This window comes from Poecilia reticulata, chromosome 19, assembly GCF_904066995.2.
Source record: "Poecilia reticulata chromosome 19, P_reticulata-male-v2, whole genome shotgun sequence".
NCBI classification, from domain to species: domain Eukaryota; kingdom Metazoa; phylum Chordata; class Actinopteri; order Cyprinodontiformes; family Poeciliidae; genus Poecilia; species Poecilia reticulata.
Window position 1 is genome coordinate 21,118,633 of NC_088848.1, and position 72,089 is coordinate 21,190,721.

Here is a 72,089-nt window from a genome sequence, read left to right on the forward strand (position 1 = left end):
TATTAGTAAAGAAGCAAATCATGGAGACCAAGGGTCACAGCAGACAGGTCAGCGAGGAAGTTATGTAGACATTTAAAGCAGGGTTTGGTTAGAAATCGATACTCCAAGCTCAAAAATCATTCGAAAGTGGAAGGAGTGACAAACCTACCAAGACATGGCCGTCCACCAAAACCGAAAGGCCAGGCAAGCGTAGATACATGGCATATCCCGCTATGTACAATGGAAAACCAACATAACCCTGAACACAGCATCCCCACAGTAAAGCCTGGTGGTGGCAGCATCATGCTGGAGGTATGCATACTTTTAACAGGGAAAAGAAAGTTGAAAGAAAAAATAATTGGAAAAAAATGACCTTCACCTTCCAGCAGCACAACAGTCCCAGTGTAGCCAGAGATCCAATGGACTAGTATAGATCGAAGCATATTCATGCTTTAGAAGGGCCCAGTCAAAGTCCAGACCTAAATCCTAAAAAATAAAAAAGCCATGGCTTACAAAGTAATAAATATCAACAATTGATTATTGGATTAGGACATTTCCAAAATGCTTTATAGTAATAAAACTTTTACGAACAGCAGTTTATAAAAACGTGTTCTCTACTTTCCACTGCTGACAGCTGTATTAATCACCTATGAATGATTCTGAGCTTTAAATAATCTCATACACACACGCACACACTCCCTTTGTCTGATGGTAACCTGCCTGCACACGCCCCTTTGATTGTTTATTATGCTTTGTGGAGATGTGGAAATGTAAATCTGGGTTCAGCCTAATGTGGACGACATGTGCTACCTGAAGTTGCTTTAATAGCTTACAGATGTCAGGTAGGGCTAATTTCACCCCGCCGCCCCGCTCCCTTGCTCCCGAGCTGCACACACACTTCCAAACACACTCTTCTTTGAATAGCTACACATCCCTTTTTTCTTTTTCTTCTTTCCTCCTCCCTGTTTCTCGGTGTTGGTTTACAAGAGAACCCATAACTGTCTCTGGATGTTGTAACGTCGCCGCGTTTGCTTGTTTGCCTTTACTTACGCAGCAGAACCTACGGCTGAATCACTCAGTAATTCCCTCTGTCTCTCGCCAATTAGGCCAGCGGTTCCACGACACCACGGCCAAAACGTCGGGCCCCCGTTTATTTACACGAGGCGCGCGCTTGTTTGGGACGCTCCGCTCCAAACACAAACAGAAAGGGCTTCAATTTGGCGCTGCGTTCAATGGCTCGCGGGACGTCGGCCTTTGCTTAAAAACCACAAAGCAGCTTCGCTCGTGTAGGCCAGCGCCGGTGTGAAAGCGTTGACTCACGGAGTGGAAGGATGGAAAAGGTGGCGTTGCTGTTGACAGAGCAAATACGCCAAATTGATGTTTTGCAAAGAAGGGAAGCTCAAACCGGGGAGGAGAAAACGGTGAAGTTGGACGTCTGAGGAGGGACAGAAAACCCAGTCCATGGTGGACAATCTTAAATTTACAGAGTGGGGAATTTATTAAAATTGTCTGCATCAAAGCTGAGTTTTATTGCCGTTTCAAATAGATGCACACACAAGCTGTTCCTCTGCTGTTCCACTGAGAGGGACAGAGAACAGGCACAAGAGGAGAGACATGACGTAGCCTGGTGTTTATTTTAAATGCAAGTTAGAGCAAAAAATAAAAAAGCTGAATCTGCATGTCCTTTTCTGACAACAATGAGTGTTAGAACAATCTCAGATCAGACTTTGATTACTCCAGACTTTGATTATAAGCACATTTGTGAGGTCAGACACTGATGTTGGAGGAGAACGCCCTGGCTCGAGATCTAAACCAATTCATTATTTGAACATATTGGAAACCCTTTACATGAAACTCTTAATGTACCGTTATTTAGATAACCTGAAGGCCATAAGCTTGAAGGCCTACATAATTGATTTACATGTTCTATGATACCCTATTTGTTTAAATCTTGTTTTTCACTTTTAGTGGTTTTTTTTGTTTGTTTTTGTTTTTGTATGTTTCTTGCTTGAAATAAAGTTATTGGCGGGAATGAGAAGATGCAAGGAGAGGAAATGGAACTGCTACATAAACAGTCTTCACCCACTTCAAAATAAGAGCATGACTATAAATGTGTACAGTCAATAATCAGATATTCAAAAACTGTAAAACTTATCTGAACATGTACAAAATAGCCAAGTAAACTAAGCGCTTCAGAATCTAACTGGAAAAATAAAATTACGGGTTGCTAAGTGTGCTAGATGTTGTCAGAGTTAGCCACAGCGCTAATAAATAAGCCGGTGCAACCGAACTTAACCCAAGCAACAAGTGAACAAGTGTTTCTCAACACATTTGGTGGACAATTGGGGAAAAGCAAATATTACATCATCTGTAAAACTAGATTATTTTACAAAGAACAAGACAAGTAGTGGGTTAAGTTGTTACAAAATTAACAAATATTGAACATTCCAGCTAGCCAAATGTGACTGGATGTTTGATCTTCACGTTCATGTGTTCCATTGTGCAAATGATTTTTGTAAAAGTGAACAGAAAAACAACTTTACCAGCTGCATTTTGTTTATACACCTTAATCCTTCATCATCTCCTCCATGTGGCGCGCTGGCTCGTTAGGCTTGATTGTTTGTTCACGTCACATTATTTCTTTAAAGTGAAACAACATGGAAGAACATCCAAACCTTCTCCAATGTATTCTGAATCCCGCTTCATTAATGGTGTTTGGCAGCACAACTGAGCACTTTTAAGGTAACCACAACATGGACTGCTTCGTCTCAGAAATGTACGGAGGTTCAGTCACAACAGCACAAAATCTGAGCAATCTGTCTTTGGTTTAAAAAACAGCTGCTGGATGAAAGGCTCGGTACGATGTGTCGTTTTTTTGTTGTATTTTTTATATATTTTTTTTCAGTTGGGAGGGGATGGACAGACGCTTGTGTACACAAAAAGCCAAAGGAGGCTGAGGCTTTGGGAAACTTCTCATCTCGACTTGGAGCTACAGCGTAAAAAATCAGAACAAACAGTGGAAGTCGACTGCTAAAGCCTCAGCTGCCCCTGTGGAGCCCCACCGGGCCGGTTGGACGTTTCTGAGGGATTCCTTCAGGTTCACAACGCAAGAGATTTAATAATAACATCCAAAACATTTGTACAAAGCCCAGGGTTTTTTTTTTCTTTTATAAAGTGGTGATATGATGAATTTTACAACCATAGAGTGTTTGAACTGCTAAGTGATGGCAAAAGTAAAGCACACACTCTACTGACTCTAGGATTTTAATATATAATCGAGCTACCAGAACATTACGGCTTTTACCAAAATTATTAATATAATTTCAGAAAATACAAAACTATACATTTCAACCATGTAATACAAATAATAAGAAAGTTTGTAAAATACTAAGTACACCCCCAAAAAACCGTGGACCATAAACCTCTACCTCAGCCACATTTGAAACAACCAAGCTAACACAGATAATTTCCCCTTGTATGAAAGAATAAACATTTATTAAACATCAACTGCCAAACAAACTAAACCCTTTGAAAAACCTGTTCCCTTCTTCACCTTTAGTGGCGCTGCACCAAGAACCACTGGCCGAAATGACGTGAAAACATCTGAAGAAGACACTGAGCGCAACTTCATTCTTCACTAAATGTAAGCAAAAATGAAGTGGCATAAGATTTTAGCGATGGTAGGATTTCTCTTTTGTCTTTGGCCACAAGACCAGACATTTCTATCGCTAGCGCTAGACCTGCATGTTTGTTTTGGTGGTATTTACCCAGAATGCCTTGCTCTAAAGCCCCGCTGACCCAGTGCATTTGATTTGAGACAGAAGAACCCTGTTGCTGAACTGGACAACTCCTTCAGTGACAGACTGCTGCATCCTAGGTAGACAAATGAACGTTAACGCAAATCCTTCCTCTCAGAAGCTGTTAGACTTCACAACCTTCGTGACCTTGGATCTCATTGTTCACATCACTGCTGTTATCTCCAGAGCCATTTTTATTCTCTTAATAATCTTTAGCTTTCTCAGTTGCACATTTCTGTTCATATGAGTGTGCTGTTTTTGAAACCTGCCAGGCATTAATAACCCATGTTGTGCATTTGCCTCTACTGTCGTATTCTTATCTTTTCCATTTCTATATTTTCACCTTCATTTGAACATGCATGCAGCTTCTATTTACTTTGAACTTGCTGCTGGTGATCCTGAATTAACCCACTGGATGAACAAAAGTTATTTCTATTCTATTCTAATTTAGATCAGAGTGATAAAATGCTATATTTTTTTTCAGCCTACTTCTTGTTGCTAGGCCGATTCAATTTTAGATGATTTCTCAGTCATGTAAAATAGAACCGGTCAGGCAGTAATCAGGTCTGGGTTGGGCAGGTAAAATTGAACCCCGATATATGATTAATCACAGTTAATTTACTGTATTAACAAACGGGGCAATTGTAGTTTTACATCAGGCCAGGGTGGCTTGGAAAGCTGTTTTTTTTTTTTTTTTCAAGTGTTAAAAGAAGTAGAGAAACTCTGAATAAGGCATATTTGTCTGTTGGCAACTGCAGTCATTAGCTAGATGTGATGTGCCGTTCTTGGAAAGTTTGCGGTGATTAATCTCTGCACTGAGTCATTGTGTCTCTTCCACTCTGATGTGACGGCCTGAGCGCTGGGTGTTCGTCAAATAAATGTCATTGGGCTCTCCATGATGTTTAAACAACACTTAGGAAAGACTGCTGCACCTTCCAGGGGAGAAGCTCACCGTCCACCATCCGACACATACGAATGCCTTCCATTTTCTATTATTATTTCTTAGCCTTCCCGCAGTCCTGGGAGGGGACGAGTGGAGCCCGCCTGAGCTTTTCACCCTGAGCGCGGTCCAGGCAGAGTTGCACCGACTCCGCGTTCGCTTCTACAATTTTTCTTTTTTTTTTCCCCGGGGTTTTTGGAGCTGATGTGCGGCGGAGTGTTGGGGCTGTATTTTGTAAAAAGAAAATTATGAGAAAAAAGTTGTAGTATTAAAGAATAAAGTTAAAATAAAATGAGATTAAAGACATAATTTGAGTCATATCTCGACAATGAAGCCACATGAGAATAAAGTTGATATACAGGAATGAAGTCAAAGTATTACAACAACTATGACATTTATTCTCATCATACTGTGACTTCATTCTCGTATTTCAACTTTATTCTCGTGATACTACAATTTCAGTCTCGTGTTTTGACTTTATTCTCATACAACTTTATTCTGTTAATATTACGACTTTATTCATACTACTTTATTTTTATAATATTATGGCTTTAATCCCGTAATTTCATTTCATTATTTTTTCAGTGTGGTTCTAACTCTACGTCTTGCTAACAGCTTCCCTTTTGTCTGACCGTGCCATCTGCCTCGCTCTTCTGGAGCGCTGAACTGGGACTGCTGCAGTTAAAGAACAAAGTTAGAAGTTCTACATGATGCATATTTTCTTGTCGCTTTGTTTCATCTGCATGCCGTGCTATGCCGGCTGACGGATACCCACCGTACTTCCCTCCAACGTAGCCGCCCGTCACTTTGTGCGTCTGGACCCATCTCCCAGCAGCCTAAGCTGATTAAAATATGCGCATCAAGTGCTCAAGTGTATAAGAGAAGTTTGAAAGGGGAGCAGAAACACGATCTGCTCAGGCTGAGGCGAAAAAGCCGCAGAGCGGTACCGTTTCCCTCCGAAGATACGGCTTGTGCAAACAGCCCTCCATTTAACAATAACAGCGGTCTCACCCAGCTAGGCCAAGCTAACTAATGACAGATCCGCACCTTAATGCTGAGCAGTTGTTTGGGTTTAGTGCGGCGCAGTACATCTCGTGTGTGTGTGTGTGTGTGTGTGCGCGTGTGTGTGTGTGCGTGCGTGCTGTGTGTGTGTGTGTGAATGAGGGGGCAGGTTTCGGGGGAGGAAGAGAACAGCAGTTGTCAGCGTGTGGCTCGTGCCACTGGAAAACTCCCTCCTTCAGCCTGGACGGAGAGAGAAGCTCTGACGCAGCGAAACACTACTCTGGACGGCACAGGAGGTCCAAATATAACGCAGCACATTTTTACACTTTATTAAATTGTAAAAGGAGGCAGACGGGGGGGCAGATGGTTCGTACTGTTTTCTACTGTTCTCATATCGAATTCTGTCCAGGTTGGGCACGGTCGCTCCATTTCCTGTTTGGGTCCCTCTTCGTCTTCACAGTTGCAAGTCATTAAAATTAGTGGCGTGAAGTTTGAAGGATGTGATAAGACTTATTTGATTTAAAGTGAAGACAAACCTAATCTTTACATGATGTGTTATAATGTTATTTCCTTATCAAAAACATAACTGGAGTGTGTTCTTGAGTCTTTCATGAATGTCTGAGGAATCCTTCAATCTTTAATCTCCCACGGAAACCAGCTGTGTGAAACGCCTGGTTGGACCTAGCCCCGCCTTTTGAGAGCTGCAGGTTGCAAGCCTCCGAGCTTCTGCCTCACAGAGCAGCCCTCTCCTAATTTCCCACTCAGCTCCTTCAGACTAGCCAGCAGCAATTAGCAAACACCTGGTGGAACTGAGCATCCTATTATACAAGCTGCTTCTCGGTGCAACGCTGGTAAAAAATGTTGTTAAATGGTTAATAGAAGAGCCATGTTGTGATGACTTCCTTAAGGTGGCGTTTCAGAAAGAACAGGAAGTTTCTTAAAGAGACAGAGAACTGCTCTGTCTCTTTCAAGGAGTTAAGTGACAATGTCAATTTTCTTTTAAGTCATATTTGAAATGTGTAGCATTTTCATAATAACTGAAGGTAACATAGTTTCTTGATTGTGGTATAAAACGGCACTATATGACTGGAAAACACATACTGCTCCTTTAAGACAAGGTAGGTTAACAGGACAGAATTGTTAGCAGATTATTTCTTTCGACAAGAACCCACTGAATATGTTCTACTGGAAAATATGCATCTCAACTCTTAAAGGTCAGGATAAAACTGTGCTAAATATTGTCTAAAAATAAAAGCTAACATATTGGTAAAAACAAATATAACCAAGTGAGTTTGACATCACTTGGTATCAAACTCATCAAATCTGTTACAGGCATAACCGTAACTACAGTCTTATAGTCCAACAGTTAGTTTTGTGTATCATTTGTCTGCAGCACATTTTACAAATTCATCTACAAAATAAAATGAACTGCAAAGCTGAACACTTCATACAGAGTAACTGAAAATATTACTTTCAAGAGAATAAACAGCTTTCCAGAAAGAAAAAAACCCTTTATTGGTTTAACACAGTGATGTCATCAATGACATCATGGACCTATTTCAACAGGAAGTGCTGGGCCAGCCCCTTACCTTCACCTGTTCTGGATGTGGGATCTGAACAAAGCGACAAAGGTGAGTTCAAACAAAGAAACATTAACAGAAGTAATTTAACAGAAATATACATTTTAATAGAAGACATTTTTTTAAATGACCTGTTTGTTCAGAAGCATTAGCTTTAAAGCCATGCTTGGATGTAAGCTAACAGAATGCTACCCCAAGCTATGCCACAATAACGTGAAGCAAAGTTAGCGATGTTAAACTAAAACATTACGAATAACTAAAATATGATGGAATTCATAAAATATGAACATGTTTAACCTCCTGAGACCCGGACGTTTGTTTGATGTGCATTTTTTATGCCTCCTTACTATTTGGGATTAGTATGACCTAATTTTAGTTGAAATAAAATTTTAGCTTTCTATGTGCTCTTGAACTATGTCAAAACCAATGCCCTCATATGAGGACAGTGGGTCTGTTTTTGCATATACATTTTTTCCTTGCCATTTGGGATCATAAGGACCCAATTAGCCTAAAAATGAAATTTTAGCTTTCTACAATAAGCGGTTATCTCAAAACTTAATGTCCTCATATGAGGACATTGGGTCTATCTGTGTGACGATAAGACCATTCAATCAATGTTATTATTTACATCTGTGTTTCACAGTATGTACAGTTACGCTGCTTTCTGTCCAGACTTTCACAATGAAGACACCATTGGTTAATAAAGTACAAAAGTTTATTTTATATTGCCAACAAACACAAAAAATAAAATAAAAGTGCAGCTTTTGCATGGAAAAGTGCAAAGTTTATGAACTTCATTATGAGGTACCTCTGCCTTGCTGCTTCATGATCTTGTCACTTGGAAGCTTCTGCATTGCTTTTGGGATCCTGTTCTTCATGACTGTACCAGTTAGGTACACCTAAAAACAAAACCAATTAGATAATCTCAAAGTGATGTAGCAAGGACAATTTTTTTATGGCAGCCATCTTGACAGAAAACAGGGTAAGCCTGCACCCTGAACCAGAGACACAACAATTGACCAACAGATGGACACAGATTGATGAATATTATCATTTGCTGCTGTGAAACCGAAAAAGCAAAAAATAATAATAACAAACTGAACAGTACTTAGGAAACTATATAAAATATATACCTGCTTCTCCAGCATGGATTCCGCAGCTGATGTGGTGGTGAACCTATCGCAGTACACCTTTGTACCAGGATGTACTGTTTTTGTCAGGCGTTTGAGGACCAGGGCTCCCAAACCCAATCCTTCTGCATCCAGCACCTGTGCAGCCAGTGCCTTTGAACCTTGGTAAACTTCAAAGTCGAGAACGACGCCATCTGCTGTTGCCAGGACAAAATTCTTCATGCCAACTGGATTTGGCTTTAGCGGCACATACTGGCGGAACGGACAGGCTCCAGTGAATGGTATCTGTTCATCTATTGAGACGGATTCTGGTCGGGCCTGAGCATGGCAGCCTTTGAGTATGCGATTCATGAAAGGCCTCACCTTCCAGAATTTGTCTTTTTTCCTGTCTTCAGGAATGTCGTCATCAATTACCACCTTCAGATGGCTCCTCAGCTTGAAGAATCAGTCGCGTCTCATTGTGTCACCAATGGCAGGGATTTTCAGGTTAGGTGACCAGAACATGCGGATTTGTGGGTTAGGGATGCAGGACATCAAGATGGATGCTCCAAAAAAGTGGTACATCTCTTCAACCGATGTGTTGAGAGATCTCCCACTTTTAGCTAATGACATAGAATTTGTACAGTCGGCAAGGCCTTTCATCAGTTCTATGTCAACGTACTGTTCCATGTACTGCACCGGCGACATATCTGCTCTCTCGTCTTGTTGTTCATCAGATCCTTGAAATGGGACTAAGACAGGGTTGAATGGAGCAGACTTCCAGTACTCTCTATTTCCATTTCTTGGTCCTGGCCTGCTACCTTGCACATCCTGGTCAGGTTCTTATAATAAAAATACAATACATTTTATTTGCAAAAACTCAACATTTTGAACGAAATAAAGTGCTACAGAGCAAAAACATGGGAATTAGGTTATGTCTCACCATCATTCTCAAGATGCTGTTTATGTTGTGGCTCACTCGCATCGCTGTCAGTATCTTCACTTATGTCAGCAGAATCAGGTTGATAATCAGAATCACAATTATCAGGTTGCTCCAGAGTTGCTTCACATGGAGCGATTTCATCCTCTTCACCACCTGACAAATCTTCAATCTCAGAGTCATTTTCGATTGCTTTTAGCAATCGTTCAGTTGTCGAAAAGGACATTCTCCCTGTAATGATAAAAATGCACAATCTATTTCCTTGTAATAGGAAATAAAAACTTGCTCCACTGGCAAATTATTCTACTTATTTTTTAGTGAAAGTTTGCTTGAAACAAGTGGTGATTGTCTAAAAACACGTTACTTTTTGGAGGATGAGTCTTATTTTAAGTGTAATAAGACTTATTTTGACTAGAAATTAGACATTTTGACTAGAAGTAAACACAAATGCTCTTGGAAAAATTTTTACGTTTTTGCACTGAAGCTAGACCTGATGTCCTCAAATAAGTACGTCATGTTTACAGACGTTGTAGCTTGCTAATATTACTCAAATATATCAAATAAGCATGCTATGTGAAGCTAGAGACATTGTTGTGCATAAAAAAACTAGTTTCAATCATAAAATTCGATTAGGATTTTTACCTTGTCCATGTTTCTGTCGGGAGCTGCCGTAGAAGACGTGCGCTGTCATTCCCGCCATGCTGTTTTTTTTCAAATGAGTGTAATTTCATTATGAGACCACTAGGTGGTGCAGGCAGGGCCCCCAGATGAGGACAATTGGTCAAAATTCTTACAAATTAAGTATCATGGGGCAGAACAGCAAAAATGTAATGTCCTCATATGAGGATGCGGGGTCTCAGGAGGTTGGAACAAATGGTGAATGAATACAATCTTTGCCGCTTTGTCTCATACTCCATTGGCATCTTGTGGTCAGCAATGCATTACCTCTGTGTGATAAGCTCTGAAATTTTTATTTTTGTGCTGCTTGTGTATGAATGCTGAAGTCGGAACCAACAAAACTGTCATTCAACCATGTCTGCTTCCTTCACATCCCAATGACACAAAAACGGGATAAAGTCCAACATGAGCATTTGAAAACAAATTAGTTTTCCAACTTAGGACCACATTCAGATTTTAAAGAAGGACATTTTTTATTTTCATTTTTATTGTTTAGATCATGAAAAACAGACCATATGTTGGTAAAGGGGAAAAAAAATCAGCTTTGGCCAACTTTGAACTACAATGTGAATGTTTGAGTGGTTTTTGTTTACTAGAGAAATTTAGGTTTGTTTGACGTACTTTTTGTTTGGAGAGTTTTTGTGACGCTGACTTACAGACTTCAGCATCGACGGACTCCGTCCTCCCCACTTTTGTCTGAATTTTTGCTGTTGCAAAAACCTGCAGAGATTTTGTAAAGTAGTGCATTTTAAAACTTCACCGGGTTGTGCAAGAAATGTCATTTCTGTCTGCTCAGACGGCTCCATCTGGAACGTTTTAGCAGCTGGACAGTTGAGGTGTGTTTTCTCCAAGTTGACCTCCATTGTGGCGTTCTTCGACAAGCAGATGAATCAAAGTAGAAGAGTTGGGGAGAAAACATTTTTAAACATGTTTTTTATTTTATTCTTTTTCATGCGAATGCTATCACGTATCCATTTAATCACTTACCAGAACAGCTTAAAACGCGTTATGATGTAAAAGTAAGTGGATGTGTAATGCAGTCATAAACTAAAAATAATTTAAAAGGCTTCTGAAGTGTGTCCGAAGGCCTCTTCCTCCTGCCATTCCCCCCGGTTCCTGGCACGTCAGAAAACATTAGACTCTTCCTGCTCGGAAACACGGAGATGTTCGTTTAATGAAACGGTGATGATATCTCAGTACTTTGGCTGGAACGCTCCACTCAGAGCTCCATCCTGCTTCGACCGCAGCCATCCGGATTATGAGAACACTTTTGGTGAAAGGGAGACATCGGAAGGTTTAATGGCCTAAGTAGTCGAAGTTCAAGCTGCTGGCAGAAAATAAAGCCATCGGTGCCTTTTTTTGGGAGAGTGTGACTTTTTTTTTTCCCTTGTCTGGACACCAAACAACTTAAGACAATTTGTCATTTTTGAGCTGTACAAGCAGGCTCTAGTGACACGGGTCGGCCTGAAAAGTCCATCAGAATTGCAAAGCAAATATTTGCGACGTAGTGTTCACAAACGCACTTACCATAATATTCACGACCAAAGGTCCGGGACGCTTATTTTTATTGGCTTTCTGACTTTCCAGAGCAAACACAGGAGTCGAGACTCTACACACACATGCGCACACAAAAAATCAAACAAGGCTCTTCGTCTGCAAAGGTATGGAATTTGATTTGATCTTTTTGCAAGTTTGAAGAAAAAAACTAAACTGAGAATGTAGGTTTTGAAGGGCATATTGTTTTTTTTCTGAAGAATAATTAGATTATGATTTAAACATTTGATCATTTTGGTTTTTCATATGAAGAATGGGAGAAAAAAAATACATTTACACTCAAAGAAAAATAAAAATGAGGGTCTACACTGCACAAAGCGGTACAAATAATAGTGTTAGCCTTGGATGTGAAAGCTTGTACTTTCCTCTTCAAAGAAAACTTTTATCTATATCTGTAAACGTTGTACATTAGAGGCTTTTACAAAAGTTCTCTTGACAGAGTTTACCAAGCATTAAAGTTCTGTATTACACGGAGCAGAAGTTAGCTCCTGATTAAGGTTTACAATTTGGCTAATGGCGAAACGGCTAATGCTAACCTGTCCATGCTAATGGCCATCAGAGAGAGAAAAATAAGAAAGAAAACTATAAATACATAGCAGCTTTCAAATGAATTACAAACAAAATAAATACACAAAACAGCAATCCACTGGGTGACAAACCTAGCATGCTAGTTGTTAGCCTGTCTAAAACTAACACAAGTGAGTAGTTTCCTTCTCATTTGCCATCCTTAAACTGCGCCATACCTCAGTTGCTTTTACTTGTTAAAGCATTACTAGTGATTAAAATTGGTCAAATTAAAGTCAATATATTGTAGGAAACTGGAGTGTTCATTGCAAAATAGACCTTTTAGTCAGTTTTTCTTTTGGTTTGTTGGTTATGAGAAAATTTAAGGGATTTAATTATCACAAGTTGTTCTAAATATCAGATTTGGACCAATAAACGTGACATTTCAGAACACATGCTATGGGTCAAGCTCATGAATGTTTGCTCTGAATGTCTGAGGCAGAAGTGCTCTATGATTACAGTGGCCGTCTGTCTCACCCCGATTAAACTGCCTTCTGAAGTGCATTCAAAAAAAAGGTTTCGATTTATCCAACAAGGCTGCTTACAGACCGAGCGCCGAACTTCAGATAAGCTAACTGGTCCCGACAGAAACACGTGGCTTTAAATGTAAAGCAGGTGAGCAGTACGGATAAACTAAAGCTAAAGCTCCAGCGTGTCCGGCGCTGGCCTTCCTTACTGCTGATGGCTCGTTCAGGGTGTTCTACGAGGAAGCATCTACTTCTCTCCTCTTCCTCCTGATTAACCCCCGTCCTGGTTTAACCTCCCACTGTTCAGAATTGATATGTTCAGTCTTGCATCTTTAAACCATAAATGTTTCTTTGCTGTAAAATTCAAAATCCATCTGAAATTTATGAAACTCAAAATTGTGATGTGAATTTCAGGGCCGTCTATGATGATCCTGCTTTACCTCGGAGAACGATACCTTTTTTTACCATTTAAAGCAGGAAAACTTTTGTTGCACACGATTAAAACACCAGTCGCATCGCTGATGATCATGTGTGATCCTTTTGTCTGGTTTTTCGAGCATGTGCTTTATTTAAACCAAAGCGGCCGAAGCACTGTGTCCTGGCTTGATTTGTTACATCTGGACTCTTCACCTCCAGAGCTTCCTCACTGTCAAAGTCATCCTGCGGCTCACTGATCATTTAATTCCCAACTAAGCTTTTCCGAGCAGGCTTTATCTCGCAGATTTCCTTGTGATTGTGCCCATGACTCGTAGCTCTGCGCCAAATGGGGTTCAGATGGAAGTCGTGGACAGAGGAGACGGTCTATTGTCAGGAGTCTCCTGTTACCATTTCAAAACGAGTAACTGGTCTGTGAGGTTTGATTTGAAGCTCAAAACTATACACGACTTCTGAAGAGCTCCCTACTTAGTACATGACATGAACATCACTTGTGAGAAAAAGCCCCCCCGAAAGGAAATGACAGGATAATGATTGTCTTACAACTTTGTGTTGTAAGAAGAGGAGGGGAAATAAGACGGTAACCATGGAAATTCTAGCTCAAAACGTCTGATCCTTAGCTGGAGAGGAGCCAAATCCAATCCGTCTCGCCTCAATGATAATCCAGATTTCCTCCCACCCAGTTTTGACCTGTCTCGTCTCGGCAATTCCTGAGACCACATTACAGGTTGCTGTAATTAATTGCTCAATCTGATTTCCTGCCATCAAAATATCTTACTTCATAGCTTCTCAAGCTATTACCACCATAATAGTAGGTTTTCCATGTACAACCATGCAAAAAAACGTTTTGAAACAGTGCAAAAAGACTTGGAGTTTGAGGCGTCGTCATTCAAACACAAGGAAAAAGGAGAAAAACAATCTTACGTATCGGCAGCACTTGACTACTTGATCTAATAACATGTGTTAGATTTGAAAGTTTTATATTACAAAATTTAAGACTAAGGCCCTTTGAAAATTCAAAGCAGAAAATGTTGATGTTTTTCATTAATATCATCCTTAAAATCCAAAATTCAGTGTTGTACAAAAAGTTGTTGAGGAATAGTGGTTACCTTTTTAAGAGATACAAACTGATCAACTGGGTTGTTTTTTTTTTTACACTACTGCAAATAGTTTGACTTCATCCTGCAAGAATATAATAGCAAACCACTCAGGAGTGTAGGGAAGTCTGAACTAACTTTTGCACAAGGCAAGCTTTTAAATTTATACGGCAAAAAAAGCTGCAACACTTCCCCTTCAAGGTGAGAGCGCGGTGACTGTTGTGTATGTCAGTGGGTCCAGCTGATTGCAGTGTCATTTAGTAACTTTCAACAGCCAATAGCTGCTTTCCTCACTGAGGATGAGTGGAGTTCTGAAAATTGGGCCTTTTAACCATCTAAAATAAATTAGAAACTACCCAACAGAGGAAAAAAAATAAGTCGACCTATAAAAGCTTGGAGTCTTTTTTTTTCTTGCACAGCACATGACTTGATTTCTGCTTTCGGAACAGACTTGCTTGCTTGCCATGTCTAATTTACCATCTACTCTCTGCCAATTAGACTCTGAGCCATTGACTATACTTATAATCTAAGCAAATAGGGTGAATCCACAGGGTATTAATTACAGAGAATGTCATAGTCTTTTCTTAAGCTGCCTCAATTTGTGATTTAGCTGGAAATGATGGCCACTTCTTTCATACCAAACCATTGCCAGGTGGCAATTTAAAGAGTGCCCTTTGAAACTCAAGATCTTTGCTAAACTCTGTTTTTCCCCCTTGTCTTCTTTAACTCGGAGCCACTAGCTGAGCTGCTCATCGCACCACTGAAGCCCATAATTAAAAATCTCCAGTTACTTCCTCTTTACCTTTGTTGACCCCTGCCTCGAGGCGCAGTAGCACCAGAGTCCAACGGGCTGCCTTCGGAAAGTCATGGCCGGAACTTGGCCTGGGTGCTGGATAGAGGTTGGATGACTTTGGAAAGTGATGGGATGTTGACTCAACGGTGAAGAGGGTGGGTGCATGTGGATATCGACAAAGAGCAGGCCAGGCCAAAAACCGAGCAATGACTACTGTGTCAAAGCTCCCGCGCTCTTATGTGGGGTGGAGGGTTGGTACCCGGGAGATGATTGCAAAAGCTTGAGAATAATTGCAGTGGGTGAGAAAACAAAGATGTAGACAAACAGATGAGACTTGGCTAAACAGAGCCAGAGACACACTGAGAAGGATCGTGTTTCTCTCTCTCTCTGGGGTTGTTATTAAAGCAGGATCCAGTACCCAGGAATGAAGGAATGTCTGCTGACGTCTTTCTCATCAGGACGGGACGGCGAGGTGGGGCGAGTGGAAAGTGTCAGCTCACATCAGGAAGGAACCGATACTGCGAGGACATCTGAGGATTCAAATATTGCCACTCAGGGGGAAAGAGGTTAAAATCAGAGGTCTTACTTTCAGGAAGAACGCAACAGAATCGCAGAGAGGGAGTGACAAAGACTCAGATGTAAATTTAGCCCTGATAGAATAATACCTAAATCCGCCATAGCCCAGTGGGCTGAGACTGAAGGTAACACTGCCTTCCCTATCCTTGGGACCCCCTTGTCAAGTCCCAGCCCACTGTGGTGAGTGAGCGGTGGAAGACCAGAAGGCCTTACATACAGTACACACACTGTGTGTCTCATAGGCTCATTCAGCCATGTGGTTTGGCAGTGCGAGTAGCGATGTAGGTGGCTTTCAATGATGATATGGAGACCCATGTGTGCTGAAACTAAGTATTCAGTTTACCTCCACCATTAAGACACATTACACATTGATTCAGTGTGCGAGGGTGAAAGTGTTGCTTTACTGCAGCTAATCCCTCATGATTAGCCCAGACTTGACATTGTGTTGCTCCTTATATTTGTCCTGCAAGTCAACTTCGGGAGCCCCAATAAGGAAGCCGAGGCCTAAGCTTCTGCAAGCAGAGCAGGAAAGAGCCGGGCATCAGCTGACCGAGGCGACGAAGGGGAACGTCTGTTTCCAGGAACGGCGGCGGCGCAGTTAGCCTACATGCCAACTCCGAGGCATTCCTGGCCTCGTCAGCCAGACATATATCAGCACCGCTTCATATCAAAGACCTTTATTTTGGCATTTCGTGATGTTTGCTTGGAACTGGCACTTTTTAATAAATTCGATGGTACACAGTGCTAATGCACAGGAAAAACACTAGCTAACACCCGTTGACGTCTCTCTGGGTAATATAGGCTTATAGGAAGCTTAGATAACTTCCTATACGATAGCAGTGGGGACATGTGGAGGTTATTGGCACAGACGATCTTTGTGGGACACAAGGAGCAGCTCTTTGACTGCACTGAGGTCACAGAAAAGAACTTTTTATTAGTGATGTCGTAGCTAACAGTAGTAGTGAAATTAGTGTTTCCAATTACATTTCAGATCTAAGTTGTCGTAGCCAGATGAAAAATAACTACAAATGAAGGTATACACGTTATTTAAGAACTGATTCATCGACCAGAGAATATGTTGTCTCAACTATCGTGTAGTTTGACCTTTGCAACTAGCATGTTTGCTGCATCCAAGCTAGGCCTGGTAGAGGTATTGCTTTCATAAGACTTTATGCAAGTCTTCCTAATTAAGAAATTGTTTGTCCTGTGTGTCTCTGTGTTGCCCTGCAACAGACTGGCGACCTGTCCAGGGTGACCCCGCCTCTTGCCCGGAACGTTAGCTGGAGATGGGCACCAGCAACCCTCCTGACCCCACTGAGGGACAAGGGTGCAAGAAAATGGATGGATTGAACATACTTGTCTCGAGGTATGTTTCCATCCATTTATTATGTGAATTTTGAGTGAACATTTAAAATGTCGTAAAAAAGAAAACTCGTGTCAGGGGTGTTTCCATTGATTTACTGTTTCGGAGTAAATCAACCAGGCTATGCAACGCATAATTTCATCAGATGTTGATCCCATGCATGGCTGTAATAAACAAGATGTAGAACAGGGGTCTCAAACTCAATTTACCCGGGGGCCACAGGAGGCAGAGTCGGGGTGAAGCTGGGCCGCATGAAGGATTCCACAAAAAACATTTAAAAAATATCCGCGATAATGAGACCACTGATGTAGAAGTTGCAAACTGTCATGAATCAATTGTCTCAGAAATGTTTTTTGTTTACTCATTTTTTTTTGTAGGTTTTATTTAAGGCTATTATTTTAACACATTCATTTGGATTAATTCATTTTGTCACTTTTTGACAAGTAAAAACATTTTAACAGGTTAAAATTTTAATGAAAAATTTCTTTCTTTATTTTTTACATACCAAAGTCACAGGCCAGAACGTTTGTGTTCATGTGTTCCTGGTACTCCAGTAAAACTGACGCACAAGCAACAGTGGTACACAGCAGCAATGGACGACCAAACCACTTCCCTTGATCCGCTGGGGATGAAGCTTTGCTTTGAAAAACCACCTGATGGAATACTGGATATAATTTTGGATAAAATAGTAGCTAAAATCTCTACGTGTATCATTCTTATGAACACATGATAGCCTCGTGAGTTGGGTGTATTGATACACCTATAGAAAATTAGATAACACTTGTAAATTGCTCAGAAATTCCACTTACTAATGATCCATTATACACCTAAACTACATCAATATAGTCACATTAACATTACTGAATTGTAGTAGAGAGAAAGCGCAACACGTCGCATGAACAGAAGCTGCTACTGTACTTCGAAACGGCCGTAAGAACTTTCCTTGAGGCGATTTTTCTATTTATTTCCTGTGTTTGCCTTTTTCTCCTTTTAAAAATAAAGTTATGAAACCTATTAACCCGGCGGTTAAGTAGCCGGGCCCTGATGTTGCTTCAGACCCATGTGCGGCTTGTCCTCCTCTCCTGCCTGTGTACACTGAACCCGTGCCAGAGCGGGCGCTCCGCTGACTCGGACACGGTGCCCTTCCACTGCTCGCCGTGGCACGCTGCGCCGAGATGCCGACTCCTCGCTAGGTGCCAAGTGATTTTTATCACTGGGAAAACAGCCTCCTTCCAATCTCGGCCCTCTTAGGAACATATGAATACACTTTACACTCACTGGAAGGAAAACAGGTAACCCGAGAGCTGGCTCGGGGGGCGAGAGCTGAGCATGCAGGTAAAAAGGACTGCAGTGTGTCAGCATGTGTTCGGTGTGGCATCTGAGCGAGTGTGTGCGCCGGACTTGTTCACACTCGCAGATACAGTATAAAGAGAAGTGTGTCTGCGTAGTATTTTTGGGCTGAGCCGTAATGCTGCGTAGACACTTTGCACCTAGTTTTGGCACCGGGGGTTAACGAGACGAGCTGTAACTGTAGCTTTTTAGCCGGGGACTGGATTCTAGCAGCATGCAGAGGTAGTACAAAAATGAGTCTTCCCCTGTATCAGTTTTTTATATCTATAAATGAATTGGGGTTTTTTTTTTGTCCAGTCACAGACCAGTTCTTATGGAGACCCAGCTCAGGAGTGAGCAGGTTTTCCTGAGAGGCCAAATGTCTGAACTTAAAAGTTTTCTCTAAAAAACAGAAACAATTGTCCCTCCTAACAGTTAATAGACTGAAATCATAACCAGCTCACCAGATTTATTGTTCCACTTCCAATAGAGAAGTGTGCTCAGGGCCGGTCCAAGCCATTTTGGGGCCCGAAGCAGATTTTCATTTGGTCCCCCCAATACCAACATGTCAACACCAGATTCTTTATCATCTACTCCTATGTGTGTAACACAACTACTATTAATATCATAATTTGTAATGGGCTTGCATCATACCAGTGTTACTGTGGTGGCTGATTTTAACCACAAAGGGGTAGAAATTAAAAGAAAGAAAAAAACTTAAAATTTGCAGGTAACAAGTTTTATCATATATTTTCCTAGCAGTGGCAGCAGCCATCAGCATGAAGAGATTCAACCGTTATATTTGTGTAACTACTATACAAATAATAAATCATTTGTCCATGTGTAACAGCATTTGGTTTGCTCCCTGCCAGCTACGCTTTGTTACTGTACGAGTCCCCTGAACACAAAACCCTTTTTTCCTTTGTTAAACCTTTCCATGCTGTTAGTAAGGACTGTACAGATGTTTTTTCAAGGTGGTTGGTTGGATTTTCTGTATCTTTTAAAACGGCTGGAATCAGCTAAAACCTGAGGCCCGTCTGACTCACTGTTAGTCTTCCCCCGCTCTGAGGTTTTGTTCACTTTTCTGCTAACTCGCTGCATACTGACATCTACAGTCATATTCAATAAATTATAACATGCTGTCAGACGAGGCCCGTTTGTCAGATTAAAAGTATGTTTTGAAAATAACCACCTTTAAGTGTGGCATTGAGCGCACTTTTCATTAAGCTCAGATTTCTGTTTTTAAAAAAGTACCTTTTTTATCGGTCTGATGTAATAAACTCATTTTAAATGTCATGTTTTTATTAGCTATAACTAGATGATCATCATAATTAACAGAAATAGTCTTTAAACACCCATCCATGTGTGGAAACTTCACAAGAGCTGGCTAATACTTTTTTTGTTGTTGTGCATACAATCATTTAAGATTTAGCAGAATCCACAATCCACATCATTTATCGTCATCATTCCAGGTATCTAAGTGTCGGTTCAATTGGAGACCAAACGTCCAACATTTGTCACATTTTCAGCTGCTGCTGTTCACTTTCACTCTGCACTGAGTCAAAACAGTCAAACCCTTTGAGAAACCTGTTCCACTCCTCACCTGTGGTGGCGCCGCTCCAACAACCAGAGACGACATGAAAACTTCTGAAGAAGACATTAGCGCAACTTCCTTCCTTACAAAATCTAAACAATAAAGGAGTAGTTGTCAGATTCCATCAGTTGTAAAAGATCACAAGCCATTTCTGCCGCTAGCGCTAGTTTGCTAACATTTGTTTTGATTCTATTTACCCAGAATGCCCTACATTATAGTCCACTTCCTGCTTTTGGAAACATCCTATTTTGATTGTGCACTCACACAAACAAACCATAACTTTTTTTTTTCTTTTTTAAGTTTTCTTTTGAGGCGTTCCCAACTTTATAAATAAATGTTTTACATCTTTTGTTCTCATCCAGCCGTCATTTTAAACCCACTTGTCCACGTAGCATAAGGGGGGGGAGGACACACCATCACTGTTCTCATTTGTTTGTAGCTGCACAGTGTGGCCATTTTTCTCCCAACATCAAAATTTTATAATTTTCGTTTTTCATCTCAGATTATTTCCAACTACTTTGCAATAAAAGTCGGTAGCAGACAGTATTCTCACTGTACCGTACCTTTAAGACGAGACACTCACTTCCACTGCTACCATATAATGTGTCATTGTGTATTTGGTTGGCAGCTCTGCTTGTGCATTGACTTAATATGAGAATAAATGGTGGTTGCAAACAATTTACCTCCGAAAAAAAAACATGAAATAATAAACAGATATAACTGCGGATAGCTGCTTTGATTTATGTCCCTGTCAAATCCGCGCTCGTATTCTAAACGCCCATGTAGTCGTAATCGGAGGTGATTTCCATTTTAGTTTTAATCACGCATGAGGAAATTAAGCCATCTGGACAGGAAAGATCTCAATAATTAGGAAACTGGTGTAAGAACTCCTCCTGTTTGTTTCATGTCAGTTTTTCAGTGTTTGTGCCCATACAGTAACCACTCAGTTTTTTATATATGTATATATTCACCGCCCCCTCCTCTGCTCCATCCTTCCTTCTTTTTTTCACTAGAGTTGTTTATTTTAGATCCTTGCATGAAAAAAAAGCTGCAAAATCAAAACAAGGCCAGCGTCACTCATAATATTTGGAGTGGAGGGCGATTTATTTTCCTTTTATTAAATGCTGATTAATATGCAGCGTTGAGTCGGCTAATACTGAGGGTTTTATTTCCCCTGCATCCTGTGCTGCGGCGGCCGAGCCTCCGAGGTGGAATCAACCTCGCAGACTGGAGCTGAAGCCTTCAGTCTGGTTTGCATTAAGAGGAAGCGCTTCGGTTTACTGCAATTTTTTTCTTTTCATTCTTTTATCAAGGAGTCGTTTCTTGTTTTTTCCTTAAGGGAAAAAAAAAAGACTCAAACTTGTCAAATGTCACAGTGCATCCAGAAACTATTCGCAACATTTTTGTTTGGGTTTTTTTTCATCTTATTTGCTTATGTAAATGTGATTTTCTTTTTTTTTTGTTTGCTATTCTTCATAAATTTGCAAAACACTTTTTTCGTCCCACTTTGTTATAATGGGGTATTTTTGTGGGCAGGGTTTCTCCGTGTTCAACCAACTCAAATTTAAGACTTTTAAAGACATTTTTAAAAATAACGTTATGAATTAAATTTAAGACTTCTATCGCAATAGAAATGTACAAAAGAAAATCACATTTTGGTTCCATCTTCTCCACAGTAATAACTTTGTTGAAACAAAATTCTTAAATTTGTCGAACTAGTCCTTGACCATTGTATTTAAAATCCACTAAACTTCTGATTCCAGAGTTTGTGAGGTGACTTCTGCTTTTTTCCCCCCTTTTGCTGCTCAGCTCTTACTCTCAGTGGCTCCGCCTCACTTAGGAGGACTTTGTTTTGATTGGCAGAATGGCAACTTGTCTTCTCAAAAACAGCAAAAACTATCTAGTATGAATTCCAAATTCAGTTTGGTTACTGAGTTTTGTTCTGTTTATGGTTCTGGGTATATTAGCAGCTAGTTAGCAATAGCCTCAACATCATTTTTGGAGTCACAGAATACAATAAAGATGTCTGCACGTCACTCAAAGTTTTACCTGACAGATAAACCCCTCGAGAAAAAAAAAAAAGCATATAATATATGATGATAAATGTTTTTTTCCCAATGAATTTAAAATGTTTAAAGACCTTAATTTTAGGGACATTCATTAAGATTTTTTAAGGATGACACGATGGTGTCGAATTTTAAGGAAGGAGATTAATTTAAAACAATTTGGAATGAGGTAACATAAAATACAGAAGAATGTACGGATGTTCTGAATGGCAGGGCTGGGCGCTTGGATCTAAATATCAACACTATGGATACGAAGATGAGCATTGGTATTGGATCAATGCCAGCTATATTGAATATCTTCAGATTAGCTGTGACCATGCATCATGGGCAGATGAGGACGACATCCAGCAGCTGCAGCACACAGGAAATGTGCTGCACAAGAGCAAGATTTTGCTCACTCTGCCAAGGCTAAATGGGCAAATTTTGGACATAAATGGCTGTTTTCTTCCACCAGAGTTTGCATGATGAATTTTTGCGAGACACTAACTGGCTGCAAATATGTTTTCCCCGTTTAAAGCCCATTTATCATGAGGAGGTAAAGCAGACGCTCAAGTCAGACTGCCATGCCTTGTTGCCATTCCCAACACTTGGATTTCAACTGACGCTGCTTTCAGCTAGGCTACGCTGTCCCATGCTAGGCGCGTGTCCACCAAGAGGACTGACACATCGTGAACTATTTCAGTTTTTTGAGTTGGAACCACAAACTTAAATGTATTTGACTGTAAAGTACCAGTTTTGCACATGTAAAGACTGGAATTTTAAATTGTTCTTATCAAAATATCTTAAGTTCAGTAAGTTTGGATGAAGACGACTTTGGAGACCTGCCTATTCGTGGTTCAGAATCCACGAATTCACCTCACAGATTTCATTTTGGGAAAATTTACCTTTCTCATAATTTTTTTGTAGAACATATCCCAAATATTCTAAAGAAATTGCAGGTTGGGAAGCTGCAAATGCTGCTTGACTCGCTACTAGCTTTCAATTCCAAAGAAGACAATCCAACGCTTTTCATTTCCCTTCATTCATTGGCTTCTGCTGAAGACCAAAGACAGTTTTCACTGTGTTTATTGATTTATATTAAGGTATATTTGGTGTTTGACCTATTAAAGTCGCCAGCTATGAGCATTTTTAGACAATACATTTGTAGTATTTTGCTCATTCACTGTAGCTTTAGTATATCTATCCATTTGGTCTCTGGCGTAGCCTTGATGAAGTTAGATAAACGTCTGCAGTTACTTTTTATGGTAAATTTGTTTTTCTCTGTCCTTTATGTGGCATACAGCAAAACTTCAAACAGAACAACATCCAGATTTGGCGATTGTACAATTTAGTTGTGCTCTTAATAGACTTTTCAACCTGAGCGTTGGATTTCTGCAGCTCCTTCAATGTTACCATTAGCCTCTCCATCTTTAATGATGCGAAGTTCTTTTCTACTCTCTATTTACTGAGAAAGGCAATTGACTGCACAAGATTTTTTGGAACCACAGTAAAGAGGCTTAAATATAAACAAATATTAAATACTTTCAGTTTTGTTTATAAAAAATAAAACGTGGAAACTGTACATATGTAATTGTAATACATATATTTTTGCAATTACATATTATGTGACCTGTCACATAAAACTCTAATACAATACACACACAATTCTGAGGTCACAAGTAACAAAATTGAATAATTTTTGTAGGGTGGTGAATACTTTCACAAAGCACTTTCCATTTTGGCCAAAACAGAAATCACAGCTGGCGTTTTGTTCGTCTGAAGTACGTACTTGAACAGCCCTGGTAGAACTTTCCCCGACTGCTCTCAGAAATTGTTCAGTTCAGATTACCAAACCCAATCCATGCTTTATATCCACTTCAACCTTAAAAAGCCCCAACTGCAAATAATGGCATGAAATCAGATTTTTGCAAATTGAATCAAATGTACAATTGGATGTGGTTGGAAAAGCGACGTGGAACGAATCTGGACACTCTGAGCAGATTCACCACGTCAAACGTGGCGACGCAAAAGTGTAGGGGGGAAAAAAAGCCATTAAATCTTGTAACTGAAAAGTAAATATACATTCAATTGGACACTGAATACATGATCAAATCTTGACTCCAAAGCGCTAGTTTCTTCTGAGGAACGTCAGATATAAATTGCAAACATGCACAGTCAATAATGACAAGAGCACGAAGCGCCTCCCGGAGACGCATGCAGGGATGGGGAGGGGAGCAGCGCCTTGGAGACGTCCGACCCCGGGAGGGAAGCGTTGACTCACGTCGGCCGGAGCGCGCGGGGCGCCTCGGCCGCCTCGGCCGCCTCACGTGACAGGCTGTCCTGGAACAACTCAGTAACCGTATAACTGGCTGTTTAAACAGGCCCTCTGAGAGATGCCCTCTCATTTCCTGCTGGAAAAGCTGATCAATCTCGGCTCTCATCGCCACGGTGTCGGCGAGAAACCGAGCTGCTCGCGGAGGTGGAGCGCATACGCTTGGTTTTTTTAAAAATTTATTTTTAATTCGGATGCTAAACTTTGCATGTCTTTTGTTGTGTGTTCAGCTGAACTGAAATATAACAATAAATTCATCAACTCAGGAGAAACGGCTCATTTTTACATGGAAACTAAAACCATAGACATATATATACTTTTTTTTTTTTTTGTCCAAATATTTCAGAAAACGAAACAAATGTAAAGTATTTACAAGATTGGAGTAAATTTTTGATAAAAGTCTGACACATTCCATCCATCTATCGATTTCTTGAGTCTCATCTTTCTCTGTGCTCTGCCTGTAGACAGTCTCCCCGCCCCCTCAACTTTTCCTCTTTTTTTTTTTTCCCCCCTTTTCTGCCCGCTACTTAAAACAACACACCGTGCCAGCGGCTCTCGATTTCCACCGCTTCAACACCATGTCGTTTTTCAAGCGAGGCCTATCAGAAGCGTTTAGGCTGAACGCAGAGCAGGCCTGGTAGCCAAGTCGCCTCGGACCGCTCTGACTCAGACCATGCTCAGCTCCAATTTGTCCCTACATGGGCCAATGTGTGTGGCTACGTGTTTGGGGGAGAGGTGGGTGGGAGTTCTGATTGATGCAACATGTCCATTGCCTTCTACCAAATCCATTTCGCTCGGTTTTATGTGAAAGATTGACGCGGAGCAGAATGCGTGGTTTTGTTTTGCATTATTTCATTTTTTTGGGACAAGTTTTAAAGAGGAAAGCTTGAGTAAAGAATTCAGCAACTCTTAATAATATGAGATTCCTTAAAGGGGGCGTATGTTCCATCCATCATTAGCAAGAAAACGTGGTAAAAGTATAGAAGAATACAGATAGGCTGTCACAAAAAAGAACACTTATTTTACAAAGTTAAAAGATTTTTTTTTTACTACTTGTTTAAAGGGGTAGTAATATGTATTTTCTAAGCACATAGTGACAATCAAGTAACTATGTTTTTTTTAATGCTGTATAGATCAAAAATGAAAAGAATTAAATTGACTTGGTATTTTAACACCTTAAAATTGAGCCTGTCTCTTTAAGAAACTCCTTTCTGAAACTCCGCCTTCAAGTCATCACATCCCTCCTCTATTAACCCTTTACATCATTTTTTACCAGTGTTGCAATGAAAAGTAGCTCCTGTAATGAGCTCAGCATATGTGCAGTTCCACCAGGTGTTTGCTAATTGCTGCTGGCTAGTCTGAAGGATCTGAGTGGGGGAGTTGCAGGGGAGGAGGGGTTCTTCTTCTTCTGGTGAAAATGTTGTTTTAGGGTTAATAAAGGAGCCATGTTGTGATGACTTTCTGCAGGTGGAGTTTCAGAAAGAACAGGAGTTTTTAAAGAGACAGAAGCCCAATTTCAACAGTCAACTTTCTTTTTAGTCATATTTGATATATATACAGCATTTTTACAACAGCTGACAAAAACATAGTGACTTGATTTTGCTAAAAAGTGATACTATGTGACTAGAAAACCCTTTTAACAATTTAGTACAACAAAACCAATTATTTTATCTTAAAAAGTAGCTTATCACAAAAAACAACACTGTTATCTGTGATAAGTACTTCTACTTATCATTTTTTTGCTAATGGTAATAACCATAAGCTACACTGATAGAACATAGTCTACATGTTCAGAGACTGTAGTTCTGAATAAAATATCTGGTAATTCTTTCATTATCTTTTGTCCTTTCTTGTCTGTCAAAGCAACATATTACTATTTTCTAAGTCACCACCTTAAATCTTAACCCAACACGCGCATAGGAGATGTTCTTCTTGGACTTTGACACCTCCTGCTTCCATTCTTTTGGTAAGAAAATAAAAAATTAAGAACACCGCTCGGCTAAAGAAGTGGGTGAGAGAAAAAAAACCCAGCGAACTGGATCTCCATTACAGCCTCATGTATTATAGCAGACTTTAGTTTTATGAGCTTTTAACAAGTTTCCCAGGGGTTGCAATAATTTTTGTGGTTTATTTTCGGAACGTTGACTTTTTCTTCTAAAACGATCAGCGAGGGTCTTTCAGCTCTTCAGCCCTTTTCCTCTGCCTCCGTCCAGCTTCACACTCCGTCTTCAGGCCACTTCGCTTCGCCTGCTCACCTCGAGTCAACGTCAATCTCTTGAGTTTCCACCGGACCCGTTCCAGCTCGCCTCTTAAAAAGTCACTGGCTGGTGATTGACAATCGGCATCCAAAGAGTAATAACAAGCGAGGGGGCGGCGCGGCATGGCGGGACGACGACGGAGGGCGAGCGCGGAGCTCCGTGCGAAGGGTTCAGACGCCGGCCTGTTTGTCGGGGCATACCTTGTAAGCCACAACATCTTGTAGCCGGGAGTCATATTCAGCCAACAAAACATAACTCTTAAGTCAACGCATCTGGCTGTCATTTCATAAAGCCTGAACCACTGCAAGAAATCATCTCCATATGTGCAAAAACGAATAAGAGGAACACACTGACTGTAATATTTCACCTGGCCTCGGAATTATAAAAAATAAAAACAAACTGTTGTTGCTTATATTTCTATTATTTCTTGGTTTCCACCTGTCATGCTTATTGTCTTATTCAGACGGTCTCCCTCCGCCCCCCTGTGTTCTCCTTCTGTTCCTCCATCCGCGCTGCGTCACGTCGTTATCGTGCGAGTCTGAGCCGCTTGTCTGACAGCCAGAGTGTAAGGCTGCACCTCTGACCCGGGAGAGTCAGCAGTCTGTAGTTTTAGCAAGGGAAACATTTCCCCGAAGAGCGGTGCTGAGTTTTGCCGCGAAGCCTCGTGGCAACGATGGAAACCAAACGGGGAGCCACGGTCAGCTTACACCCTGAAGCGAGGAAGCAGTTGTTCACGAGCTGGAAGGTTTTTTTGTTGGTACATTTGCCATTAAAGGATTACCTTTTGAGATCTACCTTGTGAAGAACTTGGCAGAAACACTCCATGAACGTCTTTATGTTACAGCCACACTCACGTCAGTGTGTTGGGTTTTGAATGTAATGTGAAACAGGTCAATACAAAGACAAAAAAAATAACACTTTGACTCATTCAGACAGCCGACATGAACAGGTTTTCATCTCTTTCTATTATTTTTCTTTGGGCATAAAATGCCTATGTAGGAGTCTAATGGGTTAAAATATCACGCTCGATTAGTTTAAAAATAATATTCACCATATTCTGCAGAAGTGTAAATACATATTAAAAAAATTGAAGGATCATTATTCAGTATTTACATTAAATATGCTAATTCTGTTTTGGAAAGCTAACCTGCAGCTGCTGCGTTTCCGTTGCAAACGTTCGTCAAACTTTGTTGATCTTCAGCGAAAGTCGAAAACACATTTTCTCAATTGCTGTGTTTCCATTAAATAAGAAATGCAATTAAAATCTCACATGAATGAGTTTGTTCTCTTGATTAGTCATTAAAAAACATTTTGTACCATCATCCTCCTGCCGCTCCCTGTTGACTTCCTGCCGACCTCTTTTGTCGTTGGTAAAAGTTCATGAGACTCTTGCATTTGTTGTGGTTGTATTTACCCACAATGCCCCACTCTTCAGTCCGCTTCCTGCTTTTGGAGTGGTCTCCGGTCTGCTTGGCGTTCGCATACGAACCACACCAGAGGTCACTTTATCCTGACCTGAGGCCGAGGTGTTTAGGCGGACCAGTTCACCTAGGCAAACAGACTAGGGTTTGGTTAAAGTGGATTAAGCAGAGCTGGTGTGAACACATCCTAAATGTGCAAAGATGGCAGAGACAAACACCTGAACTATTATTCACTACTTTGTCTTAAAATACAACTAAAAACCACCTTATTACATAAAACTCCCCAATAAAACAACTGAACTAAAAAAAAAAAAACTCCTCACTGCTGCCAAACTTTTTCACTTCATCCATTTAGAACGTAATTTTACCTTTTTTTTTTTCTTAAGTTGCTGTATTCCCTCCAGACAGGCTAAACGGACGAACACATCACCACTGTTGACTGTCATGGTAACAATGTTTGGCCGATTAAGTGATCTAAACATTACTCCTGTGTAAGCTTTGTATATATATATATATATATATATATATATATTCCTTTGAAAAATTGTCAGTGAAGTTATAAATAAGAAATTAACCACGACTATATTTTATTCCTCCTTTCCAGTCCAGAGCTTCTTACATTGGACGTTTGTGTTCCCCTCGGAGGAAAATGAGTCAGCATTCTGCACACTAGTCACGCTCCGCTCTCTCGCCCTGCATGTTTGCCTCTGTCCGCCGGCCAAGTCGCTCTCATGAAGTAAATCTGCTGCTTTAAGCCACCTGAGCTGGTGGCTTTATCAGGATCCGGACGACCCGGATGCGTGGCGGCGCGCAAAAGATGTTTGGTGCACTGTTTTGTATTTTGAACGTCGCCGTCCCACCCCGCCCCACCCCCTCTTCGGCTAAGGCCTGTCGCTTCTGTGCCAATCAGATTTTTCCTTATCACCAGCCAGACTGCAACTGAAGCCAATCGGAGTCCTAATTCATTTCCTGAGAGGAAATGGTGGCGGCAGTGGTGCTGTTGGTGCGCCGGCATGCGTGGCTCTAGTGTACTGGCAACTGGAGTAGGGTGGAGTCCGAGCTTCTAGTGAAGTGATTAATTTTAAGGAGTCATATCTGCACAGAGGCCAAGAACTCCTGAATCATGTTGAAATGAAATAACACACAAGTCATGCATAAAAAAAAAAGCACTTTGGATTTGGAAGTGTGTTTCTGTTTACCATATTCCTCAACGACACCTGCTTATGTAAGGATTTATTGAAAACCCCTGTGGCAAAGGAATATATAGAAATCTGCAAGTTTTAGCAAAATGGACCTGAAGATGTTTGGTAAAAAAAATTTTAAATCATTTTTTTAATGTTTGCCGTGAAGATATTTGTTCTATCGTTGAATGAAGACAAGGAAATCAACTGGTCAGCCAATGGAATAGCATAAATGAAAAGATACTTATGATGCTGCTGGCTTATGGCTACCTATTTTAACAAGTTAATGTTGATTAAATAACTACATAAAATTTTAATTGTTAAAAGTTTACTTACTGGATTTCCATACGGAACCTCTATAGTCACACGTTTCTGGTGCGCCCGTAAATTTGACGCACAAGCATCATTCACAAACGGGGATGGATGAGAAAGTTGTTTCTCTGATCCTCTGGGGGTTTATTTTCACTACAAGTTGTACTAAAGAGTTAGCCCATCAGCTAAGAGAAGCTTAAAGTAGCATCTCAATGCTAAACATATTTAGCAGCACAGACGTCCCAAACACAAATATGACTGTCCCTGAAATTAGCTCCATTAAAAATTTTCCACCACTTGTCTAAACATATGATATACGTTAATATTCATTCATATGCACAGTGAAAGTCATTTTAGCACTACCACAGCAGCTAACATCTACAGCCTTTCTTTGCTCCTGGGGGTTCAGCCAATCACAGGCAAGGACAACGAATGGAGCACATGGATTCGCTGCTTTGCACCAAGAACCACTGAAGGAAACAACAAGAAAACCTCAGAAGACGACACAAAACACAGTTTCCTTTTTAAGAACAAAAATTGAGTGATGTCAGGTTTTAGTGGTTAAAATCTAACGTCACCAAGAGCCAAAGGCTGAATTTGCACGTGGACCAGAGTCAAATATGGAAACCAAACAGGGAGCTACGGTGAGCTAACACATTAAGAAAGAAACCAGTTGTTTATGCCCTGGAACATTTTTGCTAGTAGATTTGCCTACGTATTTTAGGGGAAAAAAACAAACCTTGCCATATCGGAACCTACACTGATGTAGGATTACAGGTCCACTAGATGTTGCCATTTTTTCTTTCACATTTTACATCTGAAGGCAGCGACACAGAAACCTCCAAAAATGACACACAACTTCCTCCTTAAGAGAAGCGGTGTGACACTTCAGCGGTTGTAGGATTTCTCTTTTGTCTTTAGCAAAAGACTACGAGCCATTTCTCCCTCTAGCGCCAGAGTCACATGTTTGTTTTGGTTCGATTTACCAGAAATACCCTGCGTTACAGTCTGCTTGCTGCTTTTAGAGCAGTCTCTGGTCCGCTTAGCGTTCACATAAGCAGAGTTCATTCACCTCAACCGAGCAGAGATCCAGGTTTTTAGGGAGACCAGACGAACCGAACTTTCAAACCAAACTCCCCGAATGTTCGGCTAACGAACAAGAATTTCGATTAAAGCAGACTAAACAGTGCTGGCTTACTTTTAACACACAAGTCTGTCCCACCTCAGCTAAGTACCTTCTGCCAGTGTGTGTGGAGTAGAGCATGTGCTTTAAGTCCACATGGGTAGCAAACCTGGACATCACATCTGCTTCTCTGTGCCAGCCCCTCCTCTGCTAAGGGGTAATCGTTTCCACATTACGCAATAAATTACAGACATTTCTGTCTCTGTCACTTTTTCACTGCATTCTCAATTTTCTAATTTTGACCCCTAATTTCTTCCAGTGTCTAACATTCGTCTTCTACGTCTTATCTGTTATTGCTAACGAAGGCGTTTCTCTAACTTTTTATTCTTGCTGAGGTTTGAACACTTTGTTTGTTGGCAGTATTTCTCTCACTACCCACAGTCTGTTTGAGCTATGTTGTAAAAAAAATTATCTTACTGTACTTTAAGGCATATTAGAAGAAAAATAAAAATTGCTATTTAGCCCGATGGTGCAATTTGGTGTTCAGAGTGCTCCTATATTGGTTTAGGTTTTTAGGGTTTGGCGTACATTTATTTTTCCTCTCCTGCGGCGAGGAGCATATGTTACGGAGCTGCTCCCTCAAGCCCATTTGTGCGGTTCTGTTTCTGTACCATAAATAAAAAGGGGGAAACACAGGCCCCGAAGCAGATTCTGCCCGAAGCGGATTCTGCCCGAAGCGGATTCCGGTACCAGATGTCTCTGCGTTTTTATTCGTCCGTTTTCACAAAATAACAGGTGATTGAAGGAAAAGCGCTAATGAGTTCCAGCTCTTTCTCTTTTCCTCTTGTTTTTCTTTTCTTTTTTTTAAATCTGGACCACGTTAGAGGTCTGGCTCGTGTGAGAGAGACTGAGCTCTCCCTTCCATCGAGGCGTTCTAGCGAGATGCCTAAGCAGGTGTCCTTTGTGTTTTCGACACATTTTTATCTTTATCGAGCCGGGTTCTGGAGAGAAAGACAGGAGCGCGAGGCGGTTTTAAATCCCGGCGCTTGGCCGCCTCGAGTCAAGCAGTTTTAAGTTGATCTTGTCTGAGGAGATTTTCACGACGATGCCCTGTCAACGGTCCCAGGCAGAAAGGTCACGGTGTTGAGATAAGCCAAGGAGAGCAGGAGGAAGGAAAAGGAGGGAACACGGTGGAGGCGCGTCAGCAGTTTCTGCACGAAGAACCTTGAGAGGGCCACAGAGAGGAAAGCTCAAGACATGATTCAGCACAAAAAGAATAAGGAAGCAGAAAGCCAAATGGGTGATGAATGAGAAGGTGAGGAGGAAACGGGGAGAAGTGCGTGAGTCAGCAGCTAGATGGAGAAAAGCAGTGAAGGAAAGAATTAGGGCTGCAACTAACAATTTTTTAAATAATCAATTGATTAATCTGATTTTTTTTTTAAATTGCCAGATTTTTCATTAAACCACTTCATCTTTTTATACAATATTAAAAATACATTAACATTACCAATAAAAAAAAATTACTTTTTCCAAATTTAAAAGTACAAATGTTAATGCTTAAAATGCAATAACATTTTTTTAGAGTATGCTTTATCATTTGTAGCAAAGAGTGAATGTGCAGTCAAAACATATTTCTAACATCAACATGTGAAAATCTCAGGCCTTTTTGCTTGTACTGTGTGTCTGTGGGTAGAGAAGTCTTCCTGTGATCGGAAGGTTGTTGGTTCGATTCCAGCTTCCTCCTGCCACATGTCGAGATAAAGAGCTTCAATTGGTCCAAATGACTGGAGAAGTGCGACATAAGTTCAGACCATTTAGCAGCATCAGTACAGAGTAGAACTGATTTGTTGACTTTTTAAAATAAAAAGTCAAGTTATTAGTCAATTTCCTTGACTAATAACTGGATAGCAAAATATGCTTAACGAGATTTTCACCGAATGTGACCCAGCTGAAGTCAAAACTTCGCAGTTTGAGAAGTTTTGGGTTGAACATATTTACAGACAAGGTTTTTTTTTTTTTTTATCTTAAATGCAAAATTTATATATATTTTTTTTTTACATGTGCTGTTCTTTTAGCAAATGGTCTTTGTTAGAGTCTGTGTACTCCAGTTAATAATTAATTGGTTACTAAATTAATTATTTGATTCATCACGATTAATCCAATTGCTTTAGCCCTAAAGCCATAGGGGTGGAAGCTCATGTTAGAAGTCCTACAGATATCCTGTTATCTAAATCTAGAAGTTGATATTGATGTTCTGGAGTTGTGCTGCTCCAGGTGGCAGAATGTTGAAGTAAACTCTGTTTCTCACCTTAAGATTTTCTCTTTTTTTTAAAAAAAACTTCATCTCCACTGCTCCTGGCAGAAACGACACAATTTTGGATGATTATACTCTCTGGTTTAGGATGCTGTACAGCTGGAAGAATTATTTTTTTTTGCCTTTTTACTTTCGGTTATTTGCTGTAATGCGTAACCATAACAACAATGTGGTTCACAACTTAGAAGCAGCTGATTAACGTTGCTAAAGTTGAAATAATAAACTCAACCGGAGCCACAAATCCCAGATGAGTTTGAGAAGGAAGCGTCGTAGATTCAGAGCGGCAGCAGAGATCATAATGGCCGGCGTGAGATCACTGGCTAACAAGTTGGATGAACTTCAAGTCCTAACAATGACTCAGCCAGAGTATCGGGAATAAGCAACAAGTTTCCGTCCATAATATTTACACAGAGAGTTTGCCAGTCCAGCTCCGGCCAGCAGCGGTCACCGATTCTGTTTATTACCTTTGTGGACAGAATTTCAAGGAGCAGCCGAGGTGTTTAGGGCGTCCGTTTTTAATGGCCTCAGTGGCCTCCTCTGATTTTTTTTTATTTTTTTTTGTAGGTTATGGTTTGGTCATGTTGTCCTGTTGGCTTCACTGGACCGTCGTCTCCAGGTTTCCATGGAGCCAGGATGGAGGTCAGTTCCTCCAGATCCCTCTAAATAACAGACACTTACCAGCCCTTGACTTGACCTTATATCACCTTTTAGAGGTTTCAGATGTACGACAGCGTTTTGGGATCATTGTAGATGGAAAAGAGAGAAGGATATTTTTAGATTGAGTTCATATTTTTTCAGACATTTCCTAGAAAAAACAAGGACATTTCTGAGTTTGAAAAGTCTAAAATTTACTAGAACAAATTCAGAAATTATGAGAATAATCTCATAAATGTTCTAGGAAAAGCATGTACATTTCTAAGCTTCAAATGACGAAAACTTGCTGGGATTTGCTCAGATTTTGAGATTAATCTAAAAAAAAAAAAATTTGCTAGAATAAATTCAGAAATTTGGAGAGTAATCTTATAAATTTCATAGAAAAAAACATGTACATTTCTGAGTTTGAAAAGTCGAGAAGTTGCGAGAACAAATTCCAAACTTTTGAGAGAAAAAGCATGGACTTTTTTGAGTTTAAAAGAAAATTTTCAAAAATATTTTTTTCTATCTACAAGGCACCGTCATACACACCGTCATACAAATGACAACTAGGAAAAACACAGTGAGGATAGTTTCACCCTCATTTCCTTAGAAACAAGAATAGAAATCAACGGTTATTTTTGCTCTTCTTGTTGTTTGTCAAATAAACCAGTATTTAATGATTAACATTCTCTGTTAGTCTCTTTATGTTGATTGTATTCAACAGTTTCTACTGTTTCCAACTGTTGAGAATTGAACTTTTCCAACCCACAGTACTTTCTCATTTTGTGACATTGCATCTAATACATATTTTATAGCTGCTGTTGTTTTTTTTTTTTTGGTAACTCTGAATTCCACTGTGAGTTTATGGAAAGTCACTAAGGTTATGTATGTGTGCTGTTTTTTTGCTTTCCCCAGAGTCTGCTGCTTTCTCCTTATAGCTGCTAACTTAAAATGCACAAAAGCAAGCGACTGCAAACATTTCCTGTACCAACAGATTTTGTTCCACCTACAGAGGACCTTAGGGGGCCAAACGCATTGTGCTGACAGATTCATACGGTTTCGCCCGTTGTGGGACTGCCATATGGCCTCCAAGGATGCGACCAGCATCGATAAACAGATGCTGAGTTTGGTTTTTATTTGGATTTTGTTTTAGAAAACTAAATGTTCTGCAAGAAAGTTTTCTGTTTTAAAAGGTTTGATTTTCTGTCCACACAGAAAAAAGAAATCAATAAATTGACATTTGAAATACAAGTTCTGAATGATTTTGCCACTTTACTTAAATGCATCTTATTGAAATTTTTGTCAAACAGTTGAAACCAGATATTTACGTACACTGAATAAAAAGATGCAGACATGTTTCTTTCTCATTGACTGAAGTTAAATCAGACCACATTTTTCTTGTATTAGTTTATTTAGAATTACCAAAATTATATCTGTTTGGTAAATGCCAGAAAGCTTGAACAGAACATTTTTTGGAACTTTTTTCCACAAATTCAAAAGTTTACATATGTTTGATCACTATCAGGGAAAACCGTTATAAAAATGTCTTAAAAAAATCGTTCTTGCTAAGTAATTGTGTGCTCCATGAGAAATTGTTGCACTTAGAACCAAAGGAAGTTATATTTGGCATTTGCAAGTTTGCCTCACTTGATTGCTGGGTTGCATTTCATCACTCTGGTTTCCGTGGCGGCTGCCCTGTCCTCACATGAAGCTGCTGATAACACAGATGGTGTGTTTGTGTGTGTTGAGGATTTTAATCATATTTTTTTTTACAGGTTGCTACTGCTGTGTATAGATTTATAACAATTCCAAATTTAGTAAAAAAAGCAACAGCCTTTCGTTTCAGTCTGGTCAGAGGACGGCTGGGCATTTCTATGTTTAGTGTTCAGCATTTGCTCAAAAGTTAAAATAACCTCGGTGCTGTTTTTGGGTGTGTTTTTCTTTGTTTCTGACTCTGCACATTCCAGCTGGATAACAGGTTTTAACCAGTCGTGTGTATTGAGTTACAAATTCTTTGCCGCGTGATCAGAAACTGCTGCTTCCTTTGCTGCATGGAATATTTAATTCCAAAGCAGTGCGTTCTCCTAAATAAAAAAGTTACTCTTCAATAAGCCTTCGTCGGGATTTCAAAGCTACTGTAAGTTATGACATAAAACATGCTGTCATAACCTTAATGTGTGTTGGGGATTCTCCAACTAAGGTTGGCTTTGTGTCTCTTCGAGTTGTTGAGCTTCCCTAGTTGCACCAGGTTGCTGTGGTCAGACAGTCAAGGTTTACTTACAATTCCTTTTTATTCAGGCAGGCTTCTAATACCTAAACATGTGGTGTAGCTTCTGGTTTTGTGTACTTTATTTAAGCCTTCTTCTTATCTTTCAACTTTTCCCTTCAGATATTACCATAGAGAATCATTCGTCTCTATCATTTGCATCCTCCACTAACGATGGCCGATAAAACAATGATACCTATCGCGATAGACACATAATCAATATCAGTATTAAATACATCCAATAAAATGTTGATGATTTCACTGACCTTCAGTCCAGAGCCAAAGAGCATTCTCTGGGATGTAGGCTGAGGAAAGGTCTTAGCCGCTAAACCTGTCACGGCCCCACTAGGCAATGTTGGTAGCATCAACTAACTCCTTCATTCTTCGGTTAGCTAGCTTCAACTTGCTAAATAACGTCTGTGATAACAGTTTCATATTGCCCTGAACTATTCGAGGATACTTCAACTTCTCAGAGATCCAACGGACTCAAAGCGGATGTCCGTTGGACAAAATTCACACAACAGCCAATTTCTAGGACCTGGTACTCTGTGACCCACTGACTCACATAGGAAGCTGCTCTGCAGCAGACAGCAATCAAATCAAACTGTTTTGTATGTTTTCCCTCTGATGAACTCGTTCATGATTCTACACACCTCAACATGTTGAGCCACGCAACCTCCAGTTCTGTTTCCTTTCTCTTCCTCAATGCCGCTAAATCAGTCAACATGGCTGGTCTCACCACTGCCTTGTAAACCTTCCCTTTCATTCTTGTCGATGCTCTTTCATCACACCCAACACTTTTCTTCACCCGTTCCAACTTGTCTCTTACGCTTCTTCACCTCTTTTCCACTCTATCCGTTGCTCTGGACGGTTGACCCTAAGTATGTCGTCTTCTACCTTCTTTGCCTCTGCTCCCTGTTCCACTTGTTTCACATGCATTCTGTCTTGCATGTATTATAATCTCCATTCCACTCTTTTCTGGCATGCATCTCATGTCCTCCCTCACTAGAAACATACTGATGATTTAATTTTGCATGATCAGGAAAAGTATGTAGAGCAGGAACACATTTCTGGATACTCTGGCTCCTTTCTGTATCTCACTGAAATGGCTTTAAACTGGAGGAATGGTGTGGTGGAAAAATTTTGTTTCTTCTGAAACCGTGAAATTTTTAAAAGCCTTGGTATCCTTTCAAATCGGTCCACGTCTACATGCGCACGCACACGCAAACACACACATAAAATCACATGTTTCGTTTGACCAAAATGCTTATGGTGGCACTCCTGGTGCCTGTAGGGCTGCAGGGACCACCCAGGAAGAACACCGTCCACAGGAGCCAGGAAGACTCTGTCCTCCATGGCTGCTTCAATATCCTGACTCAGCAGTATGGGGTGTGCTTCGCGCGTTTGTAAGATACAGGGAACGATAGCAGATAGCGCTCCGCTGGAAGTTAAAAGCTCCTGATGGGACCAAGTTTAGTGGTACCAGAGTACAAACTGTTTCCAAGCTGCAGTCCGAAGGTGTTCTAACCGTCCTCCTCCTCCAGAAAATCCCACTTGATTCCCACTCAATAAGATTGTGTTGTCATAACATCAGCCGTAGTTCAGGCCTTTAAAACTGAGCGGCTCGGTGGCCTGTAGTTGTTAATCCGTTCTGCTGGTGGTCTGCACGAAGACTGGATTATTTATACCATGTGTGCTCGGAAACAGCATGATCTTATTTTTATTTATTTTTTATTTTTTTAAAAGAATGTGTCAATTTCTGTGCTTTTATCGCCGCGTGCGCTCGTGTTTACCTAATTGTAACCGGAGCGCAAGTAGGCACAGAGCATGCCGTTTTGTCCTAATCTCCTCCTGGGCAATTCATCCAAAAACAGAGCCATGTAGACCCTGGCTGACCCTGTGCGCCTGAGCTGCAATTACAGAGGCGCACTGCACACACACAATCATAAACTTGCAAACCTGTCCAAGTTCATCCTGTGCAAGACGGACACCAGGACCGAAGCGGGTGCACGTTTCCAGGGAAGATGTGACCTTAATTGCTTAAGTCTTAAATTATCTTTAATTGTGCTTGCTGTGTTGCTTTATGGTAATGGGAGGGAGGCTGCTGGGTTCAGGTTGAGGTATGGCTACAGCAGGAAACAGGGCAGTGGAAGGTCATGCAGTTTGAATCCAGCTGAGTCCACACACACATGCACACACACACACACACACACAGATACACAAAAACACATACAGTTACATGTATTTTTGTTTGGTGTAAGTAAATTTGTTAATGTTATTGTGTAGGTAAGGAAAACACTAGAATGACATTGGCACAGTTTATTAGTGGATGTTGACAGTATAAAAACCTTGATAACAATAAGCATTTCACATTAATGTCGTATTCAGATTTAAAAAAATATCTAATTTCTGCTATTCTGCTGAAATGGGTTTACACATGGCAGTACCGTTAATACGGTAATTTACAATTTTATGAATACCACTGACAGTACTTATTGGTCAAACTGTGGTGGCCAACATGGGTTAAAGCCACAACTGAAGTTATACTAAAACTAAGTTAATGCTAAAACAAAAGTTATGCTATAAAATAATATATCTTGTTGTAATTAGTGGAAAAAATTAATTAATATAAAATGGAAGTTATAAAAACTTGCTGACTTTCGTTGTAGCATAAATTCCAATTCAGTTTAGCTTTTTGGCTCTAAATAAATATATATTACTAATTCTCTGACATCATTCGCTTCATAAAGTAAGTTAGGGAGCCTAGAGGAGAGTAATGGACCAGCTAAACTACAAGCCCCACCCACTGCTGCTCTTGACCCTTTGCCTCCAAAGACACAAATAATAATGGCTGGGGGACAGTTACTAACTGGAAAGCTAATTGTTAAAAACAAAAAAAACCTGTGAAAACTAGACAAACTGAGCTGGTGTCCGCTCTGTGAAGCTGCTGAAGGCCAGAGGAGCAGAACCAACCTGTTGGTGGATGTAGTAAGTCTTGGTACTGTAACAGTAGGTCAAAATGGGAAAACTGTCAAGCTAACCGTTTTATTAGCAGCTAATGAAACATGTACTGGCTGAACTTCAAATGTTATACTGTAGGTCGGTATGGGAGCGGATGAACTGGACCAAATCCACCCTCAGTGCTAAACACTAGAAGCGTCCTGGTGAGTGAAACTGTTGAGCTAATAAACAGGCTAAGCTAACAGCTAATGTTAAAGCTAACTACATTTTCACTGTGTTGTAAACACAGTGAAAATGTGTTTTCACTGTAGTTTATGACTAAACTAGTCATAGTTTAGTCATAAACTATGACTAGTTTCTTCATAAACTAGTCATAGTTTATGGTTCATAATTTTGTTACAATATGAACTTTTGATGAAGAAATTAGTTGATTGGGATTTAAAAAAAATCATATTCCATGTTTATTTGTTTTTTTAAAGACTGGAAAAACATCTCATCCTAGCACAGTAACTTTTTATCCAAAAGAATAATTTTTTCCGTGTTTCCTTTAAGCAACTTTATTTTTGCATTTCCAATTTACACAATGACAACACAGTTTATGACTAAAGTGATTAAAGTGTTTCTTCTTTTTTTCTTAGTTTCTTAGTGAACACGGCTAATCGTGACGTTGAGCAGTTAGTTGAATTAATCAGTGCAAAATATGTTCTTTTAAGAACTGGCTTTGAAATTAAAGCATACGCTGAAAGTAATAACAGTTTGGATGGAAAACACAAAATGTATCCAACTAGTTGAGTTTAACTTGCCACATACAGTTCAGTTAGATGAAGATGCCAATAGGAATCATGCAGCTTGGTTATTTGGCTTTGCATGCCGGTGATTTTTGCACAAGACAAGATTATTAAAAAGTGTCTCGACTATTTACATTACTCATTTAGTTGGCATATTTGACATTTTGAGTTTTTTTCATCTTTCACAGCAGACTCTCAAAAGCAAACAAGCTTTAAATTAGATTAAACCCTGTAGAGACAGAGGGCAGGTCATCATCGACACCGCAGAGGTGAAAATTCTCTTATGGGTCTCTGGTAGGAAAAACAAACTTTATTCTGCCACAAGGTAAAAAGTCATCAGTCCTAGTAGCAAAAGGAAAGGGATTCTTCATATCGAGACTAGAAGTGAACACAGTGCTGTCAAAAATGCAGCTAATTTAAAAGTGAAAGACTCATTCATGCAAGTTAATGGAAACCTTTGATAAGCTTCTGCCAGTTATTATGTTTAGGGGGGAAATTAGTTTTTCAGACACATTTACATAATGTTTTTTCATTACTAAAATAATTCCTGATTGGAAAATAACATTTTGTGTTTACTGATGTTATGTGGTATTAAATAGATTTGATGATTCAAATAAGCTCCCCCCTCAAAAAAAAAAAAAAAAAATGAGTTGAATCAAATACTCTTGTCTTAGCACAGTATGAATCTATATTAATAAACAGGCTTTTTAATACATTTATTTAGTGCCTCTGTGTGCCATAAAAACATCGGCATCGGCAGGAGCACATTTCTTCCCCGTGGCTGTGTCTTTGATTTGGAGGTAAGAATTTGCTGTTAAATTCGGAATCGCTTCTCAAATTAATCTCCAGAAGTTGGAGCAGTGTCTTTTCTGATCACTAGCTGTCAGAATATTTATAAAATATCTTTTTAATAAGAATGAACGCTTTCCGATAGGTCAATGTCGGTATGTAAGCTGCTGATGTCTGTGGTGAACAGGATTCGTCATGTAAGTAGAATATTTTCTTCCACAAAATCCCAGGTCTCTTTTAAAATAGCTACTGACCGCTGGTCCTTTGAAAGGCAGTTCTTGGGGCTTTTAAATTTGAACACAAACACCAGAACGAGAAGATGCTTAATTCAGAAATCAGAATGACGTAGCGGCTCGTTGTTTCTGGTCGTCACACAGGTGGGTGTAGCTACAACAGCAGCTGTCAGCCCGGCTGACAATCCATCAGTGTCGACACATGGACACGACACCCACCCTGCTCTCCCGCCGGCCCTCTTCGTTCCTCTTCATTTCAAAGTCCGCCGGGCGACGACAGACAGAGAGAGGTCAGGGGTCAGAGAGGACGCCAGGTCGTGGTGTGCTCTGCCATGGAGACATGCTTTCATCAACGGCGGCTCAGGAAATATTAGAGTGTGGATCTTAGCATATTAAGCGCAATGATGACAACGGTTCATAGTTGAATTCAGAGTAAATGTTTCCGATGCAGTTGGTCTTATAGTGACCAACACTTGGAAAACTGAGCTTGTTTTATGATTTACCCATCTCAGACGTCTGCTTGATTCCTCTCTGGACTTTTATTAGGAGCATCACATGTGAGCACACTTCCAAAGGGACGGGCAGATTTAGCACCTTCAGTGTGTTTAAGGGAGCGACGGGAAGGGAAGAAGTGGAGGAGCGCCTAATTATTTTATTTACATTTGCACAAAACAGCATTTTAAACTCAGAAAATAACTACAATTAATTTTTTTGCCATCATTTTGGTGTGGCTGCCCTATGCATCACATACAGTCCACACCAACTTAGATGGCATAATTCACATATGACATGACTGGTGGGTGTTTTAAATGAAAACTCCATTGACGCACTTCATTATCAATTTACGCTGCCTGTGCATTAAGGACAACATCCACAGAGGGAGCCGTCTTCTCTCTGCTCCTGCTGGTGGAGGGCAGAGACATAACATGGCCAGTTATCTGCCAAAGTCCTGTCCTCTTAAATTGGCACTTAGAAAAGTATTCATACCCTTCTATAGGCATCTGCCCCGCCTTCTGGGTCATTTTCTACTTCAACACAAGGATCATCTACTGTAGGTGCAATAAATGTGACATAGAGTTCTGTGGCTTTTTTTGGTCTATTTAACGAGAAGAAATGACCCAGGAGTTACTTTCTGAAACCTGATTTATCTACTGACAGCCCTTCTCCAACACTTTATCTTCTCAAAACTAAAGTGGAGCTTTTTGGTCCTGCACCAACGCCTTGCGTTTAGAAATTGAACCACGGACACGTCTGTGTAACAAAACGTTGAGACGTCAGGGCCGGAGCCATCTGTCAAACAGCTGAATCTAGCTTAGATTTGGTCAAAGAGTTCCCAGGAACAGCAGCAAATCGGCAGCAGTACGTGGTAGTTTCCTACCACCCAAGTGGAAAAAAGGCTAGACCTTGAACTGATTGCAGGTCTGTGCTTCAAACCCTTAACAGAGCTGTGCATAAACATTTGCCTACAAGGCTCAGTTGACTAAAGGGCCGCTGCTTCTCCATGTTTGGTTCTGGTTCTGGGAATGTAGAGCAGACTAGAACCAGAAGACCTGAGTGGTCTGGAAGGTTGATGCAACATATCTTTGATTTATTTTGGTGCAAAGCCATTCAATAATTTATAAACGAAGAATTTTAAAGACTGTTATCTGAGCTACCGGGAGCCAGTGGAAGGTGGGTTGATGTGCTCTGGATCAGCTGCAGCTGTTCTTCAGGTGATAGAAGGCTGATGTTGTGACTGTCTCTATGTAACTCTGAAAGTTCATCACTCCACCTAGACTTTGGACCTGAACTCTAGTTTGTAGTGGTAGTAACTGAAGTTGTGCATAGACTATAGATGGTTACGCTTTAGGTCCAAAAATGTTAACTTGAGTTTTGTTTCTATTCAGCTGAAGAAAGTTTTGGCACATCCATGGATTGATCTGTTCTGAACATCTGTTCAGTGATTGGATGTGTTCAGAGTCACCTGGTGATGTCATAATGTGGAGATGTGTATCAACTGCATGGTTATGGTACCTAATCTCATTAGTCTTTATAGATATTAGACAGAAAAGGTTCCAGGGAGGCAAAAATATCACTGACAGAGGATGAGTGGCTAAACATATGCCAAATGAACTCCACCCCCACTAGATCAGGATGTTGGAGGGAATTTTCATGGAAGAATATTGTTAGGTTTTTCATTACCCCCAAAAGAAAACCAGACCAGCTCTGGGAAAACCAGCTCTGGAGACAAAGCCCAGATTTGTCTCCAACAAATCTGGGCTTTGTTGGAGACGATGTAATAATGTGATGGCTGACCACTTTCATATTTTCAGGGGCTGCCCATTGATTTATTCCTATTGGTCTAAGGTAACCAAAGAGATAAGTGTAATTCTTGGTTTTGAAATTGAGCACAACTTTAAAACTATATATTTGAGTAATTTACCAAATAAACTCAACACTCAGGATAAATACCTGTTGAAAATACTACTGATGGCAGGAAAAAAATCAATAACAAGAAAGTGGCTTAGTAGGAGCCCACCGACATTGAGAGGCTGGTCAGCCACCGACATTGAGAGGCTGGTCAGCCACCGACATTGAGAGGCTGGTCAGCCACCGACATTGAGAGGCTGGTCAGCCACCGACATTGAGAGGCTGGTCAGCCACCGACATTGAGAGGCTGGTCAGCCACCGACATTGAGAGGCTGGTCAGCCACCGTAGAAGAAATATGTGAATTGGAAATGCTGACCTTCACCATAAGACTTCAGGAAAACAAAATTAAAAAATATTGGTTGAAATGGTTAACATATAGGAACTCGAGAGTAAGTTGAATATCATTATGTTTTCATTGAGTGTGGTAATTAGAGTCTGGTGCTGAGTGTCTTGGCAGAACTTGGTAAATCTGGAAAGAAACTCCCACCTGTCTGACTCTTCATGGAACTTTACATTCACTGTAACCTGTTTGTCAATTATCTGTCAGTTTTAGTGTTATCTTTTTGTATGGTTTAGCTGACTCCCTCCCTTGGTGACCCCTCTGTTGAGTGCCGTTTATTGTCCTAGTTGTGATATAAATATATATGTATATATATATATACATATTTTTTTATTATTATTATTGTTTTTTTTTCCCCTTCTTCTTGTTGTTATGGTTTTCCCTGTATAAAAATCCCTTCAAAAATAAAGTATATAAAAAAATTTTAAAAAAGAAAGGGTTCCAGGACTGAGCCTTGCGGTACTCCACATGTGACCTATGTATACTGTGACAATTTAAGCATTGAAAAAAAGAAATCCCTGTTCTTTCTATGAGATTTGAACCAGTTGAGTTCTGGACCAGAGAGTCTGACCCAACTCTCCAGTTGTTTCAGTAATATGTCATGGTCAGCATTGTCAGAAGCTGCTCTGAGGTCCAATAGAAACATCTCTGTGGTTCTTCCACAGTCTGTATTTATGTGGATGTCACTGAACACTTTGACTAGGCCAGCCTCAGTACTGTGGTGAGCACAGAAACCAGACTGAAAGACATCAAAGCAGCAGGTCATTGTTAAGACACTGTTTGACTTTAGAAACGCAGCTTTTTCAATCATTTCCCTGCAGGTTGGAGATCAGCCTGTAATACGGCAGTAATAATTTCCAAAATCACTTTTGGACCATTATTTTAGGTAGATGACAATTATTTCTCTTCCCTGCAGATCAACACTAAATGTTACCTATTTGTTCATGTTTTATAGATGTTTTTTTTTTAAACACACTACGTATAGAAGTGTACAGTAAGTTTGAGGGAAGACATTGGAACATGCAGCGGCTACTATTATGAGGGAAACCGCTCTGAGTTCCACACCTCAGTGACCCCTTAATAAATAAATCCAACAAACCCGACATATGATATTTCGAGTGTTTAGAAATAATGATAAATTGAACGCAACACGATCCCGGCTCACGTTAAAGGAGAAGCCATATCCTTGTTCAAAAAAAAAAAAAAATGTTTAAAGTGCAAAAAGTGTTTATTTTGCCGGACTCACCTTATTTGAAAGGCAGTGGACGTCCTCCAACGAGCAGTGCCGGTTACCACCGCAGCGCATACCTGGAGGCCGTGAGTCGGAGGGCAGTGACAGCTCGGCCGACCTCAGCGAATGTTTGCCCAAATAGTTTATATTGACAAACACAAACTATATGGGTGGGAGAGGCACTTACAGCAAAATATAGCACACTGCCAGGTACATTTCTGTGGCTTTCCGTGCTGCGTGCGAATATGTGCTCGTGCGCCTGTTGACACACTTGTAGCTGGATATTTAACAGGTTTGGCAGGAGTCCTTCACTTACGTGTGGTCCTTCTGTAAACACGTCACTGCTGGAGACACGCGTGTGTGATGCATAATGTCACGCAACGCATGTGCTTTCTGCACCGCTTCTCACCCGGGTCTGTACACGGATCCACCAGGCCTGGTGTCGTTTGCAATATCGATCAGTCAGGAAATGCCAGAATCATCCAGAAGTTTCTAGAGTCCTACATCAGCCGCTGTCGTCTCTGTTTTTACTCCGATAAAATTTCCTCCTGTGGCATTCGGGATAATTTCACGTGGCCTCGACTAAACCTGTGAGCAATTAGTCGGTTAATCGCATGATAATTTAAAATGAGCTCGATAATATCTATCATAATGGTTAATGTTTTTTAAGAGCAACTTTGTTTACAGAACCATCATAATTCATTTTATTTATGGTTTTGGTTGTATGTGGGGTTTTTTAAAATATTTTTTATTCCTGCTTTAATGTTTTTGGTGGTTTTATTTAGAATGTTTTCCAGTTTCTAGTGGAGTGTTATTTACAAAATAAAAAATTTAGTGTTTGAGAGGAAAAACTAGCAGATGATATTATTATTATTATTACTATTATGCCATTATTCCTTAAAAATGGTCTCAAAATGTCTGTCGCAATAATTCCTGGGACAATCTATTGTCCATCAGACTTTAAAGTGACAGACCTCTCCTCAACTTAGCGTTTGCAGTTTTCTGTGAATATGATCCAACTACACACGGGTTGGTCAAAGTGCTGTTGACCAGAGCTGCATGTTTGTTGACATGTCTTGATCTTCTGTTATAGATTCTTTGAGGCAGATCTAAAATGATCATTTCTTCTATTAAAAGAAAAAAAAAATACAGAAAACCCAACTGTGGCTCTAAATGTTAATCTACTGGCCCATTCATAAACTTTGTAAAGTGACTTTCAGTGCTGATGTGTTAATTTCACTTCTGAGAAACTGGTTAAAACTGCAACTCCAAGTCTCTCCTAGTGATATTTCACTAAAGATTAAATGTTATGGTTCAGAATGAGAGGATTCACAAGCAGAGCCACTGAAACGTATGTAACGCCGTGTTTTCCCATGGGGTGTACACCAGTTTTGCTTTTTATTGAATTTATAAGAACCAACTGAATGGAAATCAGGTTTTTTTTTTTGCCTCCTCTTTTTGGAGGGGGGAGTTTTATGGCTACAAAAACAGAATTTGTGGTTTTGACGGTCGAGGTTTGATGCAAACGGCTTTGGAACCTTTTAGGCAACCTGGCGTCCAGGAGACTAAAGAAAATATTTTGCTTTCCACCCTTTTGAGCCTTTTAGCCTCTGCGAGAGGGGAAAAGGAAAGAGGGGCCGAAAAAAAAAAAAAGTGGAGGAAAAAAAAAACTTTCCCCCAAGGTCAAATGTCCTGAGTGGGACGGCTGCCAGGCTGACACTATAACCATTTTCCTCACACGGCTAGAACCAGAAAACATGGCAAATCTTTTTTCTATAAACATATAACAGAAAATATAAAAAAAATAAATAAATTCTTGGACACAAATACAAAAGAGCGTCTAAGAAACTTTATAGAAGGAGCAGAGAGACGATCCGATAAGAGCTACGTGAAAATGATAGGACCTGCATGAAGGCAGATGAATGAACTCCCTCCATCCGACTCTATGGCTGCGTTGGGTGCATGTGAACATGTTCCGCTTCCACAGCGCATTATGCTCCCTGAGAAGTTTAATCTGCGATCGACCATGATGTCATACACACACACACACACATGCATGGATGCTTGTACAGTAGGGGCGGCATAGAGTGGGAGCGTGTGGCCTCCTGTGTGTAATTAGGGTACGGCGAGGGGGCAGCCTAATACAAAGTCCATTACTGCAGATCGGAGCCTGATTGCATTCAGAGGTCATTTTCATTTGAGGCCCCGCTGGGAACGCGCGGCCACACAGAGGACATGTCACACCCTCGCCGCCCCCCCTCTACACACACACACACACACGCACACACAACCCAGCTGCCTCCGTAGAGAGTAAATGGGTTATGTGAAGTCCACATATTTGCGTACTGGTGGTCCGCTGTTTGAGGTAGGTCCAGAACCTGATTTGCTCTAAATTCAAATCTTTTCTTACTTTTTACAGACTCAAAGACGATGGTCCTCTATGGGTGTTCTTAAGATATTAAATAAAAAAAAGTTTATGGTGAGTTTATGGCAAATATTTCTGGAGTTGTCAGATTTTCAGTATGGTAATATGCAAAGGATGAAACGAGGAAGAAAAAACATGAGGAGGTAAGTAGATAAGGGAGGAGAGAGAAAAACGAACAGAAGGAAACAGAAGGAAACAGAAGGAAACAGAAGGAAGGAAGGAAGGAAGGAAGGAAGGAAGGAAGGAAGGAAGGAAGGAAGGAAGGAAGGAAGGAAGGAAGGAAGGAAGGAAGGAAGGAAGGAAGGAAGGAAGGAACAAAAATGGAAGGAAGGTAGAAAACAAGACATAAAGGTCATAAGGGAAGAAAGATGGAACAAATGACAGAACCGAAAAACTGTAGACGCTAACATTAGCAGTGGGGACGTCCATGCTGCTGCAACATGAGAAAATGACAGAGGAACCAGATGAGCTACATAAAGGAGATGGAACAGGAGGAAACCATGGAAACCAAAGGAGAGAGACTGATGAACACAAAGGGAGCTGATCCAGAGGGGATGTTCCGTTCACACTGCGGGTCTTGAGGCTCAATTCCAATCATTTTTCTTTAGTGTGATCATTCATACCAGAAATTGAATGCGACTGCCATCAGACTTGTGTGTGAACGCTATGCGACCTTGAAGTCACACAGCAGAGCACTGTTTACCACAGTAACCATGAATGCCCCCGCCTATGGATCGATTTCAGTTATTCGGAGCCAACAGTGTTGTTACAGGATCATAACACAAAAAAAACCCAGCACAACTAATAGTAATGGCCTTCTGGGGAGCATCGACTCCAACGTCTGCAGAGGCGTTTGTTTGGATGTGAGTGGTGGGTTTGTGATGGGATCCATTTTAGTGATGCAGACTTCTCTCATTTCTAGAATAAGAAATTTCAGCCGTTGTTTAGCGCATGTGGTTTCTTCTAGACGCCCGTCTCTTGTCAGTCACGTAAAACGTAAGTCACGTCACGACATGTCAGTTTTCACTGCAGACGCTTTGAAAACTTTCGGGTACGTATGCAATTTAGTAAAGTATGAATGGCAAAATCTGATTTTTTTGATTGGGTGAATAGATGAGAATTGGGCCATGAAAAAGTCACATGGGCAAAAACATTTGCATTTGGGTTTCATTCACCTGCTGTGAATGTATCCTAAGACTCAAAGAGAAAAGGCTTTACAAAAAAAAAAGCATAATCATGCGATAGTGTAGCCAGACCTAAATCCACCTGATAAGATGATACAAGACTTGAAAATTGACGTCGACGGATGCTCTTCATCCAATATGTCTGAGCGTAAATTATGTTACATAAAGAATCAACTAATTTCCTCCTATAGATGTGTAAAGATGGTAGAAATGTACAGCCCAAGACTTACAAGTGAATACCAATTTATTCCTTCCTTTAGATTTGATTTGCATAAACCTGTGAAAGCCATGGATCTGTCCACGTCACAGTTACGCTCTACTTTGTGTCGCTCCATCACATCCCAGGCAGACAGATTAACGTTCGTGGCTGTAATCTGACAAAACGTCTAGAGGTTCGAGTTACTTTGTTTGGGATTCACCTGAGGGGACGTCCCAGTCCGGTGGGGAGCCGTCAGGCCTCTGATGTCCCCCAGTGCTCCCAGTGACCCCTTCAACACTGCCAAACCAGCAGCCCTTTATGTCTGTTGTTGAGCAGTGGAGCTGCTCAGGGGGCGGGGGGCATGTGTTCTGGCCTAGAGGTCAGAGGTCAGTGTTCCAGCAGAGAGAGGTTGATTAAAAGGTGCCTTCATCTCTCCGTCTCTGATCCCCGTGTCTCAGCTGGACACAGAGAGAGGAGCTGACCCTCCAAACTCCCGTCTTTTTCCCCCACTGTTGCCCACTGAACTTTTCTCACACTCGCTTCATTTCCATCGACTGCAAAATTGCACAAATTGAAATAGCAAAAATAAATTGGCTTAAAAAAAAAAAAAAAAAGCAGCACATTTTTCAGGGGTTTGTCAGCCGTATCGACATAGATGTATTTCACAAAACCATAATGGAAGCCCCTTTTTTTTTTTTTTTTGCATTGCACGAGTTACGTGATCACCAGCAGGAGGTTGCTACTGGCGAAAACGTCAAAGGAGGCGACAGGAAGTGGTAGGAGGATTATGGTTTGTTTTAGTTTTTTTCGGATGATGTGCAGCTGGCTCCACCAGACCTCACAGCATCCCACAGTTCTGTCTTTCAAACGTATTCTGTAAAATCCCTCCAACGCCTGAGTTAAGATGCCGACGTCTCCTTTAACAGCTGATAGATGATGAGCGTTTAGCACCTTGGCTTAACTATGGTGGCAGCAGCTCTAACCTTCTGTTCCATACGTCTGATAGATTCTGAGAATTTTACCAATTTGAAACTATGAAAAACTTTTCCATACTATCCCTATACTCACACCTTATTTACTTTTTACTTTATTAAAGTTGGTATTGAGGGAACATTTTATGTTGTTTTGCACTGAAGTGTAAATCTGCTTTCATTTCAATTTAAAAAAATGTAATTGTCACAGTTGACTAATACGATGGACGAACTGTACACAGCCTGTCATTAACCTTCACATGAGCTGTTGTAGCTTGTAGTTTGTTTATTTTCTGAGGTATTCACACAGGCATGCAAGTCATGAATATTGCATATTTGAAAAGTATCTTGAGGTATCTTTATTTTGCTTTTCCGTGGGGCCATTTGGACAGAGAATCACTGCTGAATGTAATTTCTGACATTTGTTTATTTCCTTAACTCAAAACTCTGCTCCAAACATGACTTTTTTTTAAGACAGAAAAAAAAATCATTCAGTCTTTATCTGTTTTTTTCAGTTTTCAGTGTTTTGTTTTTATTCTGCCTCGCCTCCCCACACCTCATTTCTCTTTGCCTTGGCACCTCTGCGCCTCCTCTGGCTTGGCCTCTGTACACACTTTGGTAGGTTCCTATACTCTCATTCTGGAGGCACTGGGTTCTTGTTGGTCATTAATACGTGAGTTAAATGGTCTGTGACTCTTCCTGGCCTGGCGACCAGGCAGAGATGTATGGGTTAGAGCCGGCACTGTTTCTAGCAGACTTCCCCAGCGACTGGAGGACTTTAGCCTAAGATGTTAGCCAGTTACAGCTCTGTCCAGGAGACAGAAAGGAAGAGTGGAGAGATGTTGGAGGGGAAAGGAAAGGAAAAGGCATGCACAGAGGTTTGCAAAACTATTATTCTTTGAACTGTGACAACCCAAAACATCCAAGTAAACTAACAACGTAGGGACGGCGCATGGTGTAGTCGTAGAGCGGGTGCAATTTATACACAGGCTGTCCGTCCTCGACTCTGCCATCCAGGGTTTAATTTCCGAACCTGGGACCGTTGCTGCATGTCTTGCCCCCCCACCCCCGTCCAAAAACTCAAACTTTACCACACATCAGGTGAGACATTACAAAGTAAGAGCATACATTACATTACATACTAATGTAAAAAAACATCTTTTTTTTTATTATTGCAGTGTTTTTTCTATAAAAGTTTAAATGGACATTACAATGGTTCAGGCAATGTTCAAATCTAAATCAAGTTAAGTCTCCATTCTATCTGATTTTTATCTAGTTTCCAGACTTTTGATGTGTAAAACTGGTAGACAAACAAACCCTAAAGACCATGTAGCTGTAATTTAGGAAATTCAAGCCACTCTTCTAAGATTCCTTTACATTTTTGTACAAAAAAAATAACACTTTGCCTTTTGTTGTTCCACCATAAACCATCCCCATACAATACTTTAGAGTTTGTGCATGTAACTTAACAGAATATTGTAAAAGCCAAGAGGTGTGAATACTTTCCAAGACACCTCATGCTTTTGACGGGGAGTATCGGTGCTGTGAATGCTTTTTTATGGGGCGTTGCTGATTTAAACTCAGATTTAACCGCCGCCCTCGGAGACTCTCTTCTAACTAGGATTTGCATAATTATGGACTCCAAAGGCGACAGTCGCACCAGGCCTGGATCTGAAGGAACCTCTGTGGTGTTTGGCAGCACGGCTGTGCCAATTACTGGTGTTTCCCGATGAAAAATTGCAATAATTTTGCTTCCACCTTCAGCAAACTTCAGCAAACATTTGGGACGACAAATCAACTAACCACAACGCTTCCATCCGCAGGCCACCTAGGCGGAGAACCCCCTCACCCTCCCAGCCCCAGTCCGCCTCTCCCATGACGAAGCTTTTAAAGACAGAAATGGTGCCTGTCTTCTGCCGTCCTGCGACGCATTTCATTTCCCACCGCAAACCTCCGGACGGTCAGACTCCGCATGTCACCCTCGGGTGTCAAGAAAACCTTAAAAAGTCAGAGAGCGGGAAAGCACCCTTCATTGGCCATGATCGAAATAGCATCCAGCGTCAAGAACCAAATTAAATATAAAAGTCAAGTGGTGGGTGGACTCACCACCCACGAGACGCACACACGCTGCAACCTCGACCGGTAAACAGACGGAGCTTTTAGATAGGGGGGCAAGGTGGTCCGACTCCTGCCTTTCCCTACAACTGGACCGAGCTGGCATGCGTTTGAAATCCAAACCTGGTTTGAGAGGAGGGATGCTACGCCCTTTTTTTTTTTTTTTTTTTTTTTGGCCCTGGCCACAGACCAGGAACCATAAATTTGGCTCCTGACCTGAGGTCGACAAACGGAGAGGAGGAAGGAACGTCGGATGAGGGGGAAAAAAAGATGCAAGATCCGTAGAGTCTGCAAGTTTATCAGACGTGTGGAGTATTTTAAACGCAAAGAAAAGCTGAACGTTTAAAAGTTGGTAAAATTAAGATTATACGACATTCATACCCCTTTAATATTTTCACATTGTCACATTGTATCGAAATAGTGATGTACTGGGATAGCATGTGATAAACCTACACAAGCTTTTATTGAATTTGCTTACAACTTAATGTTATTTTACTCTACGATCAGCTTAATTACTTTCCAGGCTTTCATAAATCAAGAGAAAGTTACACACAAGTATAAAACGGAAAACAATAACTCCAAAAATACATGTATCATTACATCATAATACATAGAAATAACCTGACACTGTGAAATCTATTACATTTTTTAGTATCTTCCTCCCGCTTCTTGTCTTGTAAATAATTACCATGATTTTCACATTGTTGTGAGAATTTTCTTTAGCATTGTGATGACTGAGAAATATAAACTTAAACTTGAAGTGTATACATTTGTTTAGTTTTTACTCTTCAGAAACTAACAAAATGTGTGTTTTTGCACTGAGCCACAATACTCTATTGTAATGACATCAGATTATGCAACATATCTTCTTCATTCCAAACATTAAATACACATTATTACATAAAAACATTCCATCATGACTTAAAAAAAAAAATTTTTAACAAAAATTAATTTCTGGACATAGCAAATGAGCTGAACTCATTCTTCAACAGGTTCAGTCCAGGAACAAGCTCATCATCATCATCATCATCATCCTCTCCTGTCTCCAGCCAAACTGATATCTGATCCTCCTCTGACCCACAGCTTTCCTGTCAAACCTCAGATGTTCCATCTTCCACCTCAGTCATGGACTCTTATGCTTCCACAAGTTTGTCTTCAACAACATTAGGAGACGCTGCTGCTCCCTTTGCCTCCACCTCCAACTTTTCTGTATCTAGAAGTGAAGAGGCAGCTGGAGACGCTGAACAAGGCTGCAGGTCCAGATGGTGTCAGTCCCAGAGTCCCTCTGTGGGATTCGGCAGCATCTCTTCAACCTTAGCCTGACCCAAGAGGAGGTTCTGTTGTTGTGGAAGACATCCTGCCAGGTTCCGGTACCGAAGAAAAGTCACCCATCAGTCATCAACGACTATAGACCTGTTGCCCTGACAACCCACATCATGAAGGTCCTGGAGAGACTCCTGGAGGCCCACTTGAGAAAGCAGACGAGCTCATATCAGGACCCCCTGCTGTTTGCTCATCGTTGTGGAGTTGGAGTTGATGATGCCATCAGACACCTGCTTCAACAAACCCACAGTCATCTGGACAAAGCAGGCAGGCCTGATTGCTCTGTTAGAAACTCCAGAAGACGCAGGTGGAGGCCTCAACAATCACCTGCATCTGTGACTACCTGACAGACCACAGGTTGTGAGACTGAAGGACTGTGTGTCCAACCAGGTGGTCAGTAACACAGGAGCACCACAGGGCTCTGTACTCTCATCACTCCTCATCACTCTCTACACTTCTGACTTCCAACACAAGTCCAACTTCTGTCATCTACAGAAATACTCAGATGACTCTGCAGTTGTTGTGTGTATCAGAGAAAGACAAGAGGCTGAGTACAGAGATCTGGTGGAACCCTATTTCCATCATGGGAGAAGATGTGGAGGTGGTTCAGGAATATAAATACCTCAGCAGTCACCTTGACAACAGACTGGACTGGAAACGCAACAGTGAAGCCATCTAAAAAGGAGACAGAGCAGACTGCCCTTGTCAAGGAAGCTAACATCCTTCAAGGTTTGCAGCACGATGCTACAGATCTACAAGTCTGCTGTTAAGAGGATCATCTCTTCTGCTATCATCTGCTGGTGCAGCAGCATCAGAGCCAGGAACCTCAAAGGGCTCAACGATCTGATGAAGAAGGCTGGATTTGTTCTGGAGACGACTGTGGAACCTCTGGAGATGATGCAAAGAAGGATTCTTCAAAAGAGTCAAGAAAGCTATGGACAACTCTGACCATCCTCTTCATGAGTCTGTATGGGGAAAACAGAGTATCATCAGTCAAACATTTCTTCAGATTTGTTGAATTACAGACCACTACAAAATATCTTTCCTGCCAATAGCAATCAGCCATTTACAATAACTCTTTGAAGAATCTGAATTAATGAGCTACAACTATATTTAATTTCCCTTTGGGATCAGTAAAGTCAAGGCATGTTTGGGTAATTCTTGAACACTACTGAAAGTTTGATAGGAAAAAATATTGAACAATTGGAAGTTATGGTGGAAACATTTTTTGTGGTTTCAATGAAATGAAACGAAAAATGTAAAAAGATAATTAAGTTTAGCTTTTCCTGTGCCGTTTCACCTGTTTGCAGCTCGTTTTCCTGCTTGCTGCGCGTTTGCAGTTGTCGGCCACAGTTTCTGATCAAATCATTATCTTCTCAACCTTAATCTGTTACAACCAGTAGATCAGCAGTAGATCAGTAGATGAACAAAGTAACCTGCTTTAATTGTTGGTCAACTCATGCTTGGTTTGTTATTGAAGGACCTACTTCACATGGTCCTTCTTTATTCTGTGTCATTAGGTGTTCGTCTGCTGCATCAGGAAACGTCATGTCTGGATTTCCAGCAGGATTTTCTGTGTCTCCTCAGTCCTCTGTGTCTTCTGTCTCCTGATTGGTCCAGTGCTGTTGTCTTGTCTCATTGATGCTGGAGAATCATCACATGATCAGACACACATTCCTTAATCTCTGTCTAAATAACATATGATTGAAAGAGACTTTCTGATCAAGCCATCATCATGTCCTCACCTTTTCCACAATCTGTTACAACCAGTAGATCAGCAGCTGCAGCAGGTCTTCTTCTTTAATTGTTGGTCAACTCAAGTCATGTGACATGAGTTGACGGAGAAATGAGATAAAGAGAAAAGACAACAGAGTTAAAAAAAGAGAATATGGACAGAAGAAAGAACAGTTTTGACATTTGACCTCAATTTCATCCATTTTTTAAAATTGTTAGCTGGGTAAAAATAAGTTTTCTTACTTTTTTCGTCAACATGGTTCTCTTATCTACCTCCACCTTACTGGTGGTGGTGTAGGTGGAGGTTTACAGACTGACGAGGACCCACTTCACATGACTTCTGTCTCTTTATTCTGCACACATCCTCAGGTCTCCCCTTGTTAAATCTCTGGATTTCCAGCAGGATATTTTTTCTGTCTCCTCAGTCCTCTGTGTCTTCTCTTTCCTGATTGGTCCAGTGCTGTTGGTGATGCTGGAGAAACAACACATGATCAGACACAAAATTCTTAATTTCTAAGTAGCATATGATTGAAAGAGACTTTCTGATCAAGGCATCATCATGTCCTCACCTTTTCCACAATCTGTTACAACCAGTAGATCAGCAGCTGGAGCTTTACTATTTTAATTGTTGGTCAACAAGTCATGCGACATGAGTTGACAGAGAAATGAAATAAAGAGAAAACATAAGTGTTAAAAAACAGAGAATATACATCTACAGAAAAAAGAAAAGGTTTAAAATTTGATCTCAATTTCATCCATGTTTAAAACTGTTACATGGGTAAAAATAGGTTTCCTTACTTTTTTTGTCAACAGGGTTATCTTCCTCCACCTGACTGGTGGTGTTGAAGGTGGAGGTTTACAGGCTGAGGAGATCCAACCTGGGATGATCAGAGACATTATTGATCTGCAGAATCGGAATCTGGGATCAGAAACCAATGCTGGATTCTCTACAATGTTTCTAAAATTGTTTAATATTCAACATCTGACTAATGAACAGGTGAAATTTCAGCATAGGATTTTATGGCAATGCTTGGTTTGTTATTGAAGGACCTACTTCACATGATCTCTGTCTCTTTATTCTGTGTCCTCAGCTGGAAACTTCTTCTATGGACTTTCAGCAGGATTTTCTGTGTCCCCTCAGTTATCTGTGTCTTCTCTCTCCTGATTGGTCCAGTGCTGTTGTCTTGTCTCAGTCATGCTAGTGAACCAACACATAATCACACACATTCCTTAATTTCCATCTAAATAACAGATGACTGAATCAGACTTTCTGATCAAGGCATAATCCTGTCCTCACCATTTATAAAATCTACTAGAACCAGAACCAGTAGATCAGCAGGTCCTCTGCTCTATTCCTGATCCTCCTTTCATCAGCACAAAGTTCATCAAAGCTCTGCTGTTATGAAAGGACTCAATAAAAAAAATCACACAAAATAAAAGTGTCAGTGAGGAGAAAGTACAACAGAAAATAGGAAATATATTTTAATGCTGAACATTTTTTATTGTGCAAAAGTAACTCCTTACATTTTTTTTCAACTGGATTCTCTTATCTTCCTCCATCTGACTGACGGTGGTGAAGGTGGAGGTTTTCAGGCTGAGGAGATCCAACCTGGGATGATCAGAGAATCAGAGATCTGCCACCAGCAGGAGGCAAGCAGTATCATGTGAATGTGGAATGCAAAAACTTACAGTGTGAAAAACAAGAGATCCAGAAGGCAGGAACCACATGGACAATGATGAAAGGATCCAGCGATGAGCAGCTACAACCTGAAAGATTAAAAACTTGGAGAGTGGATTAGTAGAGGAACAGGATAGAATAATTTACTGTACTGGAGAGCACTGTGTAGGGAAGAACCGCTATCACACCCTGCAACATGGGGGAGATAAGAGGAAAACACAAAGATGAAGAAAACCCGGTGCAAGGCTCTACCTAAGGTTTCTTCAGGCTTGCTAGAAAGCCATTGGCTTTAATAAAAACCCAAAGAGAAATGAATGTTCTAATGTGACTTCCCAAATTGGTCTTCAGTTTTTACAGATCCCAATCTAATCAGAGTCACTTGACAAGACGTAGCGAGGTCTAAACCACACATGTCTGCTAAACCACACATGTCTGGAACTCACTCTTGCTGTAATTCCACTAGATGTTGATGGTATTGGTTCCTCTTCTATGTCACATGGCATCCTTGGTGGGGGACTGAAAACACGGGGTGACAAAATGGGATCTTCACTGTACTGCGTCAATGGTGAGGGACTGAGGACGGGGGATGGCAAAACAGGAGGTTTACGCGCCATTTTACAAGAGGGACTGAGGACTGGGGATGACAATCCAGGATCCTTACACGATGTCCAAGGTAGGAGACTGGGGACAGGGTGTATCAGAATGGGATCTTCATATTCTGTCTTTCGGTAGGGAATGAACAGAGAATTACCACATGTCCATGCCACCTTTCTGAGAATGCTGTGAAAGACCTCGTCCCAACTGGCATCATCGCTATACTTAGTCCTCTTGGCGGCAAGCTCCTCTTCAGCAACACTGTCCCTAATCCTCTTGGCTGGTAACTTGACTTCAGCAATACTGTCCCTGGTCATCTTGGCGGGGAGAGTGATCTTAATCCTCTTGGCAGGGGGCCCTTCTTTAGCAACACCGTCCCTGGTTCTCTTGGCAGGGAGGTCCTTTCCAGCAAGAGGGCGTGACCAAAAAGCTGAAAAGAGATCACCCCTTGCAGGAAGACCGATCTTTGTCCTCTTGGCTGGGGGCTCCTCTTTAGCAACAGTGTACCTGGTCCTCTTGGAGGGGAGCTCATCATCAGCTTGGTTCTCCCTAATCCTCCTGGCAGAGGGCTCCTGTTTAGCCTCATCACTATCCCTGGTCCTCTTCGTGGGGAGCTCCTCTTCAGCAACAGTGTCCCTAGTCCTCTTGGCTGGGGGCTGCTCTTCAGCATCACTGTCCTTTGTCCTCCTTCTGTTTATGCCAATCACAGATGTCACATGAGCTGTGTCTTCTTTCAAACCTACCTGATGACTAGGCTTTGGGTCGTCCTCCTTTGCAGCATCCACCTTCTTTGTAGTTCTGTTGGCACAGCCAAAAGTTAAAGAAGCCACTACATTTTTCCAACCCCCCAGAGGTTGTGGTGAGATACCGATAGGTTTGGAGTCCTCTGGACGCAAAATTGACTCTTCCTGTTTGTCAAGTCCAGATGAGAATTTAAAGCTGGAAGGAAGCACGGTACCAAAACTAAGCTTTGATGGTGGGTCGTCCTCCTTCGCAGCATACACCTTATTCGTTATTCTTCTGGCATGTCTGGAGGTCAAAGAAGCCCCGTCCTCTTCCAAACCTACCTGATGATGTTGCAAAGTAGCGATAGGTCTGAACTTCTCTGGACGCAAAATTGGCTCTTGCTTTTTGTCAAGTCCAGATGTGAATTCAAGTGAAGTACAGGGAGCTGTGTCTTCTTGACATTTCTGAGCCACCCCAATGTCTTGTATGTATTGGAAATTTGGGGGAAGAATCTCAAGCAACTGTGACGCAACATCGACTACTGTCAGACTACTGTCAGCGGAGCACAGCTGATGAATCGTCGAATTCAGAAGTTTCAATGACTCTTCAAGCACTCCTATACCCCACAGGAATTTAATATTTGGTCGAAGGACCTGGACAACCCGAAATCGGGATTTAAAGTCATGCTGGTCTTCATTACCTACCTCGTCTTCAGTGGAACTAGTGGTAGAGCTACCACTGGAGCTGGTAGTATTGCTACTACTGGAGCTGGTAGAACAGTCCACAGACCGCGGAGGTGAACTATACCTCAACTCCTCTCCATGGTCTTCAGAAACCATGTTGGCTTCATTTAACCATACCTTACCATGATCCTTACCTTTGTCTTGATGTGCCTCCAACATTGGGGATCCATCTGCTGGAAGCGCCATAGTATGGCCTGTGAAGGAAAAAAATAAAGCAAAAACAGCTATAATTCAGTATCTTGACAGTCATAAAAGTCCAAAGCAATGTTTCGAGGGAACACTGAAATACCAACAATACAATAACCCAGGTTTGTGAATGTTTGTTTTTCTTGAATATATTTAATTAACAATATTATTGCTATGCCAGATGTGAATACAAAGAAGGAAATTAAGAGATAAAATAAATAAAGCTCATCTTTAGTCACAAAAAACAGCAAAAATCACAATTTTACATAAAAACCAGAACACACTCTAAAACTCAAGGATCAAACATGTATAGACCATCACCACTCAGACAAACAAACTTCTAGCTTCATCTTGGTACCAATCAATCATTAAAGACAACAAATCAAATTTAGTCTTATTGGTAATTCATCCCTAGCCATAAACTCTTAAACATTTGGAAACATAAATTAAAGAGCTATACACTGTGACTTTTTAATAGCTAATGAAACACCTGTAATCTTAGATTGTGCCGTTAGTGTGAATAAAATGAAGCCCTGCAACAAGTTACTTAGTTTACCCTTCTATAACAACCCATCCTCACAAATCTTTGATCCTACAGGTACATTTTATCATACTTAATAGTAGCCAGGGATAAATTTGTGATCCATTCATTACTATTATACTTAAATCACTGCTTACACAACTTTAATACTTTAAAAGTATCAAAGTTTTAAAAATATGTTTCCAATAGCATTTGTAAATTACCAAAATCTTAATTGTAGCTAATCAGACTAAATTCCTTTGAGCTCCACAAATTTTTCACAATCACAGCCACAGTTACTCTGACATCCCATCAGTATTGCCTTCTCCCACATATAGCCAACAGCAGAAATGTACATCTAGTATAAAATTTAAAGTTTTATAGATGAACATCTTTTAAAGTAGGGATCTAAATAAATAGGCCAACATAAGTGGCCTTTCCAGGGGCTCCTACAAAAAAATTAACTTTATTTGGTTTAGAAATCCATATCCAGTGTTAAAGTGGCCACTATATTTTGTCTGGAGATAAGCCAGACAAAATAATTAAAATAATAATCTGCATCCCTTATAGGTAAAAGGTAAGGGTAATTTTATTTATATAGCACATTTTCAGCAACAAGGCAATACAAAGTGCTTATGTGTGCATGATGCCTCAAAGTCTTACTTATCACATGTTAATATTACTTCAAATGGGTCAGTTATGACTAAAGGTAGTGTTATGAAATTCATTACATCAGTCTGAAGATCATGGCTGCACACAACCCAGCAATAAACTCAGATGAATGTTGACACAATTATATTATTCCAAATGCTTCTTTCAATATTACCATCTCCATGGAGACAAAGAACATCAACAAAATGGATTATCTCAAACTAAAATATTAAGTTTTCCAATCACTACACCGCTGACTTCTTTCTGAAAATGTAATCGGCGTGAAAATATATTACAGCTTTAAATATGCAAAGGACCAACACAGCATTTCGTAAACAATTAATTATTCAAAACTCCTCTTTCTTAGAAAAATAAAACTAAACAATAAGTAATAAAACTAAACAAGTTTAAATATAAACTAAACTACTTAGAAATAATACAGGAGAAATATATATCTAAAAACCTCTGATGTTCAAGTACTAAGGTTTTATTTTAAGCAACGTATCCAAGGAAACCAAATGTGTTTTTGAGGCATTTTCTGAAACCTGGACCAGGCACTGACTTCTTATTCCAAAGATCTGAATAAAGCAAAACAGATCTTTTAAAATCAGAAATAACTTTTTAAACCACATAAGCAGTGTAAATCCCCACAATCCCCCTGAAATTTTAACTAACCAATGAATCACAACTGGACCAACTGAAACCGAGATCATTGTTTTTCTAATGGATTTTAACATTCACTGTTAAAATCCAGTGATTTTAACAGTGAATGTTAAAATCACTGGATTTTAACAGTGATTTTAACTGTTAAAATCACTGTTAATCACTGTTGCAACTAAAATGCAATGGAGCAAAACATTGTTTTTCTGGTCTTCAGTAATTATAATAAACTAAATAATTTAGTTACTTTGTGAAATAAACAGGCACACATTGATTGTTCTGTAAAGATTTTTTTATGATAATAAAGTTGTGCGTTATTTCATCAATGTATCCATGGAGACTACATATACCACATTTTTCAAAAAGCCATTTCCAAAACATCTTTCAAACCAAAACAACTACCGTCAGCATTACTGGCATTTTCCAAAATTTCTAATAACTAGCGTATAAATCACAATACAATTCAATTAACTCACAAATATGTTGCATTCCAAAAAAGCAAATTATACGTTCCTAAACGATGAGTCGGAATTTCCAAAAAGTGAACACCAGTCATTAAAGCTAACTTTAACCAACTCAAATGGTTTTTTTTTTTCTTTTAAAATCAGTTCACCCATGTAGGAAAAATAAACACACATATTAAAATCTATCATTAGATGGGAGGAGGCACATGTCTGCAAAGTGATTCTTCATTTTTCATTGAAGTCATTTTAAATAATGTCACCAATGTATCCATGGAAACTAAATATGTTTGTCTGGGCATTTTTCAAAAAAAAAGAAGGAAAAATGGACAAAGAATCATCCAGTTGACCAAGAATTGGACTCCAAAGTCATCAAAGCTGATAAGCTGATCACTATAACTATACACAATTTATTGCCTACTAATGGTCTATCATTAACGTACACACACACTTATAATGCTTATTACTGGGGCGACAGTGGTAGGAGTTTGCCCTGCAATGGCCCGCCTCTGTCATTGTGTCCTTGAGCAAGACATTTCTCCCACCTTTAGCTGGAGTTTATTGCTGGCACGATAGAACATCTGTGGCTACAGTCCATAAGCATATTATTATCAGTGTATGAAGGCTGCATTGAATGGAAATTTTATGCTAAGCGTCATCGAATGTCCTAAGAAATCACTAGTCTGATGTGATTACCATGGAAACCAAGTATGTTTGTCAGGTCATTTTTCACAAAAAAAAAAAGTAAAGGTCAAGAATTGGACAGAAATCTGTTTTTTTTTCGAATTTTTCTCAACACTAGTGTTATTATCCCAGACATTTATCCATAAATGTCAATATGCTAACACATAAGTCACTAAACAATTTAAATTAACTCACAAATTTGTTTCACCCCACAAATGCAAAAGAAGCCATCAAAATTTCAAAGAATTGGACACCAAAGTCATCAAACTTGATGCTCTTAGATTAAATATCACCCTTTTTGTTTTTTATTTTCAAATCAATTCACCCATGTTTCCTGGCTATGCTAAAAAATAAAAACAGAACATGTCCCTATCTTGAAAAAATTATTCAACTAAACAATTAAAATATACACTATTATAAGGGTAGATACTATTTTTTCATGTTTTTTTAATATTAACTATTTAAGGTATTTCATTTAGCGTATCCATGGAAACTGAGTGTTTATCACAGCATTTTTCAAAATATAACGGTCAAAAAACAAGCTAATTTTTCAGGAATTTGACGTTAATTTAACTAATTTGACTATAATTAAATAAAATACATATATTTCTTAAATCACTACACAACAGTTTAACATTCCTGACATTTCCAGCGAAATTCAGTTAAGAAAAAGGCTCATTAGTTAAGACCGATCTATGCTAGCAAAGAATGCTACTGGCCTTTTTTTCAACACCAGTCAATATTTCTTTAAAACACACACACAAACACAAAATAAACTAAATAAGTCATTACTATCTTTGTAATAACTTGCTTTCGTTTATTAAAAATAGTAGAAGAATGATTTGAACCTTCCAGCCGATCACCCTGCTGGTGCTTCTCCTGGCCAGGAACCGTCTTTCGCAGGTTTGTTCACCAAGGGCTTCTTCAGCAAGTGCGTATTTCAGCAAATGCTTCTTCAGCAAGTTTTGCTAGCAGACTTCTCGACAAGCTCAAACCTTCCGAGGCTTCAAATGCTCCTTCAGGCGTCTCTCTCAAAAGTCCCGTCGCAAAGGGAAAGAATTGAGAAGGTCAGCGTCATTTATCGGGTTGAGAACGCTAACGTCGTTTCCATGACTTTCATTGACGAACGCACGCACTGGCGCGTGAGAGAAATTGGACTACAAATAATGCAGATAACACAAGTATCGCGTTGCCTTGTTTATCACTCCATATGCTGCCACCTACTGGCCAACCAGTCTAAGTTCACGATGACATTTTTAAAGCTTACGCTACTGGTGCGACATTATTTTTCTGCTTTCATTCTTGACTATGTCAGTTTCGGACCTCCAAATGGGAAAAGTTTTCTCTGCCGTGAAGCCCGGATTGGAAAGAAAAATCATGTTTGAAATTAAATCCAAAAATACTTTATTGATCCAAAGGAAAATTAAATGTTGTTGTAGCTCATTAATTCAGATTCTTCAAAGAGTTATTGCAGATTGCTGTTGGCAGGAATCTTTTGTAGCAGTCTGTATTACAGCAAATTTGAAGAAGCCTCTGACTGATGATACTATGTTTTCTCAAGACGGTCTCATGAAGAGGATGGTCAGAGTTGTCCATAATTTTCTTCATTTTATGAAGAATCCTCCATCATTTCTGTCAATTCTCCATCATTTCTGTCAACACTGGGCCAATCTCTCCTGATTGGTCCAGTATTTGGCCATTTTCACCAAAAACATTCAAGCATTCACACTTGCATTTTCATAGGAAATGCACACTTTTCAGTTTAAATCTGTATTTCTGGTTCTAATGTCATAAAATTGGGAGAAAAAAAAAGTTTAAGGGCTATGAATACTTTGCAATGTTCAGTATATGCTTTCATTTATTTTTTTTATGTTAGAAAAGTAAATTAAAGAAGGTAAAGCATATTAAACGGTGAAAAAGAGTCTCCCTGGTCAGCTCACTTGGCCCATGAAAGAAGGCATTCAGGCCGGCGGGTGGCAACAGGTCTGGCACGCGGCTCGAGGAAAATAAAACAAAAATAAGAAAGAAAAAAAAAAAAAAGCGAAAAAGACGCTTGATTTGAAGACCGCAGAGAAAAACAGGGAAGCTGAAAAAGTTTTTCAGCAAACAATTTTTGTTTCTTTCTAGAAAAATCGAGAGGAAGGGGGGAGGATGGGTTTTTGGAAAAGGCTGAGGCAGCAGCGTTCAGTTCCACTGGCTGAAATGTGCAAATTCCACATAAAACGTCTTACAATCTACATCGAATAAAAACTGAATCTTAATGGTTTACTTCCTCCCTCACGCAAATGAGTCTATTCATAATTTTAACCATGGACAGAGGAAAAGTGTGTGTGTATGCGTGCGTGTTTGTGTGTGTGAGTAGGCATGGACACTGATGCATGTTTTTATGAGGGAGACACCTGTGGGAAACAATCACCGCCTTATAACACAGCTGCAAAAGCCCATCTGCAATGCAAGTGCAGCATCTATTGCACAAGATGAACGGCTGCCATGGCAACAAGCGAAGCACCCAACAGAATCAGGGCTTCAAAACTAATTACTTTGCCCTACATGGAGGCAGAATACGTGGAGGAAAACTAACACTGCACTCCCAGAACGCACCATCGTCACAGTGATGGCTGCATCATGCTGTGGAGGAGCTTTTATTCAGCAGGACTGGATTTTTTTTTTAGCTGATTCTGTTCAGACTTGATGTAAAATTGTACAGGATAATCCCAGAAGAAATCCGTCTGGTGGCTCACCTTCCAGCAGGACAACAACTCAAAATATGCATCCAGCTCAACAAAGAGAGCATATTCGTATGCTAGGGTGACCCAGTCAAAGTCCAGAACTAAATGAAATTGTGAAGTTTCACTTCCATCTCCTTCTGTGACTCTTGATCCCAACCAGTGAAGCTAAAAGAAAGGAGTGCATTAGGCCAGAATACCCCACTTCACTCCATCACTAGTTTCCCCTCAACAAGCTCTTTATTGTCACGAGACAAACAGCTGCACCTTTAGTGGTGTATTAGTGTATGCATTAAAGATTAGGTCAGGAGTAACAGTTGAGTGGTGGCAGGTCTGTAGAGTGGGAGGCAGTCAGGTGAGTTTGACATCAGACTTATTTAAATTTTTTTTTTTTGGAACAGAACATGACTTTATTCTCTTTGGGAGACTACAAATGAACTTGTCGCTTAAAGAACTTTGCTAGGATTGTGAAGATTCTACAAGGAATTTGTAAGCAAGACTCGCATGGAAACCTTTTATAGTCAACAACTGGAACTGTCTTGTTAATACACAACTGACAGGAACACAAGTTATGTCAGGCAGCTTCTCATTTAACTTATTTGCCGTTTCACACCTTTGACATTTGAGACCTACCTTTTTCAAGTTCGACATTTAGCTGTTTGCCACAGGACAGTTGCTGCATGAGTCTATTGACAACAAACAATTGAAAGTAAATTGCCATAATCGATCAGTGGCAGGGACACTTCTGATAACATTTTATTTCACCCTTTTGCTAACTTTGCCAATGACACCTGGTATTGGAGACATACCTGCCCTGAAAATAAACAATTTAGTCATTTTCTACAATCAGATTCAGTGGTTGGTACATTTTTGCTAATATGCTAATGTTACATTAGCAGAGCTAACTTTTTGCTTTGCGTTTGCTAACTTTGAAAATGTCTAGAAGTTTTAACTAATACATTTTTTTCTAAAGTCTAAAGTGTTAATTTACTTGGCTGTATCTTCAGCTGAAAGTTTAAAGGCCAACCTTCGTGGTTAAGTTTTGGTTATCGACTGTTAGAAATTTGTCAAATACACCTTTATATTTATGCTCTGATTTTGAAGTGGTGTTTGTGTAGTGGTTTATAGCGTTAGCAGAAATAGTGTGTGTAATTAGTGCTTTAGGATTAGTGCAACTAACCTTTTAGTTACCAGTGACAAAGTCAAACTTTCTCCCTATGTGGGTTTAGCCTCGTAAAGGTTGACCCCCTTTTTTTATTTTTTTTTTACTAATTCTTCTGTAAAAATTAGTAAAACTTTGCTTGAGATCCTGAAAGATGCTTGAGATTTTTTTAAGATCTCAAGCATTACATTGTTCTTTTGACATTTTGAAGCCATGACCTACAGCTTACACTTCAGTGGCTCACAGTTTAGGTTCTGGTGTTGAAGAAGAGATGCATCTAAAAGTTGCAGGATAGTTGCTCTCGAGGATTGTGGTTTAGACTAAAGACGCAAGACGAGTCCATTCTTGTAACTTTGAGGAAATGATTCTCAACTGGTAGAAAGTGGATGGCTCCCTCTTGGATTGTTCATGAGTGACAGTAGGATGATGCAGGAGATGGATAGGATTGAGGGCTCATCTGCATTCAGGCTTGAAGATTATAAAGTAAAGTTCAAATATAAGTGTGATTTCTTTATTCATATCTAGATGCCGTACCAAAGGGGTTCTAATGCCGATCTCTATTTGCCGTGATGAGTTTAACATTTCCTTCCCATTAATGAACACTAATGTCCAGCTGTCTTTGCAAACGTCTTAGTCCGTACTTTTGTCCATACATCACCATTGCTATGACGTCACCATCTCCATTAAACATTACTGAAGCTGGCTGTCAAGCCTTTGCGACTCCAGACTGCTTTTCTTGAAAGGCACTCGGACAAAAACCAAATTACTTTAGCCTGGAGCAAAATTATTGTTTTTACAACCAAGGGTTAACAGTAAAATATCACATTTGTGTTAGGGAGGTAAAGCCCAGTCATGTTGGTAGTTTGTCCACACGACTGCAATAAGTGCAACTTCCCTGTACGCCCTCCATTCATTCAACGCTGAACGAATGGCGCTCCATCATCCAGATGCATGAAAGTTAAACAGGAACATACGAGACGGGTGGATGGAAAGCGTCTACACTAAAAAGCAAAATTACGCCACTTCATCACAAAGTAATTGCTGAACCACTCTAAAATGTCACAGATTAACAAGAACTAACATTATAACAAATCTACATGCCGATTTTTCCTCTGAATAGCCCTTTTTTTTTTTTTTTTGAGCCTTAAAACTTCTTGGATGCGTCTTGACACTTTTACAGAGAGCGAGTATATTAGCGGAAAGAGCAACACTGACAATGAAATTGGGTGTTTGAGAGTGATAAAACAGGAAAACCTGGCGAGCAATCCATTAAGGGTGACCGTTTTCTGTTTGGAAAGTTCTCCCTGGCAGCGAACTCACCCCCAATCATCAAGCTCTACTGTAATCACTTTATGAGGCCAAGGTATAATGAATATAGTGTTTAGGTGTGCAGATCCAGTCCTGGCTCCCGATCCTCCAGAGGGAAGTGTACATTTCTGTGGCATCCTGTATTTATTTAAAATACCCTCTGTCTGGTCTCGTAACACAGACGCGGGCAAGTGGGCATAGAAACCCTTTTCTACTCGATCCATTTTCATGATGCGGTCTCACATTAGCGGCACTCTCCATGTGTTTTCAAAAATAAAACGGTAAAAGCTGCTCCGCTCTGCCTTTACTCAATTTGTATAAACTTTTACCTACAAAGAGCCCACAATTTGTTTCCATTTTTAGGTTAAGATACACAATTTGTCTTAGTATTACTGCAGAGGTGTACAGTAAAAGGTGCATTAAAGCTAAATCCATCTAGAGTAGTGCTGGTTTTCACATAAAAAATACCATGTGTCCATAGCTTTAAATGAACAGTATGTGTAGGACCGTTTGGGTGTGTTTAGAGGAGAGTTGTACTAATTTTTACAACTGCTGTAACATAATCGGACATGCATCGATCAGAATATTTAGGTCGACTTCAGATCTACTTTGTAAGGCTTTGACTGGCTGAAAAGGTTGCATGATACTGTGAATTTTGGCATTGATATGACGCCTAAGCAGCAGTGACGTGTGGTGAGATTCATAGCTGGTGAGGCACTTACTTGGTCCAATTTACAAATATAGACACCATGCATGCGATAATTCACGTACGGACATTTTGCACATGCATACAACGCATGAGGGCAAAAAGACAATCCTTTTACATGCCATCCACAGCCACTCTGCTGTGGTTGAATAATTCTGTTAATTCAATGAAACTTGTAGGTATTCATTTCGTGCTATGCTCCATAGCAAAGGAAAAGACGGAAGTACAACTCGAAAGCACTTCTTTTCCGTCCTTTGTGTCGGCCAAGCTACACACAGACTCGTTGCCATAGCAACTGACAACAACGCCACTGTGTTCCAGGATTCAACACCAAAAAACATTCAAATATTTTGCACAAAGAACAGAACATTCAGTTTGTTGCAGTGGTACGTTTTAGGTTTAATGTTTTATTAAGAAGTGATTGTTGTGGTAGATTAGCTACTGCTGCTATTAGCTAATCTAACAGTAGTTTGCAGGTTATGTTTCTTTTCTGAATTCTTTACACATACAAACTGTAGCCCACAAAACGCACACTGTAATTGCGAAATAGTTTTTTTCTTCAGCATTAGCAGAACATTGATAAAGTTTTGAGCAAATTCATAATAAAAACACAAATACTAAATCATTTGGTGACTCGACTTCAGGTAGTTGATTCTGATGATCAAATGCAGGACAAGAATTTTAAGCAAATCATTTTATCAACTAATTGCATTATGATGGCTTAGTTTGTAACTGTAAACTGCATATAACTTAAATAGGAATACTATTTTCCCTTCAAAAGCTACAACAGGAAAGGGTTGTTGCATTCAGTCATATTTATATTTCAGGTTTGAATCATATAAATTTACAAACTATATGTTTTTTTAACAGTTAGGTACGGTGTGGTCTCTAATTGATCAAATATAGCATTTTTTAGTTTCTTACTGGCTGAAACAGTTGATAGTGATCATTTTGGTCATCAGCTGACTTCCATATGCATCTCCAGTCAAAATGCAACGTGGCAGAAAGAAATCATGGCATCTTTTTTTTGAGCTAAAATGATGAAAGCCAACAAATGATTCAGGTGTCCAATGTCTAATTCCACTCTTGCTTAATTTGCCCTTTGTTCATTTTGTACCTCCTACTTTTCTGCACATCTTCTGCTTATGTTTGAGAAGATCTTGGTTCATTTGAAACAAATTTGAGATGTCCCAATTTGTCAAGATTCACAGTTGGGTTGAGTGGCAAGACGACTGTTGAACCTTTGTCTAGCTTTCCACTTGGACAGCGTTTCATGGAGCTTTGGTTATATTCTTAACAAAATTGTTGTCCAATCCAAACTCAAGTGAAACAGTTCACTGGTGAATCAAGTTGGCAGAATTGATATTTAAAGATCCTAATTTGAGAATTAGTGCGTCAGTTTTTCCTTCCAAACCTTGGAGTATATCAAGCATATCTCATCATCTATCAGCTAGAGTTTCTTGCTTCAAGATCTTGATAATTACTTGGCAATTTTAGCACAATAAATATTGTGGTTGTTGTGTTGGCTACAGACATTTGTGAGTCAAACTGAATACCAGACGTGTACTTGCTGAAACATTGCAAAGCTATTCATTCCCCTTGAAATGTTTCGCATTTTGTCAATTCATAACAAAAGATGGAAAAGATGGAACCGATCCAATTTGATATTTTTGTCGGACCCAGTGTTATGATTCACAGATCGGGTGTCAGGGCCACTGAAGCAGACCGCATGGTCCTGTTGTTTCACTCTGAATGTTTTAGATATCAGTAAAAAAAAAAAGAAAAAAAACCCGATGACACCTTTGCCCTAAATCTAACCGTCACCAGTACAAACCTAATCCGAAACGTAACCTAAACTCGGTTCACATCTTAGTCCTAAACCTTACCCAAAAACAGCTCTTTTTCTCACGGGGCCCAGGCTTTGGACCTCATAAGGAGCAGTAGGTCTCCACAGCGCATGTGCTGGGAAAATGGTCCTTGCAGTGTGTTAGATTCAAGGCCAAACACACACGTACACTCCCCACTCTGTCGCACATATGTTTGCAATAACAGCCCATGTCTGTTCAGACTAAATGCCACTTGATTGTATCCAATGGAGAGCAGGTGACCTGTAACCCGAGTTTATCGCTCTGAGATGGTTATAAAGCTGTCCTGCCAAACATTTGGGAGCCTGGTCAGGCTGTGCAGATGCCCTCCCACTGTACCTGGCGGCGTGTCAAATCACTTTCACACGGCTCAGTCAGGGGCGTGGCAGACCATGTGAGACACTTCTTACACTGCCTTCGTATGGATTGGTGCCGACATCCTTACAGGCGTTCTGGCATTTTCACGTTTAGGAGGACATCAACACCCAACTTCCTTCTGTGGTTTACGCCGATCCAGAAACACATTTCAGTTGACTTCCATGCAGCCAGTGTGGATCAGCATGGTCATGATTACTGCGCCTTGGACTTTTATTTCCTCTAACTTTTCCACAAATTGTTACAAACTTCAATGCAGTTCATCATGTGGCAGGCAAACAACATAAATAAATAAATAAATAAATAAATAAATAAATAAATAAATAAATAAATAAATAAATAAAATAAAATAAGTAAGTTGGAAAAGCCAAAATCCACTTTAAGTGGAAGGCAGAACTTTTTTTTTTCTCCAAAATTGAAGTTGATTAAAATTTTGTCATTTTCTTATGCGACACTTTTTAAAGCGCATAAAAATTGTATATAACACAATTTTGACAGGGACGCTGAATACAAATGAATGCCGCACTTATCAGATTTTTATTAGGATTTGATTTTTTTTCTTAGACTAACACAAGGTGTAGCAAATTTTATAGAGTCCCAATAAAACCCATTGAAGACTGTGGTTGTAACATGACAAAACGTGAAAGTTTTGTGAAATTTTCAGATTTCGTCATGTGTAACAAAATAATTCCACTTTATTAAAATGTTTAATAATTCCACTTAGACCAAGCCATTAGCTTTGCCTTGTCACCTTTGTGATGGAGGAGATTTTACTGAGATATGGATGAGAGTGAGGGTGTGGACGCCCAGCCCTAGTCCTCTTTGGCTGTCGCCCTTAATGCAGCAACACTTCCTGAACTACAGAAGCTCCTATGATGGCCGTTTTCCTCCAACAGATGGTTTATGGGATCTTTGGAAATTGATGAATTCTGCGGTTTGACTATTTATGTCGGGGAGCGAATGGAGTCTTTAGAAATGATTCACTGCCTACACAGTGGAGGTGATTTTTCTTGAAATCCTTTATTTACTCAAGCAGGCCTTGGTGAATATGTGCACTTTCTTACACTGTGACTAATGCAGCTTTACATCAAGAAGATCTGAGTTTTTCAGAAATGTATGCATGAAATTTGTGGATAATCGTCACTTTGATGAATGTTTGAGATTTAAAGCCTGAAGAGGCTCTTTTTTTTTCCACCTAGAGTTTTACAGTTTGTTGTGAATGTTAAAGATCTTTCAGTCATCTTTTCTAATTGTTTATCTGCATATAAATATAATAAAAGAAGAAAGATTTTTTTATCAAATCCAGTTTTAGCTTAGGAAAGGGTTTGATGAAAAATAACTTGTGGAATTTAGTATATCCTGTATGAAGTCTTTAGAACTTTGTGTAATGAAAATATAATGTCACTATAATAAAGTGATAGAAAAAAACGTCTGGTGTATTAAACTATCATTTCCATCCACATTAAGACTTTCTTCATTCTCCAACATACTGGAAAGGCTCGTCTAATTTCTTAAAATTTAGTCGATGCTGTGAAATAAATATTCCACAAAGTTCTTGCATGGACTCAAAAAGCGTCTGAGGCCTGGGTAGATTTGGGAAAAAGAAGATAAAGAGTGGACAGTGTTTTCTTGCATACTTTTTGGAAAACTGAACTGAAGAATGTCGTACAATTACAAGCAAAGTCCTTTTAACGAGAGCAAAGCTTTGACAATTATCCAGAAATACTATTTCAGAGTATTTCTTTCCTTATGAAGCTGATACCAAAGTATCATCACAAGATGTTTAACATCCGTCTTAATTTTTAAACATTTATTCTTGGATTAATTCTCATAAAATTACACCATACTCCTAATTTATTACCCTTTCATAGTAACATAACCGTTCTGGTACTATTATGGTTTAATTCCCATATTATCATTTTATTTTTGCATTATTGTGACTTTTTTCTCATATTATCATGACTTCATTCTTGTTTTATTACAACCTTATTCAAGTAACGTTGTGAGTATTCTTGTAAAATTACAACTATTTCCACCTTATTACGATTTTATTCAGGTAATAACATATTTTTGCATTATTACTACTTTTGTCATACAACTTTATTCTCATTTTATTACAATCTTTTTCTAGTAAAATTACAGACTATTACAACTATTTTTGTATTATTGTGACTTTATTCCTCTATCTTTACTATATTTTTTCCACATCTGCCTCTAATACTATACATCAATGCTTTTTGGATGAGATAACAGATTTAGTAGATGAAAAACACTTTTTGTTCACATCACACTCAACATCAGTGAGTCAAAAATCTATTCTGACTGTGGCTGAAGTTTCTCCATGTTCTCCCATAGTTTCTCTCTTGGCTGCGCCCTTTGCCCCAAAGGGGAAAGGAGGTAATATCTTGCACTAATTTGGCCCTGGGCTGAGCAGCCGAAGCCGTACGCCAGAGTGAATCTGTAAAGCTAACACTAAGCAGCAGATATGTGAAGCCAGCGGCTGCGGACTTTGACATCCTGTATTACACCTAATTGCCACCAGACATTACAGAAAAGTCTGTGCAGAAATCCCCCAGAACCACCTGCTCCTCATTGTGTTTACCTTCCATACCCGGAATAACGTGGGCCAGAGCAGAGCGCTCCGCGTTATTTCCGG

General features: G+C 40.0%; 1 protein-coding gene across 1 annotated transcript; it reads right to left on the reverse strand.

Moving 5' to 3' along the window:
• Positions 1 to 51,775: 51,775 nt before the first annotated feature.
• On the reverse strand, positions 51,776 to 60,233 carry LOC103482032 (uncharacterized). The gene is made up of 10 exons (XM_081600692.1): positions 56,078 to 60,233; positions 55,913 to 55,997; positions 55,686 to 55,798; positions 55,443 to 55,586; positions 55,187 to 55,266; positions 54,958 to 55,004; positions 54,400 to 54,860; positions 54,142 to 54,298; positions 53,955 to 54,041; positions 51,776 to 53,619 (listed from the first exon to the last, which is right to left on the reverse strand). Exon 1 carries the CDS (start codon positions 58,313 to 58,315, stop codon positions 56,432 to 56,434), a length of 1,884 nt encoding a protein of 627 aa, XP_081456818.1. The 5' UTR covers positions 58,316 to 60,233; the 3' UTR covers positions 51,776 to 53,619; positions 53,955 to 54,041; positions 54,142 to 54,298; positions 54,400 to 54,860; positions 54,958 to 55,004; positions 55,187 to 55,266; positions 55,443 to 55,586; positions 55,686 to 55,798; positions 55,913 to 55,997; positions 56,078 to 56,431.
• Between the last annotated feature and the right edge of the window lie 11,856 nt (positions 60,234 to 72,089).

Bases quoted from the DNA above. Each gene is read 5' to 3' on its own strand.
- LOC103482032 (XM_081600692.1), bottom strand. From the start codon at position 58,315: ATGGCGCTTCCAGCAGATGGATCCCCAATGTTGGAGGCACATCAAGAC.